The 72,089-nt window shown below is 32.4% G+C and overlaps 2 protein-coding genes and 1 pseudogene across 9 annotated transcripts; 1 reads left to right on the top strand and 2 right to left on the bottom strand.

Moving 5' to 3' along the window:
* Positions 1 to 24,406: 24,406 nt before the first annotated feature.
* On the bottom strand, positions 24,407 to 27,222 carry LOC121212712 (transcription elongation factor SPT6 homolog). Of its 5 annotated transcripts, XR_005908028.1 has the most exons (7): positions 26,862 to 27,222; positions 26,410 to 26,524; positions 26,228 to 26,315; positions 25,962 to 26,043; positions 25,714 to 25,763; positions 25,025 to 25,043; positions 24,447 to 24,867 (listed from the first exon to the last, which is right to left on the bottom strand). XR_005908028.1 is itself a non-coding variant. In XM_041086039.1 (6 exons), exons 3-6 carry the CDS (start codon positions 25,968 to 25,970, stop codon positions 24,679 to 24,681), a joined length of 267 nt encoding a protein of 88 aa, XP_040941973.1. In that variant the 5' UTR covers positions 25,971 to 26,043; positions 26,410 to 26,524; positions 26,862 to 27,222; the 3' UTR covers positions 24,447 to 24,678. The 5 variants fall into 5 exon arrangements, 1 of the variants encoding a protein (XP_040941973.1); XR_005908030.1 differs by having other exon boundaries at positions 24,407 to 25,043; XR_005908031.1 differs by having other exon boundaries at positions 25,025 to 25,763.
* Positions 27,223 to 36,735: 9,513 nt separating this feature from the next.
* Positions 36,736 to 38,196, top strand: LOC107893617 (cell division cycle protein 123 homolog; annotated as a pseudogene).
* A 127-nt stretch (positions 38,197 to 38,323) lies between these two features.
* LOC107893616 (exopolyphosphatase) lies at positions 38,324 to 46,443 on the bottom strand. 4 transcript variants are annotated; one of them, XR_005908026.1, is made up of 9 exons: positions 45,203 to 46,437; positions 44,637 to 44,810; positions 44,332 to 44,373; positions 44,164 to 44,241; positions 43,963 to 44,082; positions 43,049 to 43,153; positions 42,774 to 42,948; positions 39,258 to 39,499; positions 38,324 to 38,709 (listed from the first exon to the last, which is right to left on the bottom strand). XR_005908026.1 is itself a non-coding variant. In XM_016818652.2 (7 exons), the coding sequence occupies exons 1-7, from the start codon at positions 46,277 to 46,279 to the stop codon at positions 42,889 to 42,891; spliced, it is 1,656 nt and encodes a 551-aa protein (XP_016674141.1). In that variant the 5' UTR covers positions 46,280 to 46,443; the 3' UTR covers positions 42,548 to 42,888. The 4 variants fall into 4 exon arrangements, 1 of the variants encoding a protein (XP_016674141.1); XR_005908027.1 differs by having other exon boundaries at positions 38,324 to 38,716; positions 39,335 to 39,499; XR_005908025.1 differs by lacking the exon at positions 38,324 to 38,709 and having other exon boundaries at positions 38,831 to 39,499.
* Between the last annotated feature and the right edge of the window lie 25,646 nt (positions 46,444 to 72,089).

Genomic DNA, 72,089 nt, shown 5'->3' with positions numbered 1-72,089 from the left:
GAATTAACCGAAAACGGAATTTTCAAAAATTCATTAACCGAATTATCTCAGTTTAGTAGGTTAATCAGTTTTAACCGAAGTGTGAACACCCCTAATTAGAAGTGTTTATGGGTTGGATCGGGTTGGGTCTGAGTCGAGTTTATGTATAATATTAACATACTTTATATTTGTTTAAGCTCGGCGTAACCCAAAATATGAGCTTAAAATTTTGGTCAAGTTTATCTATGTTTGTAAATGGCTAACTAAAGTCCATTAGTCCCACCCATTTTAATTTTTAAAATTTTTAAATATATATTTATATTTTTAATTTAATATTTAATAATTTTATATATTTTTATTTATTAAAATTTTATATACATTCACCTTAAAAAATTTTAAGTTTACATTATAATAGTATTATATACTACTATAGATTTAATTTTTATATGTTATAAATTACATAATATATAAAAATAACATAATATAAAACATTACTAACTTAAAATCGAGTTGGGCTCAAGCCTTAAATATTCAAGTCCAAGCTCGGCTCATATTTTAAACGGGTTTAATTTTTTTACCCAAACTCATTTTTTAAGTCTAATATTTTTGTCCAAATCTACTCAAATTTTAGATGAGCATTTGAACTTTGGTGGATAACTCAAACCATGAATAGCTCTTTAGCCAATAAAGACAATGGATGATAATAGAGTACTAATATTAACATTTGTAGCAAAGAAATCTAAAACTTCTTTATTAGGTGTTGGTTAAAATATTTCATAATCTATGTACGTTTCACAAATTTGAAATTTAGTTTTTATACTTTTATTTGTATGGATTCAATTTTTTATTTTTTAAAATTTAAATTTTAGGCTTAATTATTAACCTTGCTAATTTGTTGTTAAATTTATTGATATGATATTTTTAAAAAAACTCACTTGATAATCATGTACCTAAAAAATACAACGTTGAAACGAACCTTAAATTAATAAAATAATTTTAATGGTATTAACAGTTGGACTTGAATTTTGAAATCTAAAAAGTAGGATTACATTCCTAAAGATAAAAGTATAGGGACTAAATTCTAAATTTACGAAGAGTACATGGACATATGGCATATTTTAACTTTAATGCCTCGTTTGGTTACTACTGTAATAGCATGAAGAAAAAACTTATTTATTACCCATGTATTATAATAGTTAGAAGTAAAATAAAGAATAGTTAGTATAAATTTAAACTTGAAATTAGAAAGATAAGTAATAATTCTTGTAAAAAATAAGATTTTTTCAAAATAAGCGAAAAAATTTTCCACTCCTTACTAAAAATAAAAATAAGTGATGGGAGTCACTAAATATTACTAATTGAATTAGTTTATTACTAACTCATGTACTAAAACATGTGTAAAAATAGTACTTCTGCCAAATATAGTTTTATTTAGTTGATGTCATGGGTCAACTGAATATCAACTCAATTATAAAATTACTAAAAAATACTCTCATATATAAATTAAATTATATTTTTATGAGGGTGTTTTTTTTTATATATAATACAATAAATATTTGATCGAGATTTGACTTCATAACACCATGCATGATAAATAATTAACTTCACTTTTGCAACCAAAGTATCAATTGAGTTTTATGTGAATTTTTAATAAATATATTTGTTATATTTTTTTCACCCACATCATGGGTGTACCATAAATCTAATATATAATAACCAATTTGTTTATTTAAGGCTGAAAAGTCCAAAAAACCCTTGAATTAAAAAAAAAAACCAACAACAACAATTAAGTCTCTAAACCAAACAAATGGACCCAATTGAACCATTTACTATTAGATTTTTCATCAATTAAACCCTTTGGTCATTAAAGTTAAAGTTCAACTGTTAAAGAGTAATAATGATTACCGGTTTTTTTTTCTCATTTTTTGGGTTATTTTCACCACGTGACTTATTAGGAGCATGTCATGTGGAAAAAATCGATATTTTTATTTAAAATCATAAAAATTATAAAAAAATTAAAATTTAAGAAAATAGAAAAATATATAGAAAATGAAAAAAGTCTAAAGTATAGAAAATTGCAAAAAAAAATTATATAAATAACAAAAATATAATAAATATAATACAAATATCTACAATTTTATATTAGGAATGACACTTATCCTCTCAACCCATTTTTCCACCTTAGTTTGCATATCAAAGCACTCCCTTATCGTCAACGATAAGTTGAAGGGTGTAAGCTTTAAGGAGGTCTATGGTAGATAAGCACAACAGATAACTTCAATTATCAAATAAACTTTTTTATAATTTTTAATAGTTGTATTATTAACAATGGTTAGTGTGCAAACGAATTTTTTATATTTTTTATAATTTTTATTTTCTTGACATTTATATATTTTTATTATTTTAATAGTTTTTAATATTTTTCTTCAAATTTTTCCGTTTTTATAATTTTTATAAAATTATAAATACAATAATTTTTTAAAAATGAGTAAAAAAATTAAAATAAAAAAAATTAGAATCAAATAATTATATGTAATATGTTAGTCTAAAAAAGTAGTCGATAATATGTTTACTAATAAAAATAACAAGAAAAATAAACATGTAAATAAATATATTGCAATACTTTTTATAACATGTAAATTATTTTTATAATATACTTTTTAACCATAACTTTAGAAATCTTGTACGATTTAAAAAATATAATTTTTTATTATAACTTTATAAAATCAACATGAATTGTTTTTATAATATAAAATTTTTAATATTTAATAATACAATTTTAGAAATTTTTAGTCATAACCATCCCAAACACTCCCACGTGTTTATACTTTTAATATAATTTTTTTTATAACTTGTGTAAAAAATAATTTCTTAAAGTTAAATAATGTATGAGTGTTTAAAAAGCCATAAGATAATTAGATTTGTGTGTAATTACTCAGCAAATTATTCCAATTCTCACTCTCCCTTAAGAATTAGAAAGTGTAATTGACGCGCTCCAATTACACCCAATTCAATGGAACCCATCAATTACAATGGTTACCCAAATATGCCACTTATATATAATTACAAGAAATTATACACAAATCCAATTATTAGATGATTTTTTAAACACCGCCTTAAATAATTTCTTAATAATTTTTTTTTAGAAAAATGAAAAAATAAATGTGAAGCTTTAATACGTCACCATATTATAGATTCATTACCTAGGTTTAATTGTCAATGGAGTTAAAAGAAGAAAATTGTTAAGAGAGGGGATAATTCACTTTTTGGATTAACAGCAAGGTGAATTAACTAAAGAGGATTGAGTCTTTGATTTGTTGAAATAGTTTTGGTTTAAATAATAAAATGGTACCTCCATATTACTAGTTTTTTTTTTAATTGGTATCTAAACTTTTTTTTGTTAGAATTGATAGCTAAACTATTCAACCGTTACTTGTTTTATCCCGATTGTTAGTCCCATTAGAAAAAAATTTTCAACCAATTACAACTTGCTACGTAGACCTTTATTTATTTTACCCCAGTTGTCAATATAATAGTGTTGAATTTACCAAATTTTCTTATATTTTCTCATCAACTAAACACCCCAAAAAAAATCGATTGCTTCATTGTACAAAGTTTCCACCATTTTATCATCTTCAAGCTTCAACTACTTCTACCATCTTCAATCTTCAGAGAACAAAATATTACATGCTCATATCTTGGAGGTCTAATAAGTTAGAGATAATCAAGTATACAAATATACAGAATCTAATTCTGCTGGAATATTGATGCAAAATTTTTATCATTAGGGTGCAAATTGTGACAATAATTGGTAGTCATTTATTCCAATAACAACAGGAGCACATCAAAGTCAAAACGCATAGATTTTAAGGTCCTAGTTGTTAAAGTAAAAGATCAAAGTAGTTAGGTGCCTATAAAGCATATTGGGACAAACTCCATGATTGTGGAACCGCTTACTAAGGGACTACCACCTAAGGTTTTTTCATGAGCACACTGTTCATATGGGTGTAATGTCATTTGAGAATATTTGGTTTCAGTGGAAGTTAGTACTTTTTAATGCTTTTATGTTATGGACACATTTTCAATTATTTCAGTTTATGAATATTAAGTTTATTTTCTGCAAAAATAAAGTTTATTTGATTTACTCACACTCTAATTTTGGTAATGTTTGATCTCACTAAGGTTTAAGGAGGACAAGTTAGAAATAGAAATTTTTAGATCATATTTCATGTAAATTTCCATGCTACATACCCATACTTGATATATGTAATTTGGTTGTGTTAATATACATGATCAAAGATGGATTTAGTTACGATATATGTAATGAAAGTAGCATTGGTTCTATGTTAACATAATTAATGGATGAGATTGTTCATAATATCTTTTTGGATATGATGGTAAAGTTTTGAGCTCATAAGGTTATATAATGAAATGTAATTATAGAGTAATTAATATATATGGTCCAAGTGGGAGATTGATGAAAAATATGAACATCATATATATAATAAGGGTAATTACATGTTATTATTTACTATCATAATAGGTTAGCCCAAATTAAAAGTGATCTAATTTAGTTAAGTTTTGTTGGGCTTTAATTATTAAATAAAGTATGGGTTAGATATGTATAGATACTTTAGTAACTAATTTCTAATTAATGATGGGCTGATTAGAAATTAGGGTTAGTGTGTAAAAGTTATAATTAGGGTTATGGTCTCTAAATTACACATAAGATAACTTTTCTAATATCGCATCTTTAGAAAAGAGATAGCCCATTTCTCTAAATTTCTTCTGTGCTAATTTGGAAGATCAAAACCCCAAGATCCGTAGATTTCAAGAAATCGATGAATTCAATTACACTTTCGCATTTAGTTTTATTCTTGATGATTTGACATGATAGATCCTGGTCTACAATTTTAATTTTATATCAGATTTTGTTTTATGATTATAACACACCCAGTATGGTGGTACTTGATCTTCTTTGCTTTTTGAAAATCTAGATTTGATCATCAGGGTACGATAATAAGAGCTCCTGCTCCTACTCTTACTCCATAGGGCCCCTAGAATCGTAAAACGAAAACTTGATTCTGTAGTACCAACGCAATGAAGATTGTCAAGTATATCTGGCATTGAATCTACACAGGCTGAGAACATTTTTCAAGTAGTTTACAGTTTTTGGGAACTTATAACTAATGTTTCTATTCTAGTGGAAACATTAAATAATATGGAATTAACCATCCTTGTAATATTCAAATATCAAAATAAGAGAAACTGATATATTTACCTTCCATAGTTTAATGGAAATAGGAGTTAGAAAAGCATATTGCTATATGCATAATTAGTATGATGTGTTACTAGGATTAGAACATGATGCATTAGAGTTTTGAATGACATAGAAAAGACTCAACTATAGACATTACTTTCCATTGTTAGAAAAGAAAAATGCTACATGAACTAAAAAAAGTAAAAGAGAACACATTTAATTTCCACATCAAATTTGTAGACATTACCTGCTTGAAACTTTCACGAGAATGTGAAAATCTATTTCTCTATATTTTATGTATCCATTCCAATGTAACACAACAGATAGACGTATAATTGCACAAAAAACTTTAAATTTCTACTTTGCCTGGAATAAAACACGAAAGACCATATCAAACTCTCTCAAAAGCACATGAACAATGATCACCAATCATATAGAATAAGCTACCTCTTCTCCTAACTCATTAAAAGAAACATCATCAAACTTGGGTAATTTCTTCCTATGGTGTCTTGTAAGAAGTGCTATTAACTGCAATCGCACTAGGAGGTGATCAGAATTGAGAACATGATTAGACATCCTTATTAGGAAGCAAACACGATTTATAGGCAAATAGTGTACCTTGACCTCCTCAACACTATATCTATAATGATGATTTTGTTCGGTTTTTGAGCAAAGCAGAGAAAATTAGCAATCCAATTTTATTTGCTATATTTCATCATCATTTTCAAATACAAATTATACAATATATAAAAGTTTTTCTCAACTGATCCCACTAAAACAATCTTGAAACTTGAAAAACATTGCTTGTACACAAAATAAATTAACTAAATATGTCATTCAACACCTATATACATCACTAATCTTAACAACTAAGATTTGGTTTTATCCAAAACACACTAAAAAACAAACACGCACTCGTTACGAGTAGCTTGCATAAAAAAACATTCTCATGTTATCCACGGCTTGTAACTTACAATTCTACTTATCGCAGGACAGTTTGTTGTTAGACTATCTGCCATGTTTGCGAGTACTTTGACTATTTGTCATATGTGTCCACCATAGGTGCTTGCTGTTTGATCTGTCCGCCATTTGGCTTGAACTTCTGCATCTCGTCAAGTGAGAGAGCTACTACATGAATGACCAATTTCTATCACTCCTCATTGGCTTCCATGCTGCAAGCACCAAATTGGTTTCTTGTGCAATATCTTCAAAAATTGCAAGCTCTAGCACTGTTAAGTCACATCTATGATAAGTTTCAACAATATGCTTGGTGCCTTTAATAGGAAGGTCATCAAAGCCTTTATTTTCAACTTTAGTCATCTTTTCAACCAACTTTAACTTGCAAACTTGACTAAAGGACTTATAGTTCACATGTCCCTGTCTTTTATGCCAATTATGTGATTTATCCTCTAAACTAGTATAGACTCTCAAAGCCACAAAGTTCCATTCCAGCACAAGGCTTCCATTATTCATTGAGATTGTCACAACTGTTTGCCCCAATAAATCAAATATAATGTAGCATTTATCTTTAAAAACAATAGTGTATTTCTTTTCAATCAATTGACCAATTCTTAGAAGATTATGGTCTAACTCAGGAACTAAAAGCACATTTGTAATTACTTTATTACCTGTTGGAGTGTTGATTAGCACACTCTTTTTCTTTTAGCCTCAATAACCAGGCCATTTCCAATTCTAACTTTTGAAATGCAGCTTCTGTCAATTCGCTTGAAGATGCTTTCATCTGAAGCCATGTGGTTTTTGTATCCACTGTTTATCAACCAACTCTTATCGACTTTGTTGCTTGAAACAAAACAAAAGACAGTAAACAGATGCTCCTCCCAAGCTTGGTTTTTATTAGCAACCTAAGCTTGAATATGGTTCTGTTGCTGCTATTGTTGTTGCTTCTGCCCTTGGTTTTTGCAGACTTTCTTGATATGAGCAAATTGTTTACAACTTCTACACCGAATATCTTGCATGAACCAACAATACCTCTTCGAATGATTTGTCTTTTTCTAATGAGAGCATGGTGCATTGTTCTCCTTGTCAACATCTCTCCAACTCCTCTCTATTTTGTCTGTCTAGACTTTCTTTCCTTTGTTGTTTCAGGAGATCGAGCTTTTCTTGTTTCTCGCTTGGAAGGCTCTCTCAACATGCCCCTATTTTTTTGTTCTTCTCTGTTCTTGAGCATATAACACATGGATCAATTATTGTAGTGAGATTGTTGACAGGTCCCTCGTGTAACACCCTCTACTTGATCCAAATCATAGAATCCGAATATCAGATGTTACAACACACAAACACTTAGTAGAGTTATTATTTTAAAAACTAGTGCAAAACATACTTATTATGGTGTTAAGAATTATTTAAAACATAAAAACTACATAGTTACCACTTGAAAGACTTATCAAAATTTACCTTCAAACCTATCTTAACCTCATGCAATTTCTTCTCTTTCTTGTTGCCACCTCATTATCATTAACAGTATATCAAAGTGCTTTTTACACAAAAGTCCTTAACTTGCTTGAGAAACTAAGCTAAGTTCAACATATTATGCATACAAGGCTGACTTTCACTTAACTGCCAATGGATTGACTAAATAAAAAGCTCTGATACCAATTATTTCTAACACCCTCTACCCGCCCTGAAATACTAGATCCGAATATTGGATGTTACAACATACAAACACTTAGCAAAATTTTTTTTTTACAACTGGCACAAAACATACTTATTATGGCATTAAGAATTACATCAAAGTTTATAATAGAATATGTTTAAGGATTACATCAACTTATAAAAATTAGGTTACAACGTTACAACATAAAACTTAGTTAAAGATAAACTTCTTATGGCATGGTGAACTAAACATCATAATGCCCTCTGTATGCATAATATCGCAACAAGATCTGTCACATTGGCGTAATCCTAGCTTGGTCACTTTTGGTGTTGTAACATTCCTAACCTGTCTACGTTGCCAAATTAGGGTTACAGAGTATTACAATACAAAACAAAACATTCAACAACAAATAGAAACAAAACCTCAAATTTAAATATTAACATTAAATTACAAGTTTCATTCATAACATAAACACATTTACGAGCCTTAAACCTAGCAAATGGGCCTTAAAATATTTTGGGAACAAACAGAGACAAATTTGAAACAAAACAAAAAATTTTAGAAAAATAGAAAATTTTGAAAATATGGGTCACACAGCCATGTGACAAAGCCTGGCTCTATGGCCAACCGTGTACAATTAGAAATATGGGTCACACGGCTATGTCCCAACCGTGTGAGTACTCGAAATAATGTCACATCGTTGTGTCACAGGTCGTGTGCTAGACCGTATATATATTCGAAGTAAGGTCACACAGCCATGTCGCCAAGTTGTGTAACTCTTTGTGACCATGTGGACTAACCTACACTTAAAATTAAAAATGACACATGGCCGTGTGGTGTGACCGTGTGTGGCACATGGCTATATGACAACCCGTGTGCTTCCAAAATGACTCCTAATGTAAGCCAATTCATCAACCCTTTCTTAAACACCAAGCCAAACCATTTCTAATCACTTTCACACATTTAAAACACAATCAAACTCACCTAAAACATGTCAAAATCATACAACCTATGTGCCTAAGCAATATGCTATCACTTGGCACCACAATTCATACACCAAATCAATTCAATTACAATGTTACAAATTCACAACTTAAACCTATATTAAACTTACCAAATAACATTTTTATTCACATTCCATCCTATCATGAGTCATCTACTTTCAAGAAGCATAAATAAAGTGACCGAAAACACATACATATAAACATTTACAAGTCAAAATCAAGTCATATACACAAATAAGATCAAACCACTTCACTTTAGCAAAATATCATAAAGGCTCCTATTACATGCTATTTATAACTATCAAACAAATAACAAAACAATTACCAAAGTGATGGACGGATAGTGTGTATGTGCTCCGACTAGGTTTCAACCAGTTGAGCATTCTGATGATTTACAAGAAAAGAAATAAACAACTAACGTAAACAACTAATACTTAGTAAGCTTGTATAAATTTTAAACATAAACTTAGCAATTAGGCTCAATTTATATAATTCATGTATAACACCATTAGCGTGCACATAAGTTAACCATTTCCAATATACATCACCAAGCTCAAAAGTTAGTAAATTCATACATTATATCATTGTACACAAATTAAAAACATAGTAATAAAAAGTACATTTATCACCTTTCCAACATGTATCATTCATTCATTTTCAATCATTTATACAAATATTTTCCATTTCATAAATTAGCATGTGACATATCATATACTTATGTTCTCTTGAATTAAACCTTTAATACCCGTTAAGCCAAATGAAATCACACCGGGTATACGAGAACCATGTTCACACAAAGTGTGTATATATATATAACTGTAATCAAATTTGAAATGCTCACACGAGCTATGGGTCGGGATGTAAGCTACATGATGCTGCTCACAAAAGCTATGGAGAATCCGCAACAAATGCAGGACCTCAGCAATTGGTAGGACATCTAAGACCAACATCTGAAACTATAAAACCCCTAATGACATGTTATTTGTATCTTAGGCATTCATGAGGTTCAAACGGGACACATTACATATCCAAATCCTTTATAATCAATCCATTATACCTTGTCAAATATTTATCCATAAAATTTTCTTTTTCAATCACAATCATCAAAGTAATGAAAATTATAATTTAATCCAAGTTACTAGTTAACATTTAATAATCAACTAGAGTTATATAAAGCACAACATTAACCAACAATTCAACCAAAATCTCAATTAATAAACTTAATCAATATACAAACTTACCTGTACAAAAAAGATTTCTAATACAAACAGACAACTACTTCGTTGCTTTGACTTTTCAGCGATTTGAGTCCGATTGGTTCGTTTCTTGATCTAAATAAATAATTTTTATTCAATTAATTAATTCAAACAAATTAAATAATTAACTTATACTTATACTTATAGACCCTTTATATTAACAATTACAAAATTACCCCAATATTTTACCCTTCAGGCATTTTAATCCATGAACTTGAAACTCGCAAATTAAGCACATTTATCCTTCATTCATGCTAGCTGAATTTCCTAGAGTTCCTTCAACCCATATTTATCACCATTTCAAAATATTACATGATGTTTTTCTAATTTAACAAAGAAATCCGTAAACATTAAAATTATTAAAAATCACTTAGCAAAATACTCATGAATCCATCAAAAGTTTACATCCACACCTAACTCATTCATGGAGGTCCCTAGATTTTTAACAATTTCACAAAATAGTCCCTGGGCTAGCTAAATCGACTTCCTAGATTTCAAAAACATAAAAATTAAAAGAAACGGGTTAAAAATCACTTACCAATTAAAGCTTAAAGGTTGAAATGTGAAAACCCTAATTTTCTCTCAACATTTGGCCATGGGAACTAAAGATGAAGAAGATGATAAAAATATCGTCTTTTGTTTTGTTATTTTAACTTATATAGGTTGGTTTTCTTGTAAAAATTAAGACATGTTTAATTAAGCCATAATTAACTTATCTTGAAACTTAATTAAACCTTATTATCATGGATGATGACATAAAAATACACTAGCATAAATACATCTTGGTTTAATTATTCAATTGACCCTTTTTCTATTTAATACTTCATGTAATAAAACTTTTACCTCGTTCGCAAATTAGTCTTAAAACATTAATTAATCAACTAAACATCAAAATTATTGAACTAATTTTTATTACAACACCCGAGCAATCCTTGACAAAACTTAAAATTTACTTCATAAAACTTCTAATTAGGTTAAAACTAATTGAAAAGCACTTTAAAACCAAGGTGTTATCCACCAACCCAAAATTCACCATTAAAGACCCGATTTTCTGCTTTTAATCAAAACATGCAACTTAATGGCAAAAAAATCAGTTTCAAAGACCCAAAAACATTAAAAAATAATGAGAATGCGAATGGTTACCTTTAATGAGAGAAATAACGAGTTTTCAATGCAAATTTGGAAAACCCACAATTGGAGAAGATAATGAAATTGGTGAGATTTTTGAGTAATTTCTTGAAGATTTAGAGAGGTTTAATGGTGGGAAATGATAGAAAGTCAAAGTATTATAGTTTGAGAGTCAAAAATCAATTGAGAGAGTGAGGAATAGCAAGAGACGGCAACACTAAGGAGATGGGAAGAAGTATTCGTGAAAATAACTAAGAATGGGGGTTTATTAGGTTGATTTTGAAAAATTGGTTTCATTACTTCATAAAGACTCATAACTTTGACCCTTTTACAAATCAGTCCCTTTTTTAATATTAAAAACATTTAAAAATTGTTTCTAAAAATTGACTTAACTTTATGAAAACCATTATCGAGTACCAACTTTTTGAAATTTCGAGCTCATATAGGCCAAAATTTTTAAAAATACCTCTAAAAGCCCTATGCCTTATTTTGGGGCGGAACACCATTATTATTCGGTGGCCTACCTTTTAGAAGGAGCGTTCCCTGATCGAACATCTTGAGCTTTATCCCTGTCAAATCTATCTGCGTAGTCTCGGAGAAAATGGTTGAACAAACCACATTTTAAGAATGACCCTTCCTTCAGCCGACACTCTCCAAAATGTTTTCTATTGCATTGTTGAAATTCTGGCTTGTTATTATTACAAACACTACCTACACTAGCTACAGAGGTAGCTTAGGGTCTCAAACTAGCTTGTTTTCCTCGATCTTTACCTAAAAATCAAAATGAAGCTAACATACAACTGCGAAATTCTTTCATTTTATTTGAAGGAGAAGAAAAAGATTTTCCTATTTGTCTTTTACTCGAGTCTCGAATTCAAAATCTTCCTTTCTCTTTGCTTTGCTAAGTTCTTCTGCTTTATGTACTCAGTCTACTAAGACAACAAATTCTTTCAACTTAAGTATCCCGACAAGTAATTGGATATTTTCATTCATGCCCTCTTCGAATCGAGTACACATAAAAACTTTTGATGGAATGTATTCTCAAGCATACCTACTAAACTGTACAAACTTTCTTTCATATTCAACTATGGTTCTATGGCCCTACACCAACTCAAGAAACTTTTTCCACTTTTTACCAAGGTACCTTTGATTGACATATTTATTCCTGAACTCAGTTTGGAAAAATTCCCAACTTACACGATCTTTCAGTACAGCCGCTATCAAAGTATTCCACCACTGGTGTGCTTCGTCTTTTAACAAAGAAATTGCACATTGTAGATAATTATTGGGAGAACTCTACAACTCATCAAAAACTCTAGTAGTATTTTCTAACTACAATTTAGCCTTTTATGAATCATCCTCAACCCTACCACAAAATTCTTCAGCCTTATATTTGCAAATTTTATCAACATGAGCCTTGTTTACACATACCAGTTCCAAACCTTGAGGATTATGAGGAGTTGGTTAGGGTACGGGAGGGGGTGGATTTTGTTGAGCCATCAAGTTTTTTCCTATAAAGTCTGTGAACCACTCAATCATCATATAGAAGAAGGCTTCTCGTGCCTCACTTCCTCGACCCTTAAAAAATTGGCTCACTATGAACAACCCCTTGTACGAAGGCTTGAGCATTACTCTCAGCTTTATCAGAATTAGCTCGATTGGATGACATCTTTTATCTATATGAAAAACTTAACCAATTTGAGTCAGGAGACATCACACTATCATAAGTTATCAAATGGCATGTATTTCTAGACTCTATACATGCTATGTTCAGCCCGAGAACCTACTAAATTGTGACTCTAATACCACTAAATGTAACATTCCTAACCCATATCTGTCGTCAAACTAGGGTAATGGAGTATTACAGTATAAAACAAAAAATTTAACATCATATAGGAACAAAAAACTTAAATTTAAATATTAACATTAAATTACAAGTTTCATTCATAACATAAACATATTTATAGGCTTTAAACCTAGCCTACGAGCCTTAAAACTAGTTTGGGAACAATCAAGGTCTAATTTGAAACAAAACAGAAAATTTTAGAAACAGGGGTCACACAGCTGTGTGGCTAGGCCGTGTGACAAAGCCCAAGCTATGTGGCCAACCGTGTACAATTAGAAATATGGGTCACATGATCGTGTCCCAGCTCATGTGAGTACTCGAAATAACATCACACAGTTGTGTTGTAGGCCATGTGCTAGATCGTGTATATATTCAAAGTAAGGTCACAAGGCCATGTCGCCAGGTTGTGTAGTTCTCTGTGACCATGTGGGCCAACATACACTTAAAATTAAAAATGACACATGGCTGTGTGGTGTGACCATGTGTGGCACACGGCCATGTGACAACCCGTGTACTTTGAAAATGACACCTAATGTAAGCCAAATTATCAACCCTTTCTTAAACACCAAGCCAAACCATTTCTAATCACTTTCACACATTTAAAACACATTTAAACACACCTAAAACATGCCAATATCATTCAACCTATGTGCCTAACCAATATGCCATCACTTGGCACCACAATTCATACACTAGATCAATTTAATTATAATGTTACAAATTCACACCTTAAACCTATATTAAACTTACCAAATAACCTTTTCATTCACATTCCATCCTATCATAAGTCATCTACTTTCAAGAAGCATAAATAAAGTTACAAAAAACACATACAAGTAAACATTTACAAGTCAAAATCAAGTCATATACACAAATAAGATCAAACCACTTTACTTTGGCAAAATTTCATAAAGGCTCCTATTACATGCCATTTATAACCATCAACTAAATAACAAGACAACTACCAAAGTGATGGACGAATAGCCTGTATGTGCTGTGACTAGGTTTCAACCAGTCGAGCTTTCTGATGATTTATAAGAAAAGAAATAAACAACTAACGTAAGCAACTAATGCTTAGTAAGCTTGTATGAATCTTAAACATAAACTTACCAATTAGGCTAAATTTATATAATTCATCTATAATACCACTAGCATGCACATAAGTTAACGATTTCCTATATACATCACCAAGCTCACAAGTTAGTGAATTCATACATGATATCATGCACACAAACTAAAAAAATAGTAATAAAAATTACATTTATCACCTTTCCAGCATGTATCATTCATTCATTTTCAATCATTTACACAAATACTTTCCATTTCCTAATTTATCATGTGGTATATCATATACTTATGTTCTCTTGAATTAAGCCTTTAATACCCGTTGAACAAATGAAATCACGTCAGATACACAGGAACTATGCTCACACAAAGTGTGCTTGTATCTGTAACTATAGCCAAATTTGAAATCCTCACACGAGCTGTAGGTCGGGAAGTAAGCTACACGATGCTTCTCACAGGAGATGTGGAGAATCCACAACAAATGCAAGACCTCAGTCATCGGTAGAACATCCAAGACCAGCACCCAAAACTGTAAAACCCCTAATGGCATGTCATTTGTATCCTAGGCATTCATGAGGTTCAAACAGGACACATTACATATTCAAGTCTTTTATAATCAATTCATTATACCTTGTCAAATATATATCCGTAAAATTTGCTTTTTCAATCACAATCATCAAACTAATGAACATTATAATTTAATCCAAGTTACTAGTTAACATTTAATAATCAACTAGAGCTATATAAAGCACAACATTAACCAACAATTCAACCAAAATCTCAATTAACAAACTTCATCAATATACGAACTTACCTGTACAAAAACGATTTCTAACACGAACCGGCAACCACTCCGTTACTTTGGCTTTTCCGTGATTTAGGTCCGATTGGTTCGTTTCTTTATCTAAATAAATAATTTTTATTAAATTAATTAAGTCAAACAAATTAAATAAGAAACTTATACTTATAGACTCTTTATATTAACAATTTATAAAATTACCCCAACATTTTACCCTTTATGTAATTTAGTTCTTAAACCCGAAACTTGCAAATTAACCACATTTAACCATCATTCATGCTAGCCGAATTTCCTAGCGTTCCTAATCAACCTATATTTATCAGTATTTCAAAATATTACAATGGATTTTTTTCTAATTTAACAAAGAAATCCATAAGCATTAAAATTACTAAAAATCACTTAACAAAATGCATACATTTATCTATCAAGCTCATGAATCTATCAACTAAGTTTACATCCAAACCTAACTCATTCATGGTAGGTCACTAGACTTTTAACATTTCATAAAACAGTCCCTGGCCTAGCTAAATTGACTTCTCAGGATTTTAAAAATATAAAAATTACAAGAAACGGGTTAAAAATCACTTACCAATTAAAGCTTAAAGGTTGAAATGTGAAAAACCTAATTTTCTCTCAACATTCAGCCAAGGAAACTAAAGATGAAGAAGATGATAAAAATATCATCTTTTGTTTTATTATTTTAACTTATATAGTTTGGTTTTCTTGTAAATATTAAGACATTTTTAATTAAATCATAATTAACCTATGTTTAAACTTAATTAAACCTTATTATCATGGATGATGACATAAAAATCCACTAGCATAAATACATCTTGGTTTAATATTTCAATTGACTTTTGTTCTATTTAACACTTCATGTAATAAAACTTTTGTCTCATTTGCAAATTAGTCCTAAATCATTAATTAATCAACTAAACATCAAAATTATTGAACTAAAATTTTTTACGACACTATTAGATTTGTAAATATTAATTAAAAAAACATTTATAGACTCGCTAGCAGAAATTGTGGTTCCAAAATCATTGTCTCTAACATCACTGAAAATGAGTTGTTACAGGTGTAACCATTCTTAAAGTGAAACCTGCAACATAACCAAACATTAGTAAGTTCAAACGAATTTAGTGAGATTACTCTAGATTACCTTGCATCAATTGTTGTTGATTTCTTTTCTTTTCTTTTTTTTTTTATTTTGGATTTCGTTTCTATCTTCGACGGATACCTTTCCAATATTAGGTGCATTCTTATATGCCAGATTCCATACTTGATCATCTTATACACCATTTACCTCATAAACAGATTTTTGAATTCACTACCCAATATAGATCTTATATCCTTTACAAAAAGCATATACATTTCTTAGAAGAATACCCATATGAAACTTACTTTCAAAGGATCTTCACTCAGATGGATAATGTATACTCTTTCAAGATTAGAGTATTCACAGATATTATTATTGGCGAACTAAATAACCTTTAAGACAAATTTCATACGAATCCAATCTCAAACGAGTCATCATAATAAATTTGACAACTACTAGAATACCAGTCAAATTATATGTCAAAACAGCTCAACTCACACCTTATCCTGATAGAGGTAAAATTTTAAGTCAACTTAGGAAGTCTTAGACAACCATATCACATATCATAAGAACGCCAAGTTTGGCGGATAACTTAAACTTTAGATAACCTTTTCTATACAGTCTGAAACACTCAGATTTAGCGAATACTAGACAATTCAAAGTAATTCCTTAAATAGCATAAACAAATTCAAATCTAACAACTTTTAAACTACTCATGATTTTGATTACACCAAAATACTTGTACTGGCAGACTACTATGGTGGATTCAACTTATAGATAAAGCCGATGGGAACTCTTTCAGGAGTATCCCTTAAGTCATATTCAAATTTTGCTATAAGACTTAACCAAACACAGATACCTTTACGTTTACCAAAACTTTATCACAGCATCATCTAGTAAAGAAGCCTCAAGGCTTACCCAGATCACGATACAGATGTGTTTGACCAAACTTTGCCTCAAGAACTTTATAGAATACGTCACACAAATATCACATAATACGCAAACACAAGTTTCACTGAATACGCTGTTATAGAATACACCCCACGAGCTTCACCGAATACGCCATAAAGGTTTTACAAAATATGCCACGAAGGCGTCATAAAGAGTTACGTGTTTACTGTCCCATTAGACCACCTCAGAGGATGCCATGGGGCTTTCCCAAATGGTCTTGTACATAAATTCAAGTCGTGATCTTCTAGTCCAGTGCATATGTAACGACTCGATAGTCAAGGGTGTCAAAAAGTGCATTCCGGAGACTTTGTTTTCGTAAATCAGACTCTAGTTAATTAGGTTTCGGTTAATCGAATTTACTTGAATTAAAAGTAATTAGGTATAAAGACTAAATCGCGTTTAATGTAGAAGTTGAATTATGATTTAAAATAATTTAAGGGACTAAAGAAACAATTATACCTATATATATGTATAGTGGACGTCATTAATGTGCATCATAGCTTATAACAGTTTAATATATATAAGTTATATATTATGTTTAATAAAATGAAATTAATATGTATTATATAATAATAATTAGTATAATAAAATAAATTAGGCATTAAAAGAAAGAATAAAGAAATAGAAATAGAAAGATATCCAAAATTAAGAAAGAAAAATAAAGAAAAAGAGAAAGAAAGAAGAAAGGAGAGACACACGACCTAAAGCCTTCAAACTTTCAAATTTCAATTGGTTAGTCAATTTAGTCTCATTTTCTTGTAATTTTTATATTTTTGGAATCCCGGTACCTAGGGCTACCCGACCCATGTTGTAATTTAGCATTGATTAAGTTTTAAATGTTGTTATTATTAAATAGTTTTAGTATTAGAGATTAAATTGATAGATTTTTAAGCTAGAAATGAAAAAGGATTAAATTGTAAAACAAATTGTAAATTTTAAGTAATAGGGACTAAATTGTGAAAAATATAAAATTTATGGGTTTAATTGAAAATAGGGAGTTAAATTTAGTTTAAAGTGAAATTTGTATGAAAATATATAATTAAATGTGAAGGATAAAAATTACTCTCGATTTAGGGGCTAAATTGGAATTTAGGAAAATATTGAGTAAAAATTGAAATATTCAATATGCAATTAAATTGTGTTGTATTGATTAATTTTAATTATTTTAATTCCGTAGCTAACGTCGTACCAGAATCCTCGACTAAAAAAGGAAATGATAAAAAATGGTGTCGAATAGCTCAAAATCTACGATTTGTATTTCTATAATCCGAACCTAGTTGTTAATTGTTGTAATTCAATTTAATGCATATGGTAAGTGTTTGAGGTAAGTATTTGACTTATTGATTATTATAGATTGAATTGGATTAATGTGTATATGTGATTATATGAAAACTTGATTTTGGATATTGGTTGTATTTGAAATGTGAAATTAAACCCTATTAACTGTATCGGGCTGAGTCGGATATAAATGACATGCCATAGGACAGGAAGAGTTCAGGGATTTCTTCGACTTCGAGTCGATGAGGCACTGGGTGCCAATTTACTTTGGTTTAACCGATGAGATATTGGGTGTCAATGTATATAGCGTTGGGTACAATTATTACTTCGGATTTATTTGATGAGGCACTGGGTGCCAAACTGGTGTGTTGGTTGGATCCGTGTATCCGTCTGAGTCTGAGTCATTTTAATAGGGGTAATTAAATAAAATGGTTCTATAATTGATATTGGATGATATTGTACGTGAACTTAAAATGGGATAGTGATTTGAAACATGAAAATAGGATATGTTGTGACTAAATAAGATACATGAATTATGTACTCATGAATTGAGTATTGTATGGCTAATGCCAATGTATAAACAATTGTGGTCTAATATGTGAATAACTATTTATATAGCAATTGTGTGAATTGGAACATTGTTAATCAAAGAAAAGATATTAGCATGTGCAGTTTTAGCATAGTATGAAATGAAGTGCTAATATGTATGAATTCAAAAGGTTGGCATATGATAGTTATGATCTTTGTCATTAATATGTGTTTATAATTCAATTGTGCATTTTGTATTTTCTTGTCTTTAAATGTTCGGATTATAGAAATATCACTGAGTTTTACTCAGCGTACAATTTTTTTCCTTGCATAGGTTAGGTACTTTTCTTTTGATCGACGATTTAGCATCCATCAACGATCTTGTACTCAAATGTGGTGATATTTATCTTTTATGTCAGCATGTACCTAGGATGTCTAGTTGATAGTTATTTTGTGGATGAATTGTAAATAAAGTTGTAGGTATAATGTTGGTTGGTGTATATGTAATCATGTGTTTGTGTTTGATGCCATAATATGGTATGTTGAATTGAACCAAGATAGGTTAGGTGTTTGTAAATTTTAGTTGATGTTTAGGTGGTTATGAACTAAGCTAAATGGAGTGATTTTGGTATGTTTATAATTTGGATTTGAATGATGCATTAATAATATGTTTTGATTATATAAATGTGGTACCAATGAGGGTACATTGGTTAAGCACTTAGGATGATTGGTTTGGCATGTTTTGAGTGTGTTTGATCGTGTTTTGAATAGGTTAAACAAATGGTTTTTGAGTTGCTTAATGCCCAAGCAAGTAGGAAATGGTAAACTTGTTGTTTAAAGCACATTTTAGTTCCACACGGCTAGACACATAGGCGTGTGACTTGGCCGTGTGAGACACACGGCTAGCACACAGGCGTGCGAGGCCATTTCGAAGGGTACACGGCCTTGCACACGGGTGTGTGGCTTGGAAGTTTGACCTAAGTCAGTGAGTTACACGGGCATGGGCACGAACACAGGCTGGGACACGACCATGTGTCTTTACTTTGAATGCCCAAACGGCCAGATACACGGGTGTGTGACTTGGCCGTGTGAACCTTGCAATTAAAATTTTTCTAACTTTTTCCTAAATTTGAAATGCTCCCGATTTAATCCCAAATAGTTTCTAAAGTGATTTTAAGCCCTCAAAGGCTTTAATAAGGAACTCTATGCATGTTAATGATGAATTATTTTATGATTTTTGAAATGTTCAGAATGAATGATTTAGATTATAGTTACTCGGTAATACTCTGAAACCCTATTCTAGCAACGGATTCGGGTTAGGGGTGTTACAGCATATCTTATCGGAGGCATCGCCATGAGTATTTTCATAGTCATACACATTTCATTCTCATGTCATGTTCTACCAGTCTGATTTCCATCTCATCGTAGGCTACACCATGAGTGTTCTTATTATCATCGTGATCTTCTTGTCTAGTTATCAATATATCTACCTTACCGGAGGCATTACAAATGGATGTTTGCTTAGAATCCACTTACCCAGATTTGTTTACATACCTGACTAATTCATACTCTTTCATATCAGATTTCACATGCATACTTACCCCACATCCTCTTACTCCTACAGTAACTATTTTATCTCATTTATGAACATGCAACACGTTACGATACTTCATACACACTTGACATTTAAATAAGAAAACATCAATACACAAATTTCAATTGTAAATTAATATACATGAGTTAGTTTAAGGACTCACCTAAAACTCATTTATGTTATAGTTTGTAATTCCAAATTTGATCGTCCTTCTTGAACCAGTAGCAATAACTTCTTAAAAGAATATGAAACTACCATAAAAACTTCATTTATAGATGATTTACTAACATCTTGATTACAAACGACCCTCATGCAGGCCTCTTATCCATACTTTATTGTTCCTATACTTCTAACATCTTTACTCTTTCAAAATCATAACATGCATAGTTATCAGACTTACCAGGAGGCTGAAAATCCACAGATTATCCAAAAATCTTTAGCTTATAGTTTAACGAATAAAGAAAAAATATTTGGGTTTAAGAAGAAGAATCCAAAACTTGGATCTAAAGGAAGGAAAAATCCTCTCAAATATGCCATTTTTACCATATATTCCCAGTTCCTCTAAGTGGAACTTGACAAGTGTCGACTGTGTGCAAAAGTTGTCCTTTATATGACCTACAAGAATCGAGAGAAATATAAAAGAGAATCATGTACAAATGTTATTTGAAGTCAGTTCAGTTGGCTTCTAACTAGATTACTTTACAAAACCTAATTGGCATAATGTTCAAGCAAACTAGGCGTACTATACCTTTGGTGGTACCTCTCTCAAGGCTTACTCTTCGTTTTTTGTACTCTTACTTTGACTATAGAATACCTCGAGACAAAATCTTTAGGTACTTCTACTAGCGGATACTTTAGTTCGCCAAAAGTCTATAGATAGGCGGACTACACTACCATAATATGCCAAAATAGGTAACATTCATATCTACACGCCTTCTTCTCAGATCCACCAAATTTGGGGTGTTACAGCTTGAGTCTTCAAGAGAGGAAATCTTTGACTTATACATCTAAGGAAATGTAGTTATACTTTCTCAACTACCCTGCTGTCATTGAACTGGTCTCCTAGCAATCTAATGCTATTAACCACTGCTATTATCTTGTTTGCATATTGTTTCATTGTCTTGGCCTCCTTTATTTTTAAATTCTCAAAATCTCTTCTGAGATTAATAAGATGTTGTTACCTAGTCTTGTCCAAACCTTGGAACTTCTCATTTAACTTATCCCAAGCATCTTTGGGAGTCTCACAGGCCATAATCTTGGTGAAATCACATCTAAAACACTACTTTGTAAGTGCCATTGCCTTGTACTTCTTAGCACAATCATCACTATGCTACCTGATATGTGTAATGGTAGGATTTGCCCTCAAGGGTAGTGGCTCAATATCGACATTCACTACTTCCTACAAGTCAAAGTCTTCATATTTACTACCCAAATATGGTAGTTTTCACCATTGAACACATGTGGTGGAAAAGGTGAAACACTTGCTGAAGACATTTTCACAGATACTCAAAAAATAACCCTTAAAGATCAATGACTCTGATACAATTGTTAGGTTTTTGAGCAAAAGAAGAGAGCAAAATAGAGAAAATTAGCAATCCAATTTGACTTGCTATATTTCATATCATTTTTAATACAAATTATACAATATATAAGAGCTTTTCTCGACAAAAACTTAACTAATCCCACTAAAACAGTCTTGAAACTTGAAAAACATTGCTTGTACACAAAATAAATTAACTAAACATGTCATTCAACACCTAAACACATCACCAACTTAACAACTAAGGTTTGGTTTTATCCAAAATGCACTAAAAACTAAGCACGCACTTATTACTGGTAGCGTGCATAAAAAACATTCTCACGTTATCCGCGACTTTTAGTTCGCAGTTCTACTTATTGCGGCACAACTCGTTGTTAGACTATCTACTATGTTTGCTAATACTTTGTTTGTTCGCTATATGTGTCTTCCATATGTGCTCATTGTTTGGTATGTCCACTATTTGGCTTGTACTTTTGCATCTTGTCAAATGAGAGAGCTGTTGCATCGATGACCAATTTCTAATAGATTTTCATTCTATAAACTACCAATGCCATCAAGTTACTCTTTTTTTTTCTTTTAATTTTGTTGAGCAACATAAGCTTTTTTTGTTTTAAAAATCTCAGAAATTTTGACCTTTTAGCTTATAGCGATTGATAGATAAGGTTTATGAATGAATATGGCAATTAATGCAAATAGAAACGCAAACTCACCATGCTAATGGGATATGACTTATTATGGTAACCCTTTTGACCAGTGGTCCAATGGAGAGCCCTATATCGTGAAGTAAACATGCATAAGATTAATTCCGTCATTATCAAGCTCCCTATATTTTTTTAAGCCTTCAAATTTCTCCTGGAAATATTAAGTTTATATACAATGAAAATGAGATGATTTCTTTTTTCTCTTTATGTAAGAGAAACAAAAGGCAAAATATCATAGGTCGTACTTGCCAAAACGTTTGGTTCGAGTGCTTTACAGGGATGCTTAGCCCTCAATTCTGTTTCGCCCCTGTTCTGGTGGTTCAGGGTTGTACGGTGAAATTACATGTACCATAACAATACTTTTAAACTAGAGTTGCCCATGGACAAGCAAAAAAAATTAAGCTCGTTTTCTAGACCTGGACCTGGCTAGGCCTGAAAAATAAGCTTAAAATTTTGCCCAAATTCGATCTAGATAAAAAGGCTAAAACTTGAGCCCAGCCCAACCCAGCCTGTCCATATTAAATTTTTTTATATAAAAATAAATTTAAAAATATAATACATAAAATACATTAAAATAAATGTTTCCCAACAAATGGAAAAATATAAAAAATATATATACTTAAATAACACTAAGATAAGTGCAACTTAGTAAACAAATACCTTTAAAATAGTATCAAATTTAATAATAAAAATAAGAGTTATACAATATCCAAATAATAACAACAAAATAGTAGCAATATAATAGCGAAATGATAGCAAAACAATAAAAAAAAGTAACAAAGCAGAAAAAAACAATAGCAGTTTTCTTTTGCAAATTCAGACTGGGTTAGGTTGGGCCTGAAAAAGAAATTTACCTGAGTTTCGACCCGTTTAGAAAATAAACCTTATTTTTTTTATCCAAATTCATTTTTTAAATTTATTTTTTTGTTCAAATTTTCTCACTTTTTAGACGGTCAGGCCATAGACATGTCTATTTTAAACTAATGGTACGTTTGGTTCACTGTAATGGAATAGGACTATAATTGAATAGAGCTGTAATGGAATAGAGCTGTAATCAGTAATTCAATTGTTTGGTTGAATGGAATGGAATAAAGCTGTAATAGTATTCTTTTATTTGGTTGAATGGGATAGATATTGTAATAGTATAAGGAAAAAGGCTTAAATGTCCAAAATACCTTTAGCAGAATTTTTTTAGGTAGATAATTATTGTTATTGTTATTAAATTTTAATAAAATTATTGTTAAATATATTTTTATTAAAAAATAATAAATAATTTAATCATATTTTAACATAATTATTATTAAATATAATTTAATAAAATAATATACAATTTAATAACATTCTTAATATAATTATTATATGAATTAAAAAATCATAATATATAATATTATTAAAATAATATATAATCTATTTTATTATTTATAAACTGCATTACAATTTAATGTGCTAAAAGCAGAAGAGAAGTTAAAAAATTATTTTAAGGTTAAAAATTAATAATTAAGTTATAAGAGATCAAATTATAATTTTATTATTATATTAATTTATGATTTGATAAAATATAAAAGGTTTTTATAACAAACTTACCATTTTAGGAGAGTCAAGTCTTCATGACTTTATTATTACTATATAAATTGAATTTATTCGAAGTAATACTTTTGCATAATATCTATATGAGGAATATATTAAATCCAATCAATTATAAAAGTCACAAAATTATATTTCAACAAAATTATCCGAAATTCATTAAAAAATAGAAAAAGTATTATTAACATTTTTTTTTCCATTTTGTCAAATTCATTTTTTGAGCAAATAGCGTATAGTATTATTAACATTTAAACATGGATCTTTTAAGAATTTTGTATATAACAATCTCAAAAATTTTGAATAGATCTAAACTACATACATCATACATACCTTACACAACACTTACAATCGAATGAATCCAAATAACATAAATCGTAGATGGTGCAGATTATGCTGAACTCAGATAACGGCTTATTCAAAGTATACTTTGCATCCACGTCATCAATCTCTTCCTACGTTTCAGCTTCATTGAGAGGCTTTGATATTGATTCGAATAACTGCTTATTCAAAGTATACTTTTCACTGTTATCAATCTTCAGATATTCCTCATCGTAAATTTTCCTTTGGTGCATCTGATGCACACTCTTATGCTTCTGAAGGAGCAACCACATTTTGTCTAATTCTTTTATAATCCAAAGTACCTAAAAATAATGCAGTAAATAGAACTTGTTCTTGGAAGCCAAACTTTCAGTATACCATCACAGTATAGAGACCATTATTATGGCTCAGCCATTGATTAAGGCACTTGAGCCACTCTCGACTCTTGGCACATAAGTAAAAATTTAATAAAAAACTTACCTTATGAAATCCATCATTCCTGCAAATATAGAAATTTAATGATACAAAAGAACATCAATGAAAATTTTACAGCTCACTTGCAAAAGAGTTGGGGCACATAATTTACAAATTTCACCTAGATTTGATGAAATGAACAAAAATTCCTACTTACATACAGCGTGAAGTATATTACCACCAAGATTTGATCAGTCAAAGCACAAATATAACGATCACCATGATCCAATAATATATAACCAGTTTCAAACCAGAAATAATTACCAAAAATTGATATAACTACTAAGAACCTTGGAAAAACTCAAGCAAGCCATTAACCTCATGCAATAAATAATTACAAAAATGCAACAAATAATTCCTACAAAATTAATTATGGAAAAATCTCATCTATAAATATAAGGAGGGGAAACAACTTTCAGTAAAAGAATTAGCACAGATAGTGTTTAAAGATACCACAGCAAGGAACAAGGATGAAAACATTTGGGACCTTAATAATTATATCCGTATGATAATACTTACAGAAAGAAAATGGTTGTATATTTTCCCCTTTCCGCATCTCACTTTAAACTCAAACATTACAAACAAGAGATTGAAAAAAAGAAGAGCACAGAGTGAAAAATTAAAGGTGCTTATCATATCATTTACACAAAGTGACTCTTCTTTGTATGACATACAAGCATAAAACAGAGACTTACCTAAGTTGGGAATAGCTTTTTGGCAGCGTTGAAGTAAGCCTTTCTGTAAACTGCACCACTCATCAGAATAAAAAAAAAAAAGAGGCCATTTACAGAACCATATATAAAATCAGTGTTGTCAAGAGCACAAAAAGCACCCTAGGCACTAGAATCTTTATATTTGTCAAAGGCAAGCAGCAAGTAAAATTGTTTCCAACATCGTTCAATAGAAAAAGAGAAAGATTACTCAAATCAGAGTAGGGAATTACCCTTAACATCAGAAGAACCAGATTGCTCAACCACTTTAGAATGTTTTCCAGCCTTTTTAAGCCTCTTAAACATTTCAGTTTCCTGAGTAAATTTTCATCGAACAAAGCCATCAGGGAAAATCATGGATATTGTAACCTCGACAGCTTATATCAAATGTCAAACATAGGAATTTTTCTTAAGCATGCTAGAACTATCTTACAATGATTAGTAATATAAATGATAGCAACGAATAAAATTGAGCGTATGGATCAAGTTCGATATTTACTTTTGGAAATTGAAAAACACTTGAAGTTCTATTTTCTTGAATCATTTCACTATCATCATCATATAGAACAGGATCCTTCACTGATCTCCTAGAGAATTAAAAGCCAGTAGCACTTCATAAATGGCAAATGTTGTCATAAGATTAAAATCAATCAACATAACACATTGGGATATAAAGTTTACCTTTTTCTCTTTTTCTTTTTCGTCTTCTTGCTTTTCAAAACTTGATCATTTTTGTCTTCCTCCTCCTCTTCATCATCCACTATAAACCCATCACATTCAAATTGGTCCAAATTCTCTGCTCATCCCCATAAACACAGATGCAGACAACATTATACATGAACGAAGAACTTCAAGAAAAATAAGATTCAGAACAATGAAAATGTAACCCAAATGCAACTTTGGAAGATTTTAAGAGAGGAACGTTAAAAAAAATCCAATTTTCTTCAAAATTCAGTAAAAATAATGGAAAATAATTACTTAATATGAACCAAATTTCTCAATATTCTTCTAGTTGATTCTTATAACAATGATAATTGAAAAAAATTTCAAAAGAAAAGAGGAAAAACAAAACCAAAAATACAAACATAGTTGAAATTATAAAACAAGAAGAAGAAGAAAAATGGGGAACTTACAGAGGTTCTCATAAGGGAAAGGAGGCAGCTTTGCGGAGGCGAGGAATGAGTCGAAGAATCGATGGTTCTCAATGACAGAATCGACTGAGGCACCACTTTTACAACAACGACAAAATTGACGAACGGCGGGTGAACAAATACAGGGTAAATTTGTCTAGGGGAAATTTTTCTATCATGTCAACTGTTGAATATGCTATTCTTAGCGCCCTTCACTGAATGATGATTCTGTAAATCAGATGAATAGGAGAGGAATAGCCATTCACCGAATGAAGAAAACGGTGAAGCAAATTATGGCTTAACTGTTCATCCAAGAATAAGCGGGGAATGGCTATTCCATCCCCTCCAACCAAACGTGGCCTAAAGCTTTCAAACATAATATTAAATAGTTAAAAAAAAGTACTAAAATGTCAAAATTAACTTTTGACCAAACCCAAATCGTCAGAGTCAATTACTTGTGTTGTAATTCTAACTTAAGAAAAAGAAAGTAAGAAGCTTCTGTAGACCCTTCGCCGCCTCTTCTCTGACGCTCCTTCGACACCTAGCCAGTACATGAAGTAGCATCCATCCATTGTTAGTTGAACACCCATCCATTGTTAGCTGAACACTGAGATTTGAGGCAGTTTTCTTCTCCTTTCTCTTTTGTTTAATGTATTTTGATTAAGTTAAACATTCTTGAATGGATGAAAATTATGAGTGTTTTCAAGGCTTCTCTTTGATTTGATTTAGTGTCTTGGATAATTTTTTATTTGATCCAGTGCTCAGCTAGTATCAGTGTCGTCAATCCTTTTAAGTCTCAACAAAGCAATCTTTCTGGTTTTGTATTGTCTGAGCTTATGAGACTTTGCTTCGATTACATGTTACTACAAAAGCTAGCTTTCTTGAATGATTTGTAGGTGTTTATAATTTTATTTTGATAATTACACTATATGAAGAGAAAAAATGAGGGGAAAAAAAACTATAAGAAGCAGTAACGAATGAGAGAAATCAGGTAAATGCTAAAATCACTATAATTACATAATACCAATATATTTTAGCATGTCAAAATGCCTAGTTCAAAAGTACACAGCCAACATATATCAACCTTACTTCACTAAAATGCTAACGATTGATAAATGAGAGAAATCTGTAAGATTAGGAACTCAAATTTCTTACCAGTAGGATTAGAAAAAATGTTGGATGCTGAGAAAAAGGGAACAAATTAATCAGTTTATATAGTGGGGGAACGACTGACATGAGCTTGATGAACAAATCGTTCTAATTTCAAACCGTTCTTCGAAATCTTAGATTCTTCTCTTTTCTCTTATTTTTTTTAGTTTTGATTTCTTTCTGATAGATTTAATTTCGATTTTCTTTTGTTTCTTCCATGAATTTGATGAACTATGGTTAAGAATTTTCCCCCTTTTTTATTTTAATGTATATTTCTTTTAATTCAATACCTGATCATATACCTATATTCTTTTTGGTTTATTATCAATAGTCTCTTCGATTTAGATGGTTTTTAATTCATTTTTATCTGTTGAGTTTTTCGGTAAATCTTACGAACTAAGGTTAGGAAAATTTTTCCTTTAGTCAATTGGATTTGTATTTTTGAAAAAAAAATTTAATTTAGATTCTTTGATTTTCATTTTTGCATAAAATTTAGGGTTTTGTCGATATTATCTTCATCTAGGCTACAAAATAGATTAACTAATAGAACCCTTTGGTTAATTTTTTATGGGTTAAAATATTAATGAGAGAAAGAAGAGTTAAATTCTCTTAAATAAAGGTTAGTTGCAATGGTTAATTCAATTAGTAAAACGGTGAGTTTCAATCTTTAAATTGAATTAGTAAAACGGTGCGTATAGTTTAGTGAGTCAGTGCGTTTTGCACAACTGTAAGTGCCACGTCCTTTTTTTGCTGTTATTCTCTCCTTTTATGCATGAGTTGTACAAGGGAAACGGTTATGGAAAAATATTAAGAAATTTTCTGAACTTTTTTTCTTCTACTATTCTCTCTTCTATTCTTCCTTTCTTCCTACACTTTTCTGTGGAATTTTTGATCACACATCAAAGGTATCAGAGCCTCTACGATCTCTACTATGACCGGTGATGGAGTTTCAACACGATTCAGAAGGAGATAGACAGTATGCAGCAAGAAATTTCTAAGATCCATGAGGAGATGGCTCGTTTAGAAGCAACGATGGACTCCAAGTTTCAAGAATTTAGAGAGGAGTTCCGAGGGGATTTTCAAGCACTTTTTAGTAAGTATTTTGACAAAGGGAAGGGGGTTTTAAGAGCACCACCTGGTTTTCCTCAAAAAGAGGTTGAAGCATCCACTGTTCCTGTTGGACAGAATTTGACGGATGTAGGGAGCGTGCATTTGAGAACTTCATCGCCTGTGGTTGGGGTGTCTGAGAAGGTCAGTACGCTTGAATGTCCCAAGTTTGATGGCAATGATTTTCGAGGGTGGTGGACCAAGCTTGAGCAGTATTTTGAGGCTGAGGGAATACCGGAGTCTAGCAAGGTCCGTGTGGTGATGTTGAATCTAGTGGGGAGAGCATTAGAATGGCATCATTTTTACTCCCGGTGAAATGGAGGTCTCCAGATGCTGTCGTGGCCAGCCTATATGAAGAGTCTGCAGGACTGTTTTGGTTTTGGTCAATTCGGCAACCCTATGAAGGAGCTGGTTAACTTGAAACAATAATACGATAGAACAATATCAAGATATGTTTGTTAGACTATTGAATCAACTGCATTTACCCGAATCTTATGCCCTTAGCATTTTTCTTAGCAATTTAAAATCTGAGATAGGTCACTACTTGGATCTATTTGAACCTGCTACGCTGATGGAAGCTTTTTAGTTAGCCAGGAAAATCGAGGTGCTTCTAGCCTGTCTAACCAAAAAGTCTTCCACACCTTCGATAACTCACCTAGATCGATGCTAAATTTTTACATCATATCGGGCTACTCCTCATCACCTACAAGATTTGTTGCTGCTTCACAATATTTAAGTAATGCTTCAGTCAACAAGTCAGGCACTCAGTCTATTCCACTAGCTGTGATGGCAGAACGTAGGCAAAAAGGTTTATGCTTCTGGTGTGGAGCCAAATACCATACGGGACACAAAGGTATTAAATCGCAACTATACTAGTTTTTGTGGGAGACGCTATTGGACAGCAAAGTAGAAGAGTTTCAAGAGTGTTCTGAGAAACTCAATGAAGGAAATTCTGAAGAAGAACCGTCGAAATCCCCTGTGATTTCGTTACATGCTCTCAATAGGTTACAAGGCAATAATACCATGAGAGTAACTGCTTGGGTAGGATCGATTCTAGCCATCATTTTGGTTGACTCTAATAGTACCCATAATTTTATAGATGCAAAATTGGTCAGTAGATTGTCCTTGCCAGCAATACCTCAAGAGAAGTTGAAAGTGACTGTCGCAAATAGGAGTTGTCTCTTTACTAGAGGAATCTATAAAGGAGTGGCATGGGAGGTCCAAAACCATCATTTCAAAACAGACTTTATGGTTTTGCCTTTGAAGGGATGTGACATGGTTTTGGGAGTGCAATGGCTATTGGTGTTAGGGGACATTGTTTGGAATTTTAGCTCTTTAACCATACAATTTATGGTGAAGGGACAAGCCTATATGATTCAAGGTATTGTTCCTAGTTCTTTGGCAGTAGAGGAGCATGGTTCGAATACAAAATGTTTTGTGACTATGGGAAAGACATTGGGACCTTACAAAGTGATAATGAGCACGCCCAGGCAAGCAGTACTATCAGCCATCACAGTTAAGGAATCTGAAAAATATCTTCAGGCACTATTGGAAGAATTTGTGGATGTCTTTCAGGTGCCTAAGGGGTTACCACCTCCTCGATTTCATGATCATAGAATCCCTTTAAAGGATGAAAGTGTGGTGATAAATATTTGACCCTATCGATATCCGACCATCCAAAAGACTGAGATAGAGAAATTAATTCATGATATGCTTCAAGCTGGGATCATTAGAGACAGGAACAACTCTTTGCTTCTCCTATAGTGATGGTTAAGAACAAGGATGGTAGTTGGCAGCTATGTGTGGATTATAGACAACTTAATCAGCATACAATTAAGGACAAATTCCCTATCCCTGTAATTGAGGAGTTATTAGATGAGCTAGGGGAAGCTCGAGTGTTTTCCAAGCTGGACCTGAGGTCAGGGTACCATCAAATTCGAATGAGGGAATCCGACATACATAAAATAGTCTTCAGAACACATGAAGGGCACTACGAATTCCTCGTAATGCCTTTTGGCCTCACTAATTCCCCTTCTAGTTTTCAGGCTCTTATGAACTCGATTTTCAAACCATTATTGAGGAAGTGCGTGCTTGTATTTTTTGATGATATTTTGGTGTACTCAAGCTCTTGGATCGAACATCTGTAGCATTTAAGGAAGGTTCTATTTATTTTGAGGGATCAACAATTGTTTGCTAAGAAGACTAAATGTTGTTTTGGCACTACTCAAATCGAGTACCTAGGCCATTTTTATGTGCTGGAACGGTCTCTATGGACAAGTCAAAGGTCGAATGTGTTTCATCATGGCCAATTCCTCAATCAGTCAGGGAATTGAGAAGCTTTCTTGGTCTCCCCAGGTATTATAGGAGGTTTATTCATCATTATGGAGTGTTGGCCAAACCTCTTACAGATTTGTTGAAGAAGAATGGTTGGCAATGGTCTGACAAGGCTAATGTTGCATCTCGATCACTTAAAGATGCCTTTTACACAACACCTGTGTAACGCCCCCTTACCCGAGACTGTCGTCGGAGTCAAGCATGAGACATTACTAAACTTATTTTAGCATTTAAACAAGTTCAAACAATTCTCGTAGTAAACTATCCATATGCGTCACATTCGCTAAAAAAATCATATCTCGAGTTAAGAAACTTGAAATCAAATTCTGTAAATTTTTCCTAGAACTAGACTCATATATCTACTTACTAATTTTTTTTCTAGAATTTTTGGTTTGGCCAATTAGTACAGTTTATTAGTTAAAGTCTCCCCTGTTTCAGGGTTTTGCTACTCTGACCCCTGTGCACTACGAATCAAATTTCTTCCTGTACAGAGATCCAATTACCATGTAGTTTATTTATATTAAAAATAAACTCAATAAGGAATCCATATATATAAATTTTGAGTCCTAATTATTTTTACACAATTTATGGTGAATTTCTAAAGTCAGAATAGGGGATCCAGAAATTGCTCTGACCTTGTTTCACCAAAACGTAAATATCTCATAAAATACAACTCTTTTACCTATTTTGTTTCTTCCAAATGAAAATAGATTCATTGAGATTAAATTAAATATTTTATTCATCATCTAATTCTATATCTACTATTTTTAGTGATTTTTCAAACTCACATCACTGCTGCTGTGTGATTCTATTTTATAGCCAATTTCACCATTTTATGGATTTCCATAGATTAGTTAGCACATAAAGCATACGTGTTATCAAATATAATCTTGATTAGCCACTCCAATAGCTAATCATTCTTAAACATTTCCATGCCACCCATGAGCCATATCATAAGATTATATACACAAAATGATTATAATGCTATACATGTCATATTCCCAAAATATACAAGTCATTATACCGAAATAGTTTGTTGATAGTGTGAGCGCGCCTCCGACCATTCCCGATCTCCTAGCCGACTTGACAAAACTACAAATAATAGAGAGGAGGGAGTAAGCATAATTGCTTAGTAAGTCCACATGTAAATAGCAAGTAACATAACCATGCAATAATACGAAATCCACATTTGCATAATATCACCAAAGCATTCATATCATATTTCTCATTCATGATCCTACCATATTATTGTTATATTGAAGTCTCAACCCGAGGGTTAAGTACATACCTGTACAAAGTATCCGTTCCACAACACTTACCAACTAGTCACTTTCATCTCGAGAATTCTTCCATTTCACTAGAACTTTACCCGTTGAACACATCAGAATATAATTCGGATACATGAAATCAAACTATCATATTTTCACCCATAATGAACTCAGAACGCAACTCAACGAGCTCGGGTGTTCACATCCATAATGAACTCGGAACACAACTCAACGAGTTCGGATGCTTGCATCCATAAGTGAACTCGGAATGCAACTCAATGAGTTCAGATGCCTCATAATTCTCACGAACTCGGAACGCAACTCAACGAGCTCGGGTCTTAATTTCCTAATGACATGTCACTTGTATCCTAATCTATTCCTAATTTTCAAATGGGATTTTCCTTGATCATACTCCTTTGCCATCTTCCACGAAATATCGAAATCAATACTTCGGTGATAGTTCATACTCATCAAGTAATTCACATAATTACATATTATTCAACAATAACCACAAAACATAACATTTCATGATAATAATAAGCATCATATCATATAAACAACATTAAATTGCTTAAAACAACAACTATGTTACCTTATTTACTCATGAACTTACCTCGGTACAAAATGTATAAAGGTTACAATTTAGCTTGAAATCTTTTCTTTTCCCCGATCAAGGTCGATTCCACGTCTTTCTTGATCTATAATAACAAATTTGACTTATTAATGTCTCACATTACTCAAATTACTCCAAAAAAATCCTATAGAAAAAATTACAATTTTACCCCTAAAGTTTCACAAAATTACGATTTTTTCCCTTAGCTCAGAAATTAAACTTCTTTCTATTTTCTTATGTTTTATGACATTTTGATCATTTTTCCCTTCTATAGCAACATCAAATTCACACTCTATCATGTATTTATGAACATTAGATATTTTTACCGATTACGTCATTTTAGTCGTTTTTACGTAAAATCACTTAGCAAAAGTTGTTTAACACAATCTCAAGCTTCATATTCTACCATAAAACATCAAAATTCATGCATATCATTCATGGGTAAATTTTTAAATATAAACCCTAGCTCAAAATATTGGTAGAAATAGGTAAACCGAGCTACGAGAATTTCAAAAATATAAAGAACATTAAAAACGGGGCTAGGATTGACTTACTATTGAGCTTAAAAGTTGACGAAACCCTAGTATGGTAGCAAGTAAAATTTGGCAGCAACATGAAGAAGATGAATGGATTTTTGCTTTGATTTTTCCCATTTTAATTCATTAAAATCCAAATGACCAAAATACCCTTCCTTACTAAATTTTTAAAAATTCCATCCATGTCCAATTTTTGTCCAAAAACTTAGAAATTGGTAAAATTGCTATTTAAGGCCTCTTAATTAATATTCCAAAGCAATTTCGTACTAGAAACTTCTAGAAAGCAAGTTTTGCAACTTATTCAATTTAGTCCCAAATTTCAAATTAAGCACTTTATGCATAGAATTTCTTCATGAAACTTTCACACAACCATAAAATTATATCATAGATCTAAAAATAATTATAAAATAATTATTTCTATCTCGAATTTGTGGTCCCGAAACTACTATTCCGATTAGGCCCTAATTTGGGATATCACAACTGGTCTTGGTGTTACCAAATTTTTAGCTCGAATTCACAGTGGATACAGATGCTTGTGCGACTGGAATTGGAGCTGTGTTGCAGCAGCAAGGGAGACCTGTGGCATACTTCAGCAAAGCCTTAGGGATTTGACATCAGGCCCTATCAATCTACGAAAAAGAAATGTTGGCTGTTCTGTTAGCTGTGCAGAAATGGCATGCTTACCTGGTGGGAAAACACTTCAAGATACGTACTAATCATCAGAGTCTGCGTTTTTGTCTGATCAAGTAGCCGTCACTCCATTTCAGTGTTGGGTGGCTAAGATGTTGGGCTATGATTTTAAGGTTTCCTACAGGAAGGGAATCAATAACAGGGTAGCTGATGCACTGTCGCATCAACCTCTGTTGGACCAAGGTCAATTTTTCCATATGACTATGAGTTTTTTCATCTTGAGTCTACTTAGTTTGGGTGCAACATTCATATGAGTCTGATGCTAAGCTCAAGAAAATCATACAAGATGTTCAGCAGCCTAGAACTCAGAACCAAAAATATTTGTGGGATGGTCGTTTCTTGCGCAAGAGAGGGACAATTGTTGTTGGGAAGGACTTACAACTACGACAAGAATTGTTTCAACACTTTCATGCTAGTGCGATGGGGGGACACTCGGGGATGCACGCTACTAAGAAGCGTCTGGCTAGTCTAATATACTGGAAAGGTCTCACTACTGATGTTAAAAAGTAGATTCGAGAATGCTTGGTTTGTCAACGGTAGAAAAGTGAAACAGTGGCTTTTCTAGGAATTCTGCAGCCGGGTCTGTCATCGGTTTAGACTTTATTAAAGGCCTACCAAACTCGAATAGGAAAAACTCCATTTTAGTGGTGGTAGAACATTTGACTAAATATGGACATTTTGTGGCTCTATCTCATCCATACACAGCTAAAGAAGTAGCCCAGGAATGTTTAAACAATGTCTATAAGCTTCATGGTACGCCTGACTCAATCATATACGACAGGGACAGAATTTTTGTTAGTAATTTTTGGCAAGAGTTGTTTCGACAAGTAGGGTTCAAACTTTTATTGTCCACGGCATACCACCCTCAAACGGATGGCCAGACGGAGGTTTTACATAGATGTCTTGAGAATTACCTGCGGTGTATGACTAGTGAAACACCCTCGCAGTGGTTCCAGTGGCTACCCGTTGCTGAATGGTGGTACAATTCCTCCTTTCACTCTTCTATCCAACTTACCCCATATGAAGCATTGTATTAGCAACCACCTCCCACACATATGCCGTACTTAGCAGGTGCCTCGTCGGTAACAATGGTAGACAGAAGTTTGCAGGCTAGAGGGGCCGCCAGGAAGCTGCTGCATTTTCACTTAAAACGGGCTCGATCTCTCATGAAACAATTTATTGTCAGACATCGCTCAGAAAGGAGTTTTAACATTGGAGATCTAGTGTATTTACGTCTGCAACCCTATTGACAACAAACAGTGCGCAGGGTGCTTAATCAGAAGTTATCTCTTAAGTATTATGGGCCTTTTTCAGGTGCTCAAGAAAGTCGAAGAGGTGACTTACACTTTACAATTACCTCCGGGCTCTCGCATTCACCCTACTTTGCATGTGTTGCAACTGAAAAAACACATTGGCTCCAGTCCGGCTCAAGGTCATCTCCCTTTGCATGATGATCATAGTGCCATGCAGAAAGAACCTGTCAGGATTGTGGACAGAAGAATAGTAAAAAGGGGAAATCAAGCTGTTACGGAAGTTTTAGTTGAGTGGATCGACTCTTTTCCGGAAGATGCTACATGGGAGTCTCTGACCATGCTTCAGACAAAATTTCCTCATTTCCATCCTCGAGGACAAGGATTTTCTTCTAGGAGGCAGTATTTGTTATGGGTTAAAATATTAATGAGAGAAAGAAGAGTTAAATTCTGTTAAATAAAGGTTAGTTGCAATGGTTAGCAGGGATTTAAATTGCGGTCGCGGTCGCGTTTTCGGTCGCGTCGCGTTTGTCGCGGTCGCGGACATAACGGACGCTATTGCGGTCACTGCGGGTATCGCGGTCGTGAATTTTACATTACTTATTGTGTATTGCGGGTATAGCGGGTTTCGGCAGTAACGGTTTCGGACGGTGCCGTTACCGCTATATAACGGCCGCTATTTCGGTAACGGACCGCTATTTAAATCCCTGATGGTTAGTTCAATTAGTAAAACGGTGAGTTTTAATCTTTAAATTGAATTAGTAAAACGGTGCGTATAGTTTAGTGAGTCGGTGCGTTTTGCACAACTGTAAGTGCCACGTCCTTTCTTTGCTGTTATTCTCCCCTTTTATGCATGAGTTGTACAAGGGAAATGGTTATGGAAAAACATTAATAAATTTTCTGAACTTTTTTTCTTCTACTATTCTCTCTTCTATTCTTCCTTTCTTCCTACATTTTCCTGTGGAATTTTTTATCACACATCATAATTCTTTAAGTAAGAAGTTTTGCCCAAGTAGATTATTAGCTAATCGGGAAGAAAAAGTCCGAGAAGCTTGCATTGGCTTTATTAATCAAGTAATTAGAGCCTCTAGCTAATTAAAATATTTGCATCCTAAAATACATGATAAGAGGTCACATCTTGAGATGAAAAGAAATTATATATGCTGCTCGGATTGGATTTTTTCCCCTTAAAATGACGTACAAAGTTAATCATTGCTTAAACCTGTTGTGCCATGCTTGTTAAACTGTCTATGTGTCTATTAAATATGTTGTGGTTTCATATCATATCCAAAATTACCATGTCTGAAATATCTTCAGCTATTTCATTGTTGCAGCTATGAAGGTAGAAGATGTAAACAGATGCCAGATTCAAGAATGGTACCCAAGATTTAAATTAGTGTCAATTAGGACTTTCATTCATGAGCTTCCTGAATCTTTTGTCCAGTATCTACTTGATGATTCGGGACCTTTCCTCCTTCCTGTTTCAATCTCAAATGAGGATGCCTTTCCGAATAGAATTCATAATCCAGAAGAGAAGGAAGATTATCAGGTATCAGAAGGATCTGGAGATGAAGCAGAACCTTTATCGCCCCCTTCTCTCCCAGAACTTGAGTTGAAGATTAAGGAGTCAATTGAAACCCTTGGGGGTGCAATCTTTCCTAAGTTGAATTGGAGTGCACCAAAGGACTCTGCATGGATAAGCACCTGGGAGGAATTGGAGCAGAAACCCAGGTAAGGAGATGATTTGGACTTCAGAATTGTAAAGAGCCGATGCGCTGTTCAGCCAGGTTTGAAGACAGCAGTTCCATATGATTACTTGGATGTTAGTGCAGGGAGCGGTTGGAACCAATTCCTGAGAAATGCTGGTGAAGAGTTGCAGCGGCAGACCAAGTCTCCTGAAGCAGGAGCCTAAAAACTTCAGGTTTGAATTTTCAAAATTTTGAATTTTGATGTTGTAATTGTTACTCCTCCCAATGCATGTTAACCGAGTCAACTGCATGACATAGAACCTCTATTTTGTGCTCTAATGTAGCACTTAATTAAGGGATAAAATGATTGATCTTGGAATTCTGGAACTTCTATTGTTGACGTTTGCCACTTTTTTCAGTTATGACTGGTTGTAATTAAGGAATCTCTTAAAGGTTGCATGCTTGTTGGTGAACACTGGATTTGGATGATGTGCCGACTCTTATCTCTTAGTCCTTTTTAGTGAGATGATAGCCGTTCAATCAATCAGATAATATAGCGCTGAGCTGATTTGCAAAACGTCTTTATTCTAGAGCGATTCTTGTTCCTGTTTTACTCTATTCTTCGGCTTGAGTGGACTGCTTTGTTTTACATTATCTGCTTACACTGCAAGGCACATTCAGGGTTTGTTCACACAGCTTGAAGGTTGGGTGATTGATTGTTTTCTGTAGCTGCTAAGCGTAGTTTCTGTTTAGTGTTACTTGCAGCAACATTTTACTTTCTTTGGATGAATGAAATTTTACTTATCCAAAAAAAAAATTCACAGTCAGGCTCAATTATTGAAAGGCTGCTACAAACATGTATGATTTGCTTTTGCAGATCTTTTAGTACAAGAGTCTGCAAGATCATCTCCGAATTAATCTTATTGCCACTCTGGAGTACTTGGATATGCAGGAACAAGGTCTTTGAATGTGCAGATGTCTCACCATTGCGAGCATTTCATTTATCAAATGGTCTAACACAACAATGGCTAAAGGCCTTCTCAAAGCATGCTGTCACACGACCCCAGAAGACTCAAAACACCTGTGCAATCTTCTCTAGTGCATTTGCAGCAAGCTATTCCAACTGCTTACATTGCCTGGATAAAAGGGAAGGGCATGGTATCGTATACTCTCCTCAGCTCTAATGTAGTTTTGAAGCAAAAAAGTGACTGCCTTCCTGCAAACTTCATGTTATCAAAGAGGTTTTAACAAATTTCAAACTTGGGATGCAAGTCAGGTTGATAATACTTAGAGATTAAAAAAAAAAAAAAAAGCTTCTGAAACTATTGCAAAAAGGCATTGGATGTCTCGGCCTTGGGTTGAGGCTATTAGAAAACTGAAAGTTTTGATCCTTTAGGAGCTCTGGGATAATAATAGGTTGAGACTTGGAAGTGGGCATCTGCTGCAGCAAGACGGAAAATTTCTTTTCTGTTTAATGGATGTTCTCTCTAGACATGATTGTTTTTTGTACCAAAAAAAAATGTTTTTTGTACCCAAAAAAAAAACAATGCTATTTTAGTCATACCCAACTAAATTGATGTCCAGTTAAAAAAATAAAATATTTGAATAATGTAATATACATATACATGAATATATTCATGTATGGGATGATAAGTTTAGCTTTCTGATGAAAAAGTCATCATCATTATTATATTAAATAAAGAAATTAGTGTATCTCTAAAATATATAATATGGTGAATATTAAGCAAGATTTTCCTAGCTTACTGCACCAAAAGAGACAGACTTTCGTTCTGAAGCAGTTCAAGTTAATTCCTTGAAGTCCGCATTATGGGATACTTTACTGTTAAGAGCAATAGCAGAGACCAAGCTAGTTTCGATGTCGGACGTCATCCTCAGGTTTTCTTCAAACTAGTAGACAAAGACGAGCATTAACTGCTGAACCATTTGCATTCACCAGGCTTTATGTGTTCTTAAGCATTCCGTTGGTCACACCATTCGCCAGAGAACTATCCAAGTAAAAAAAACCAAGGAAGTTCGTTTATAAACTAGGAAGCATGAACACGGCTCATTCCTCCTCGTACCAGTGTTGTACGTGTGTCCGACACGGATACTCGTCGGACGTGCCCGGATACATACGGGACACGCCAGAATACATAAAAAAAAAAAGTTGGACACAGTCCCAACACGGTCACGACATGGGTGTCTAAAAACAGACACGTGACAGACGCAAGAAAAATAGATAGACGGCAGCTAAAATTTTGGATTTCAAAAGTAGTAGATGAAGAGCCAGCGGCGGGAAGAAGATGGTGTAAAGAAGAAATGAAAAGTTTAAAGTTTCCTATTAATGAAACCCTAAATTTTACTATTAGTCTATGTAAATGTTGGAAAAACTTAAAAATTAAAACATTAAATAGCCAATTAAAATAGTAAAATAAAAACAAAAAAAAATTAGCTTATTTGAGAGGTGTTCGAGTTTTGTACTTGCTTTGCTGCCTTTAACGTTTTCATTTTTCACATTTTAAAAAATATTTTAAACATTTATTATTCTTATTTCCATTTTCCTACTTTCAACAAACATGGAAGTTTGAAGCAATTGAAGGTAAGTTTAATATTTTATTTTGTTTATGCTTTAAATGAGTAACATTTTCTTTTGGATAAGTTTGAATGTGTTACGTTATTCTATTTGTTTAGTTAGTTTTTATTTTTATTTTTATTTTTTTTTTGTATATTTGTATGTTAAATAATTGATTTGTGATGATCACTCTTGAAGTATACATTAAATTTTTTTTTTTGTTAATACTTTAAGTTTTTAATTATGACATCTCAAAGTGATAGTGGAAGTATTAGTTCATCAAATAATGTTACTAATACTAGTATGTTTCAAGATGATATTAGTAACACTCATCTTTAGAGATATGTTACTAAATTACTGAAAACTGTTAAAAGAGGCGAGAATGTTAGTTTTGTGTGTAATTTTTACAATGTTACATTTAAGAGGTCATATTCTAAGGTTAAAGAACATTTATTGAAATTAAATGGGTTAGGAATGCGAGTGTGTCCTAAAGTAACACTATAATATCTTGTTGAAATGCTAAAAATAGTTGAAGATGCAAAACTCAAGTTGTAACAAAAAATAGTCCTATTGCCACCTAGTTTTCAAACACTAGCATCTTCCTTTGGGTCAAACAAAAACCCACTTCAAGGGCATAGTTTGGATTCTAAAAGAAGAAAAGATCCTTTAAAACAATCATTAAACATTGCTACTCGAGAGAATTTAGATAGTGAAATTGCTCGAATGTTTTATTCAAGTGGATTGCCTTTTCATCTAGCTAGGAACCCTCATTATGTGAATGCATTCACCTTAGCTAGTAAGAATTTGATTCCGAGTTACATACCTTTAGGGTATAATGCTTTAAAGACTACATTGTTGCAAAAAAAAAAAGAGCAAACATAGAGAGGTTGTTACAACCTATAAAGGGAATGTGGAGGGAAAAAGATATTAGTCTTGTATGTGATGGATGGATGCACAAAGACGGCTATTGATGAACTTTATGGTTGTTTTTGAAGGTGGAGTTATTTTCTTGAAAGACGTCAATTGTGAAAAAGAGTACAATGATAAGTTTCATGTGGCAACAGGATCATTAGTAGAGACACAATATCCTCATATCTTTAGGACACCTTATGTGGTACATACTTGTAATTTTGCTCTTAAAAATATGTGTTGCAAAAAACACCAAAAAGAATGAGGTTACATATGATGTTTTGTGTTGGATAAATAATGCTGATAATGATGCTATCTTTATAAGAAACTTCATAATGAATCACTCTATGAGATTGGTGATATTTAATTCTTTTGTGTCTTTGAAATTACTTGCCGTTGCGGATACTATGTTTCTCTGATTGTGATGTTTAAAAGACTCAAGCTCATTAAACGGGGTCTCCAAAATATGGTTATTAGTGATGAATGATCTACTTATAGAGAAGATGTTTCCAAAGCCTCTTTGGTGAATGAAAAAATTTTGGATGACCTTTGGTGGGTTGATTATATCCTTTCTTTTACAAGACTTATATATGATATGCTTTGAATTATGGACACGAATAGGCCTACTCTTCACTTGGTTTATAAGATGTGGGATGAAATAATTGAAAAAAATGAAGACAAGCATTTATAGGCATGAAGGAAAGGAGACGAGAGATCAAATTTTTATACAGTGATATATGATATTCTTATTAATCGATGGACTAAGAGTAGTACACCACTTTATTGTATAACTTATTCTTTAAATCCAAGGTAAACTTAGATAACATATATTCCATTTATGCTTATTTTTATTCAAAAAAATTAAATTTATTTGTTTACATTGGTATAATTATAGTGATTGGCTTAATGAGGTTTCAAATTGCTTTTCTCCACATAAATATGTACTGAAGAAAGGAAGATGACTTTCCAAGAGTTTGTAAGATTTTCAAGAGCATTAGATGTTTTTGGTTCATTTGATTCACTACAAGATAAATGACTTGGTTAGTTCATGGGACTTCAATACCTTTGCTCTAAAACTTAGCTTTGAAATTTCTTGGACAATCTTCATCATCATCTTGTTGTAAGATGAATTGGAGTACATATTTGTTTATCCATTCCATGAAGAGAATCAGATTAATCCTCAACGTGCCGAAAATTTAATATTTGTGCATACTAAACTTCGATTACTTTCAAGAAATACTTTTCATTATAAAGGAAAGAACAAGATGTGGAAGATTGGAGGTGATGTATTTGACTCATTTGAAGGAGCTGGAGTTCTTGAAGTTGCTAGCTTATATCTTGATGAATCGGATATGGAGATGGTAATTTTTGCCAATAAAGAAGAAGATATGGAAAATGCTAATGCTATAAATTAAACTAGAAAATTGCTCTCTTTTTGTTTGTTTTTGTATAAGCCTTCTTAGAAATATAGGTTGAACTCCAAATTTAGATTTGATATGAAATGTTGTCTTATGAACTTGGAAAATGTATTACTATATTTTGTCATATTTTATGTAACGACGAGAGAGTTTAATGGAAAAAAGTCGATTATATATTAATGAAAAATATCAATATTTTCATTTACATTAAGTATTTTCACATAAAAATATATATAATATTTTTAATATTTTTTATTGCTATCCTACCGTATCCGTGTCCTCATTTTTTAAAAATTGCCATGTGGCCGTGTTCTGTATCGTGTCGTACCCATATTATGTGTCCGTGTCCATGCTTCATAGATATATAGATATTTAGATTACCTCTCAGAACATAGCAAGTGTATTCTTCATTTCAGAGAGTCCGATTTGAACTGCTTTAGGACTCAGTCTCAATCATGAACCAACAGCAGCTCTTTAATTAGTAACTTCCATTTGATTATTCGTTTGAACAAAATGGCGGTGCTTTAAGTTCAACAGATAATTCTTGCTTCAACACCTGAACAAGGAAGATTAACCAATGTCAGCACAAAACAAAATATCAGTTGCTTCTGTCTGCGAACTTATTAATGAAATATGCAGAACTTTATACGACTTGCCTTTTTAAAATAATCTAATTCATGTGTTAGTTCTACTGCAAATTTATCAGTCACACATTGCTCGACAACTGGCTGATGATTCGGACCCCTTTCTTCCCCAATAACCTGTAAAAAAAAAACATATTTAAGAAATATGGAACTAATATAACAAAAAAGTTAGTGTTAATTTCCGGCATCCCAAACATATTTAAGAAGCATTCAAGCTATATTGATTTCACACCTTTTACTTGGCATTAATATAACAAAGACAGAGTGAAATCAAGAAATAAAAGCAATGGGTGCCAGCAGCAAGGCTAAAAACATGTCAAAATCAGATTCCTCTACTCTCCAAATGTCCAACACATCCCCAGCATGGTGGTACTCGATCTTCTTTCCCTTTTGAAAATTCAGATTCGATCATCAGGGTAAGATAATAAGAGCTCCTGCTCCTACTCCTACTCCTACTCCTATAGGGCTCCTAGAATCGTAAAACGAAAACCTGATCCTGTAGTACCAATGCAATGAAGATTGTCCAGATATCTGGCATTGGATCTAAACACACTGAGCACATTTTTCAAGTAATTTACAGTTTTTGGGAACTTATAACTAATTTTTCCATTCCAGTGGAAACATTAAATAATATGGAATTAACCATCCTTGTAATCTTCAAATCTCAACATAAGAGAAACTGATATATTTACCTTCCATAGTTCAATGGGAACAGGACTTAGAAAAACATATTGCTATATGCATAATTAGTATGATGTGTTACTACGATTAGAACATGATGCATCAGAGTTTTGTAAGACATAGAAAAGACAACTATAGACATTACTTTCCATTGTTAGCAAAGAAAAATGCTACATGAACTGCAGAGAGTGAAACAGAGTGAAACAGAACACATTTAATTTCCACATCACATTTCTAGACAATACCAGCTTGAAACCTTCATGAGAATGTGAGAAATCCATTTCTCTGTAGTTTATGTATCCATTCCGATGTAACACAAAAGATAAACGTATAATTGCACAAAGAACTTTGAATTTCTGCTTTGCCTGAAATAGAACATGAAAGATCATATTGAACTCTCTCAAAACCAAATGAACAATGATCACCAAGCATATAGAATAAGATACCTCTTTTAACTCATTAAAAGAAGCATCATTAAACTTGGGTAATTTCTTCCTATGGTGTCTTGTAAGAAGAGCTATTAACTGCAATCGCACTAGCAGGTGATCAGAATTGAGAACATGATTAGACATCCTTATTAGGAAGCAAACAAGATTTATAGGCAGATAGCGTACCTTGACCTCCTCAGCACTATAACCACGGAGATGATTTCCATTCTATAGATCATGTCAACAAGTGAAGAATAAAATGAATCAACTCTAATTTATGCATTGCAAGAAATTCAAAGACTTTTAAATATAAACTCCTAGCTGAGTATTGATGCCATCACGTTACTTTTTCTTTTTTGAATTTTGCTGAGCAACATAAGCTTTTCTGGTTCTAAAAAGCTCAAAGAATTTGACCTTTTTACTTATAGCAATTGATAGATAAGGTTTGTGTCTGATTATGGCAATTAGTGCAAATAGAAAAGCAAACTCACCATGATAATGTGATATGACTTCTTATGGTAACCCTTTTTCCCAGTGGAGAGCCCTATATTGTGAAGTAAACATGCAGCCTCAAGATTTTCCAGATCTTTTTCATCTAAATCAACAGTAAGGTAAATTCCATCGTTATCAAGCTCCTTGTATTTTCTTAAGCCTTCAAAAATCTCCTGGAAATATGAAGTTACATACAATGAAAATGAGATGATTTCTTTTTTCTCTCTTTTTGTAAGAAAAACAAAAGGCAAAATATTCAGTCCCTAATTCATCAACCTTTGCTTCTTAACTTTGAAACCAAATTATAATAGTAAGTATTGTTCCAAAAAATTGCAACATTCCTTCAAGAAAGAAGATGAAAGTGTACGTATTAGTTAGTAATTACAAACTCTTATAATTAAAAAAATGTAATTTAGTTAAATATTTAGTAGGTAAAAATGCAGGTCAATAAAATTCTCATGTATGCGTGTGTTTGAAAAGCCGAGTGTGATGAGCAGTGCTTCGATTATCCTCAAATCATGTGTAATTACAATAAAAAGTCTAAAAGAAAGAAACCCGAAATCACCCTTGCAATGCTAGCAATTTCAGCAGCAGAAGTGGTTATCCTTTTGCTATTAAACCTTGTAGCAAGCCGTAAAATGGACCGAAACCGAGCGTTGGCATTCAAATCATAACCATCATCAAAGACCTTAGCTAAACTATCAGCTATCAAACCTTCTCTCAATCCGTAACCAGAAACCAACATTTCTTTAATCCCAAGCAAATCAAATATCTCATCCAACAAAATCCCACCAGCAACAATGGACTCTGATCTTCTCTTAAAAAACCCATCTCTCCTTACTTTTTGTCCTTCTCCTCCCTTACATAACCTCTCAACAACACTCTTTAATTCCTCTATACTAAACTTCCAATCCCTTTTACATTCACTAAGCAAAGCTTCGTTATCAGCAAAATCTAATGCATATCCTTTGAAAACTGCTTTCTCAATGGCTCTTATCGTCCCTGATGACCCCAACGCTATTTCAAACCCAATGTTTTTAACCTTGTCAATTAACCCAGATTCCTTAATGACATTCCTAATATACTCCCTCATATTCGAAGCTCTTTCAGCTTCTTCATCCCCGAAATTCTGTTGAGTCAAAGTAACGTGGCCAAGCTTTAAAGACAAACAAAATTCGATCTTTCCACGCAACCCAATAGCAAACTCAGTTGACCCACCTCCGATATCGATGTTCAAAACCAAATTCTCAAAAACTGGAAAAAATTGGAGAGCGCCAAGATAAGAGAATCGGGATTCCTCTTCGCCTGATAAAACATCAACTTTGAACCCGGTGGTTTCAGCGATTGAGTGAATGAATTTGGCCTTGTTTTGGGCTTCGCGGACAGCAGATGTGGCGACGCAGCGAGTGTGGAGTAGGGGAACATTATGGGTTTGAATAAGCTTATTGAAATTCTGAAGAGATTTGACAGAGAGGTTTTGGGAATGGGTGGAGATGGTGGAAGAAGGTGAATCGCGGCCTAAAACGACATGCTCTCTGACGGTTAAAAGAGGGATAAATTTGCCTGGGAGATGAGCTTGAACTATGAGAAGCTTGAAGGCATTGGTGCCCATGTCAATGGCAGCGAAGAGAGTGTTGGCCATGGACTTCACCTTTTCTTTTCCTTCTTATTATGATGGATTTTGATTCATATAGTTGCGGTCTGTTTAAACATTCCAATGACCAATGTTGCCGAAAAGAGGAGGACTGAGCCTTGTGTCCTATGGAATGATTCAAAACACCCAAATCAATACATCCATCTGCCTTCAATTTCTAATTTCTCTTATCACTATTTAAATCTAATATTTTTAATTATAGTTTTTTACTTTTAAATAATATACATAACAAAGTAAAGTATAATATTTATTTGAGTTCAACAACATTTTAATTCGGCGACAAGAGTATTATATTGTATGTATAAAAGTTTGGATTTAATTTTAAGCGATTTAGTTTTTCACTCCTAATTATTAATTTGAAAAAAATAAAAAAAATAGATAAAACAATAGTTCATAATAAATAATAGTGATTCAAAAATAATCATTGAAATTTGACCTTCTTTTCAAAAATAAATAAAGAAATGATTAAAAAAACGTTTCTAAGAGTGTTTTGTTTCATACAGTATAAACATCTTATAAAAGTTATAAAAAAAAGTCATAATATTGCATATTTAAAGAACCATTGTTTTGATGCCACATTTTTTTTCATATACTTTTAACTTATTAATTTGACAATCTTCATTTTTTAACATTAATTTTTCTTAGATGCTTCTAAATATTATTTATAAAGCTAAACTTAAATTTTGATTGGTATATAACTTTATATTAATTAAAGTCTAGTTTACATTACTTTTGAAAAGTGCTTGTAAAAAATGTTATTGAGATTTTAGTATTTAGCTTTTCTATAAAAAAGTACTTTTAAAAAGATAATCTTATTTCAAACATGATATTGTAAAGTCTAAAATACACATGTAAATAATATTAAAATTCATTAATATTATTATATTTTTATAGAAAAATTAAGAGAACACTAGTAATAAGTAAAAAGTAGATGAAAAATACAGGAGAATTTTCATATATTAAACTTTCACTTTCAAGGTGATTTATTTATAAGCTTATTTGCATTCAATTAAATAAATATAAATTAACCCTTCCTAATTACTTCATTGAAACATCTCATGGTCATCAATAAACTAGAGAGTTTTTTCTCATCACTTTAATAAGGGCTTAAAGGGAGTTATGGGCATCCATTATTAGTGTATTTACAACACTCCCCTTTGCATGTCTTTTGAATAAAAATGTGCCTAATTAAATCTTTATTAAGAAAAACCCTATGTGATAAAAACATAATGATGGAAAAAGAGTATATAATCTCATATTACAAGTTGCCTCGTTAAAAACTTTTACCAGGAGAACCCAATAAAACAAAACTTTGGTTAAAGGAAAAAAGTACAACGTGTTTTAGACTCTCCCTAATGGCAACATCACATTACATATTTTAGTCGATAGTTTCAATCTTGTATACTAGTCTTTCAAACTAGAACGAATTTTTGAACTTCTATATTACATTTCTTCTCAATATTATGAGTGAAGAATAATTCTGGTGAAATATTTTTCATTTTGTCACTTTTGATGTAATCACCTTTCAATTGAGCTATAAAAGATGCATTATCTTCGCATAAGATAGTTAACATCTTCTCCTGTAAAGGAAAATTACATATCTTTTGGATATGCTAGATCAATAACCTTAGCCAAACACACTCTCAGCTTGCCTTATGCATTATTTTTGCATGATTTGAAGAGGCAGCAACTAATGTCTGCTTTGTTGAACGCCATGATATGACAATACCTTCACATGTAAATAAATATCCCATTTGAGATCGACCTTTATGTGGATTCGATAAATATTCAGCATTAGCATAGCCCACTAATTGGGATTTTGAACCATTTGAATAAAATAACCTTATATCAATGGCCCCTCTGAGATATCTAAATAAATGTTTAATTCCATTACAATATCTACGTGTTGAAGAAGAACTAAATCTTGCTAATAAGTTTACAGTGAAAGCTATATCAGGTCTTGTGTTGTTTGCAAGATACATCAATGCCCTTCTGACACTTAGATATGGTACTTCAGGACCAAGAAACTCTTCATCATTCTAGCAATGATGAAATTTATCTTTATTTACATCTAACGACCGTACAACCATCGGGGTACTCAATGGATATGCTTTATCCATGTAAAATTTCTTTGAAATATTTTCCATATAAGTTGACTGATAAACATTAATTCCACCTTTTAAAAGCTTAATCTACAGGCTAAGACAAAACTTTGTTTTTCCAAGATCTTTAAATAATTTACTACATTTTGAAGCTCTTTAGGAGTTCTAATAATATTTAGATCATCAACATAAACAATTATTACAAAATTTGATCCAAACCTTTTTATAAAAACACATGGACAATTTGAATCATTTTTATAACATTCTTTTAACAAATATTCACTAAGACGATTGTACCACATATGTCTAGATAGTTTTAATCTATGTAAACTTTTCTTTAATTTGATCGAGCAATTTTCCCGAGAAACTTTATATCCTTCTAGGAATTTAAATCATTCAAGGATTTTCATATAAATTTCACTATCAAATGTACTATACAAATAGGCTGTAACAACATCCATTAGATGCGTGTCAAGTTTTTTACGTACTACCAAACTAATAAGGTATCTAAACATGATTGCATCTACCACAGGAGAATATGTCTCTTCGTAATCAATGTTAGGCCTTTATAAAAATCCTTATGCTACAATTCATGCTTTATATCTTACGACTTCATTTTTCTCATTTCGTTTTCAAACAAATATCCATTTATATTCTACCGGCTTTACATCTTTAGGTGTTTGAACTATAGGTCCAACAACCTCACATTTAGAAAATGAATTCAATTCTCTCGAATTGCGTATTTCCATTTTGGCCAATTTTTTCTATTTCTACATTCCTCGATAGATTTAGGCTTAGGATCCTCATTTTCTTTTGCTATTCAATAGCAACATTATAAGCAAAATTATTGTCGATAACTATATCTTTTCAGTTCCATTTTTTTTGAAGAAACATAACTTATCGAGATCTCTTTGTTATAACTATTTTCAGGTGCTTGAACCTCGTTTGGGGTTTTTTGTTTAGTTATATCTTTGGTCTCTTCTTGGGCACTTCCCTCCACAATATGAGCATATTGAATATCTGCTCCTTTCCTTTTACGAGGATTTTTATCTTTGAAACCAACTAGTCTTCCATGCTTCAGGCGTGGATTACTTTCTTTTGCACTAACAGTTTGCCCTATTGAGACATCAATTCATATTGGAGCATTTTCAGCTGGTATGTGAGATTTTGTAATTCTCTTTAGGTTAATAAATGAATCTGGCAGTTTATTTTTAAAATGAATTATGTGCTGAACTTCTAGTTCACATTACTTTGTAAGAGGATATTAGACAATGATAATTCATTTCAAGTACTTTATTCATCTAACTTTTTATTCTCTCCCCCTCATGTTGGGAAAATTATCTCATAATAATTGACAGCTCATGTCATAAATAAATCTCGAATTAATAGCTCAAAAATATTTTTTTTAATAATATAATGAGAGTCATATCAATATACATTCCCAACCTCCTATGATAGCCCATTTTTGTGCGTTATGTTGAAGCAATCATATACCGCACATCCAAAAATTCTAATATGGGAAATATTTGGCTTTTAACCAAAAGCCAGTTGTAATAGGGAGTATTTATTATAACTTGTTGGTCGGATGCCACAGTTGTTGTTTCATGCAAAATAACATATCCCCAAGCTGTAACAGAGGGTTTTGGTCTCATAAGTAATGACCTAGCTATTAGTTGGAGGTGCTTGATAAACGATTCAACTAAATCACTTTATGTGTGAACATGAGCTACAGGATGTTCAACTTTTATCCCAATTAACATACAATAATTATTGAAAGCTTGGGATATAAACTCACTAGCATTAGCAAGATGAATTGTTTTAATTTCATAATCTGAAATTAATCATTTAAACAAGCAATCTTGCAAACAATAGGTTGCGAGTTGATAACACATGTGATTATTTTGTAGATGCATCTACCAAAACCATATAATATAAAAACCATCCACATGGTGGATGAATGGGCCCATATTTATTTAAAAAATGTAAGACATTAAATCTCAACTTTAGGTAGTGAATTTTTAATAATCAGTTATCATTGAAAACAAGAAACACATGAGAATTTTTTAAATTAAAGAAACATTTGGTTCTTTAATGAATGTCCATATGAATTATCAGTTAATTTTTGCATCATATATGATCCAGGATGGTCTAACTGGTCACGCCTAGTAAATGTATTTGTGTAACAACCCATTTTTGGTAAAATCAGAACAGTGGTTTCGAGACCACAAATCTGATTTTGGAAGAAAAATTATTTTTATATTATTTTATGGTCTATAGTATGATAGTAATGTTTTATAAAAATTTCGTAAAAAAATTTTACTGGTTACATGTTTAATTTGATAAAGGACCAAATTGCACAAAGTGCAAAAATTGAATTCTAATACTTAAAAGTATTAAATAGCTATGGAATTCAAAATTTGAGGTCTTTATATGAAAAATAGACCATTAAAAATGCTTAGTGGTTAAGGATGATGATTCATCTATGGAAAATAAAATAAAGAAAATGATGAAATTCAACAAAATCAAAATTCATGTATTGTAACACCCCTATCCCGTAACCGTCGCCGGAATAGGTAAGGGGCATTACCGGACTTGTAACTCATGTCAGAACAGTAAAATTTTGAACATTTTCTTGAAATAAAGATCATTCATTTAAATAAGTACTAAGCACAACCAGGGATAAAATTTAAACTTCTCTAAGTAAACATTCAAAAGATGCCATTTTCGCATGGCTTATATACATTAACCAAAATATCCTCTCACTACTAGTCTATTCTATACATGCCATAAGATAATCCAAAACGTAGCAGTACCAAACAATGGATAGTGATAGTGTGACTAGTTGCTGATGATCCCCGAGCCTGTAGCTTCGCAATGAGATCTATAAAACAGAGGAAACAGAGTAAACGGAGTAAGCATTACAATGCTTAGTAAGTTTTAAGTAGTGTCAACAGATAACAATCAAATTATAACATAGTTGTTCGTATTTTTATTTCACTCTTCCTTCGGGCATACCATCCCTTTACCGAATATGCACATCTCATCATATACAATAGGCAGATAAACTTTCACATAAAAGTGAGCTCATGTGACATAGATATATCGTATGATTTCACATAACCTCTCACACTGATCCGATGTCACATAATCATAGGAATAGTCTCATAGATTGCTCTCGTATGCATCACATAACTACCTTATGATTTAGTGCAAATCAAGCTCACATCTAAACTTGGAGTACATACCTGTTTAACCTTTCGCATTGAATATATTTATAAGCAATTCTTATTACGAAGTCTTATAGCTTTAACCTCTACTCAGATTATCGGCGAGACCTTTAGCTCGGACGTAATCTCCACACGAAGTTATCGGGTCTTTAGAGCTCGGATATAGTACGAGCACGAAGCCTACGGACATTAATCAGTGATAATATTCTCGCATAAAGCCTGCGGGGTTTTAACCCGGATATAGTACTGACACAAATGCCCTTCGGGACTTATCACATTTATACACTTTCACGTCCATCACGTTGGCCACTCGGCCCTGTCACATACATACACTTTCACATTCATCACATCGGCTATTAGGCCTTATCACATATATACACCTTCACATTCATCACATCGGCCATTAGGCCTTATCACATATATATACACTTTCACATTCATCACATTGGCCATTCGGCCTTATCACATATATACACTTTCACATTCATCACATCGGCCATTAGGCCTTATCACATATATATACACTTTCACATTCATCACATCGGCCATTAGGCCTTATCACATATATATACACTTTCACATTCATCACATCGGCTATTAGGCCTTATCACATATATACACTTTCACATTCATCACATTGGCCATTCGGCCTTATCACATATATACACTTTCACATTCATCACATCGGCCATTAGGCCTTATCACATATATATACACTTTCACATTCATCACATCGGCTATTAGGCCTTATCACATATATACACTTTCACATTCATCACATCGGCCATTCGGCCTTATCACATATATACACTTTCACATTCATCACATCGGCTATTAGGCCTTATCACATATATACACTTTCACATTCATCACATCGGCTATTAGGCCTTATCACATATATATATACTTTCACATTCCACATATACTATCATGTATACACTTTGTCTTGGCCGAATCTACATCAATCATTTTCCAATGAATAATTCAATTTCACACCATACTATCATTTCATATTTGAATACTCATAACTTACAATTTCACAAATTTTAATATCAAAGAGCCGTCTAACACTCATATATCGTTTTACGATATCACGATTTAGAATTCACGTATGGGTTTAATCAATAGCTTATGAGCAACTAAAACAAGTTTTATCCATGTTTACAACAAAATCACATTTTCACTACGAGCTGTTTTCCTGAGCAATAGTCACTAAATTATTTATAACTGGAGCTACAAAACTCCAAATCACTTTCCGTTAATTTTCCCTGAATATAGACTCGTATATCTTCCATCCATAAAATTTCCAGAATTTTAGGTTTGGCCAATCAATACCAGATTTTTCTTAAAGTTTCCCCTGTTTCACTGTTTGACTAATCTAACCACTCTTCACTACGAATCAAATTTTTTATTGTACAGAATTCATAATGTGTTATATTTGATTTAATTTGAAACTAGACTCATTAAGGAGTCTAAGCATATAAATCTTATCTTATAACCATTTTTGTACAAATTATAATGATTTTCCAAAAACAGAACAGGGGATTTCAGAGTCATTCTGACACTGTCCCACACAACTTTAAATATCTCTTTATAGGAGATTTCTTTGCTTCCACGGTCTCTTTTATAAGAAACTAGACTAAATAAGCTTTTATTACATATTCTATTCAGCCTTTAAATCAACTCCCACAATTTATGGTAATTTTTCCAAAACACGCTACTGCTGCTGTCCCTTGCAGATTTATACAATGTACTCTGTAAAGTTCTCATTCACATATTTAAAACATAATATCATATATGCCATTTTCCATATCATTCTTCATTATAACTAAACTTATATGCTAGAAACTTACCTTAAAAGTTGTCGACGACTATAATTCTACGGCTATTCGCTTAGTTTTGTCGTCCCTTTTTCCGACTTTTGTCCTTGATGCTCTTGAGCTAATGATTAACAAATTTACAAATTAAAAAAAAATTCTACCATGACGATTATAGCCGAATAACATAGACTAAGAAATTAATGTACATATAAAACGTATACATATATAATTAGCTCAACCTTCAATAATTCAATTTGCTAATTAAAACATAGAAATTTATAACCAATTCAAAATTCCTTAACAATGGCCGAATATCAAAAGGGCTATCAAAGGACATCATCAACTAACTAACAAGCATCAATTGTAATTCAAAACTTAGGTTCACATTTGACCCAAGCAAACTTTATTTCAATTATGCCACTCTTAAACTTATCCATAATACCCTAAGTTCATTTAGTAGCTAGGCAACAATTATACAAAAACAACAAGCATTTAACAACAATGTACTTAACCAATTCCTTAAGCATACATTCGGCAATATACATATATATTAATGACTAAAACACTTAGGCCAATTCTAAATCATCCACAAATCTTCATGCTTACATGCCATAACCGTATGGTTCTTATCACACTTGGACCACAAAATGCATAAATTTCACAAATTCTAATTAATATCATAGGCTCAATTTCGGCTAACACTCATTTAAATACTTACAATTTAGCACTAATTTAGCATTTCAACATAGCCGATTGTCATTAAGCAATTTAGGCACAAACATTTAATTTTACCAAGCTCAACTCATCTATAATCAACCCTCAATACCCTAAAGCATCAAAAACGACATCAAAGAAATACAAACATCCATGACCGAATGTCATCTTCATAACTTTACAAAAACATTTGCCATGAGCTAGCTTCTATACTTGATGGCCACTCCAAATATACAAAGATTTTCAATGATAGAGCATTAACATACCTTAATCCACTCAAAGGTGACCAAATGGCTAACTTCAATTTCTTCTTTTCTTTCTTTAGGTACGGCAATGGAGGAAGAAAAAGATGAACCAACTTTGTTTTTATCACCCATTTCTTTTAATATAAGTTCATATTTCATATTATTTATTCATTTAACATTTAATTTATTAATATAAAGGCATATATTTTGTATCCCATACCATCATGGCCGGCCACTTCCTCTAAAGTGGGGAATTTGACATGCAAAACCATTATTTTCAATACATGCTTTAATAGACCCTTATAGATTAACCTATCACATTTCAAAAATGTCACACATAAGTCCTATTAACTAAATTCACATGCAATTTACTAAATCGAAGCTTAAAACTTTCACACATTCATATTCACATATAATAAACATAAAATATGACGGCTAATTATTTTTATGACTCGATTTTGTGGTCCCGAAACCACTTTTCGACTAGGGTCAAATTAGGGGTGTCACAACTCTTCCCCCTTTAGGGATTTTCGTCCTCGAAAATTTCTACCGATGCATAGTTTAGGATAACGTCCTCTTATTGAATTATATCCATATAAACATTAGCTCATCGATAGCAATTGTAATTCATTACTGATTTCGCATCGACCTATAAAATCATTTTCTTATCTTAAAACAAATACATACACATTTCTACAAGTATGCACATATATCTCATTTTCTTGATTTCATAAGCAATAATCACTTAATTTAATTCACAAATGCATTTCAAACACATATTAAGCACATATTAACATGTATAATTCACATCATCAACCTACATACTTGTAACCCACATTTTCATTCATGTATAAGCTGTAACCTGACCGAAAGTACACATATACTCAAACATCCCAATAAATATCCTTTATAACTCCATCATATCTCACTATTCAACTTAACCTATTTCCAACAGAAAATCAACTTCCACATACCTGAACATTGCATTCATTTAGCATATTCAATCACCGTTAACGATACCCGTATACAATCGATTTGGCATAAAGCCTCATATAGTATACCGGCATGGGATTTATTTTAGCACATAACCCATATATCCAAAATTATCAGCATTCATCAAAAATTCTTACAGACTTTCAAATGTCGAACTTAATCGAAATAATTTCTTGAATATGATTAACAAAAAAAATAGGGGTCATTTAGCAATAGCACATATGACTTCATATACCAAGCATTCCATAGACTAAATCTGTAACACATTTATAACATGAATTCATTTCTTAACAACATATCCACCATCTTTTTACGTATTCACTTATTTAGTATACATAACATAATATAATATGAACTTACAAATTTTTACTTTCATTTGATTTTCACATACCTTCCGTACATACCTGTATCACTTATTCTGATCTTACTTTATTTACCATCTTAAATATACTCGTTGAATCATTCGAAATCATTACGGATACTCATTAAGCACATATAGCTCTTACAATGCCATATCCTAGATATGGTCTTACATATTCTCACATATCGAGCCGATGCCATGTCCCAGACATGGTCTTACACACTATCTCAAATCAATGCCTTCGTCCTAGACGAGGTCTTACATGAATTCCACTTCACACACTTAGTGCCCACTGACCGATCCCGCAATCATAGTGCTCGGTTAAAGGAATTCGCACACACACAGTGCCTCTAATCATTCACACACATAGTGCTCTTATTCATTCGTTATTACACATTGAAATGACTTAACCAAGTCTATAAACATCATGTATGTACACTTTTAAACATATCATCTCATTTAAGTTTGAATTCGTATAGTAATGAACACTTAAACTTTGCTCAAATTACCGGCACGAAGCCTACTAGGCATGAAGGCCCGAATACACGTCACCAGCATGATTGCTCTTCGGGACCTAGCCCGGATATAACACCAGCACGAATGCTCTTCGGGGTTTAGCACGGATATATCACTAGCACGAATGCTCTTCGGAACTTAGTCCGGATACATCACTAGCACGAATGCTCTTCGAGACTTAGCCCGGATACATCACTAGCACGAATGCTCTTCGAGACTTAGCCCGGATACATCACTAGCACGAATGCTCTTCCAGACTTAGCCCGGATACATCACTAGCACGAATGCTCTTCGGGACTTAGCCCGGATACATCACTCTCAATTCTCATGTACATATACACATATAGCAATACACATTAGTATATCATTTACATTACTTGAATACAAACACAACATGCTTATCGACCATTCAACTTCCAGTTCCATAGCCACATACAAAAATCACATTTATAGTCATAACACTCTTTCAAAATTGCATCACTTATACCCTTATAATTCAATCCAAATCGAAATTCAAATACGAGTGCATGATACGTACCTGATCACCTTAATAATTTAGGCATATCTAAGTGAAGTTATATCGCAAATTCTCATAGTCAGAAGCTTGCTACAGCTCGATCGGGATCAAGATTCATTACAATACAGCAAACACATTTTAATAGCCAAAAATCATCACACTATCATTTTATCACTTTATGGCATGTATAAATAGACTTACGCGTGCTACGTTAGTCCTAGAATCGACTAAACCATAGCTCTGATACCAATAAAATGTAACACCCCTATCCCGTAACCGTCGCCGGAATAGGTAAGGGGCATTACCGGACTTGTAACTCATGTCAGAACAGTAAAATTTTGAACATTTTCTTGAAATAAAGATCATTCATTTAAATAAGTACTAAGCACAACCAGGGATAAAATTTAAACTTCTTTAAGTAAACATTCAAAAGATGCCATTTTCGCATGGCTTATATACATTAACCAAAATATCCTCTCACTAATAGTCTATTCTATACATGCCATAAGATAATCCAAAACGTAGCAGTACCAAACAATGGATAGTGATAGTGTGACTAGTTGCTGATGATCCCCGAGCCTGTAGCTTCGCAATGAGATCTATAAAACAGAGGAAACAGGGTAAACGGAGTAAGCATTACAATGCTTAGTAAGTTTTAAGCAGTGTCAACAGATAACAATCAAATTATAACATAGTTGTTCGTATTTTTATTTCACTCTTCCTTCGGGCATACCATCCCTTTACCGAATATGCACATCTCATCATATACAATAGGCATATAAACTTTCACATAAAAGTGAGCTCATGTGACATAGATATATTGTATGATTTCACATAACCTCTCACACTGATCCGATGTCACATAATCATAGGAATAGTCTCATAGATTGCTCTCGTATGCATCACATAACTACCTTATGATTTAGTGCAAATCAAGCTCACATATAAACTTGGAGTACATACCTGTTTAACCTTTCGCATTGAATATATTTATAAGCAATTCTTATTACGAAGTCTTATAGCTTTAACCTCTACTCGGATTATCAGCGAGACCTTTAGCTCGGACGTAATCTCCACACGAAGTTATCGGGTCTTTAGAGCTCGGATATAGTACGAGCACGAAGCCTACGGACATTAATCATTGATAATATTCTCGCATAAAGCCTGCGGGGTTTTAACCCGGATATAGTACTAACACAAATGCCCTTCGGGACTTATCACATTTATACACTTTCACGTCCATCACGTTGGCCACTCGGCCCTGTCACATACATACACTTTCACATTCATCACATCGGCTATTAGGCCTTATCACATATATACACCTTCACATTCATCACTTCGGCCATTAGGCCTTATCACATATATATACACTTTCACATTCATCACATTGGCCATTCGGCCTTATCACATATATACACTTTCACATTCATCACATCGGCCATTAGGCCTTATCACATATATATACACTTTCACATTCATCACATCGGCCATTCGGCCTTATCACATATATACACTTTCACATTCATCACATCGGCCATTAGGCCTTATCACATATATATACACTTTCACATTCATCACATCGGCTATTAGGCCTTATCACATATATACACTTTCACATTCATCACATCGGCCATTCGGCCTTATCACATATATACACTTTCACATTCATCACATCGGCTATTAGGCCTTATCACATATATACACTTTCACATTCATCACATCGGCCATTAGGCCTTATCACATATATATACACTTTCACATTCATCATATCGGCTATTAGGCCTTATCACATATATACACTTTCACATTCATCACATCGGCCATTCGGCCTTATCACATATATACACTTTCACATTCATCACATCAGCTATTAGGCCTTATCACATATATACACTTTCACATTCATCACATCGGCTATTAGGCCTTATCACATATATATATACTTTCACATTCCACATATACTATCATGTATACACTTTGTCTTGGCCGAATCTACATCAATCATTTTCCAATGAATAATTCAATTTCACACCATACTATCATTTCATATTTGAATACTCATAACTTACAATTTCACAAATTTTAATATCAAAGATCCGTCTAACACTCATATATCGTTTTACGATATCATGATTTAGAATTCACGTATGGGTTTAATCAATAGCTTATGAGCAACTAAAACAAGTTTTATCCATGTTTACAACAAAATCACATTTTCACTACGAGTTGTTTTCCTGAGCAATAGTCACTAAATTATTTATAACTGGAGCTACAAAACTCCAAATCACTTTCCGCTAATTTTCCCTGAATATAGACTCGTATATCTTCCATCCATAAAATTTCCAGAATTTTAGGTTTGGCCAATCAATACCAGATTTTTCTTAAAGTTTCCCCTGTTTCACTGTTTGACTAATCTGACCACTCTTCACTACGAATCAAATTTTTCATTGTACAGAATTCATAAATGTGTTCTATTTGATTTCATTTGAAACTAGACTCATTAAGGAGTCTAAGCATATAAATCTTATCTTATAACCATTTTTGTATAAATTATAATGATTTTCCAAAAACAGAATAGGGGATTTCAGAGTCATTCTGACACTGTCCCACACAACTTTAAATATCTCTTTATAGGAGATTTCTTTGCTTCCACGGTCTCTTTTATAAGAAACTAGACTAAATAAGCTTTGATTACATATTTTATTCAGCCTTTAACTCAACTCCCACAATTTATGGTAATTTTTCCAAAACACGCTACTGCTGCTGTCCCTTGCAGATTTATACAATTTACTCTGTAAACTTTTCATTCACATATTTAAAACATAATATCATATATGCCGTTTTCCATATCATTCTTCATTATAACTAAACTTATATGCTAGAAACTTACCTTAAAAGTTGTCGACGACTATAATTCTACGGCTATTCGCTTAGTTTTGTCGTCCCTTTTTCCGACTTTTGTCCTTGATGCTCTTGAGCTAATGATTAACAAATTTACAAATTAAAAAAAAAAATTCTACCATGACGATTATAGCCGAATAACATAGACTAAGAAATTAATGTACATATAAAACGTATACATATATAATTAGCTCAACCTTCAATAATTCAATTTGCTAATTAAAACATAGAAATTTATAACCAATTCAAAATTCCTTAACAATGGCCGAATATCAAAAGGGCTATCAAAGGACATCATCAACTAACTAACAAGCATCAATTGTAAGTCAAAACTTAGGTTCACATTTGGCCCAAGCAAACTTCATTTCAATTATGCCACTCTTAAACTTATCCATAATACCCTAATTTCATTTAGTAGCTAGGCAACAATTATACAAAAACAACAAGCATTTAACAACAATGTATTTAACCAATTCCTTAAGCATACATTCGGCAATATACATATATATTAATGACTAAAACACTTAGGCCAATTCTAAATCATCCACAAATCTTCATGCTTACATGCCATAACCGTATGGTTCTTATCACACTTGGACCACAAAATGCATAAATTTCACAAATTCTAATTAATATAATAGGCTCAATTTCGGCTAACACTCATTTAAATACTTACAATTTAGCACTAATTTAGCATTTCAACATAGCCGATTGTCATTAAGCAATTTAGGCACAAACATTTAATTTTACCAAGCTCAACTCATCTATAATCAACCCTCAATACCCTAAAGCATCAAAAACGACATCAAAGAAACACAAACATCCATGACCGAATGTCATCTTCATAACTTTACAAAAACATTTGCCATGAGCTAGCTTCTATACTTGATGGCCACTCCAAATATACAAAGATTTTCAATGATAGAGCATTAACATACCTTAATCCACTTAAAGGTGACCAAATGCCTTAACTTCAATTTCTTCTTTTCTTTCTTTAGGTATGGCAATGGAGGAAGAAAAAGATGAACCAACTTTGTTTTTATCACCCATTTCTTTTAATATAAGTTCATATTTCATATTATTTATTCATTTAACATTTAATTTATTAATATAAAAGGCATATATTTTGTATCCCATACCATCATGGCCGGCCACTTCCTCTAAAGTGGGGAATTTGACATGCAAAACCATTATTTTCAATACATGCTTTAATAGACCCTTATAGATTAACCTATCACATTTCAAAAATGTCACACATAAGTCCTATTAACTAAATTCACATGCAATTTACTAAATCGAAGCTTAAAACTTTCACACATTCATATTCACATATAATAAACATAAAATATGACGGCTAATTATTTTTATGACTCGATTTTGTGGTCCCGAAACCACTTTTCGACTATGGTCAAATTAGGGGTGTCACATGTATGACATTGCATATTTGGTCAAAGTTTATATATAATTTTGATATTTACCACCAAAATAATATCATTAAAGAAAAGGATCAAATTAGATGAAATTTGTACATAGAGACTAAATTTTAAATTTTAGCATAATCCAGAGACCAAAATCAAAATTTGACCAATTCCATTTCCTTACCATAAAAATGGACGATAATAATTTATTTATGGGTAACCTACACCAGATCACTAAATAAATATTATGTAAAACTATTTAGAAAATGATAGTATTAGTAATGATACTAATAATATGAAAAATATAACAATAGTGAAATAATAATACAGATATAATGCTTAAAATATAATAACAATGAAAATATAAATAGATAGAAATATAAATAAGTAACAAGAAAATCTATGTAGATGAAAATATAATAGTAGTAATAATACGATAGTAGTAATGACAATAAAAAGTGAAATAATAAAAGATGACAAATGATAAAAAAATAAAAATATCATCGTTTATATCATCTTTCCCAAATTAAATTCATGGAAACCCTAGCTATGGAAACCTAAGCTCAAGCTAACTTATTTTGCTTGATTAGGTAAGTATTTTTGCCCGTTTTTAATGATTTTTATATTTCCGAGATCGTAATAGCTTAATCTAGCTATCTCGGGGATTAATTTCCAAAGTTATCAAGGTACTAGGGTTTTTCCATGGATGAACATTGATGAATTATGAAGTTTTATGGTAGAAAATGAAAGGTTGTTAATAGATAAACAACTTTTGTAAATGGAATTTTGATGAAATTATGATTTAGGGACTAAATTGAAAGGATGTAAAATTCATGGAAAAATTCTTAATTTTATGAAATACATGGGATATAAATTTTACATGTAAAATTCGGCTAGGCTTGGAATAAGGATTAAATTGCATGAATTTCATTTTTGAGCCTAGGGACGAAATCATCATTAATTAAAAGTTTAGGGGCAAAACGGTAATTTGTCTATGTGAATTGAATTGAAATGAACATGAATTAATGCTAATTTCATCCATATAGATTCGGATAGACCAAATTCGGAGTTAGAACGAGGAAAAGAGAAAATGTCAGATTAGTAGATTTTACGTACACAAACATTTATCGAGGTAAGTTCGTGTAACTAAATTGTGTATATTTATATGCTTGAAGTAAATGTTGTGTTTGTGAATGTATAAATGCCAAATATATGAAATCGGTTACATATCTGACAAAGCCTGAAAAATATTAAATCCCGTTTGAATAATGCAATTCGATGGATACAGGATTTCCTGATTAGTTGTGGTCCTACATGTGTTGAGGATACACCACAACTCATACGAGCATCCTATTATAAGCCCTCTCGAGCTTCCCGTTATATGGTTCCTGCGAGCATTCTGATCGGTACTGATCTTGCATGTGTTGCGGACTACCGCAGCTCTTTGTGAGTGTCCTGTTATATGATCGATTGTGATCCTGCATATATTGCGGACACAAACGCAGCTCTTTAAGAGCATCCTAATATGGCTCGCTTGAACTTCCCGATATATGGTTATCCGAAGCTTCTAATTAAAGACTCTTCATGAGCTTCCTAATTAAAAGTTTTTTTTGAACTTCTTGATTATGACTCTTATTAGTTTCCTGTTATATAGCTCGGATAAGCTTTCTGATAGACTCTTTGTGAGCTTTCCAATTAATGGCTCTTTGTGAGCTTCCTATTATACGGCCTGAGAGAGGATTTCCTGATTATGTGCTTTAAAGAGCACTCCTGAATATGAATTGATGGAAACCTGATTTGTACACTTCGAGTATACTACTTGTGTATCCATTGATGTTTTCAATGATTCAACGGGCAAATCCCTGACATGAGAAAATATGAACATGAAATGAACTAATACACGTATTTTCCTGAAATACATGAAAATGATTATACATGATATATGGAAATACGAGATGATAATATATGAACATGAAATTTGTTTGATGAATATGTTCACCCATGATTATAGATTTGTACACCTTGAGTGTTCTGACATTTCAAATGATTTAATGGGCAAAGTTTTGACATGAAATAATCTGAACTTGAGACGAATTATTATGAAAATGTACATGAAATACAAGGATATGATTTGTATATATTATATGAATACATGACGTGGAAAGTATATGTACATGGGAATCTAATTATTGTTGAGCCTATACATGTTTCTTGATATTTATATAAAATATATGACTAACAAGGGTGATGAGGATATGTGTTAGGGCTCATGATCAAGTTGATTGAATGTGCCTTGTATGTTTATATTGAATTTAAATAAGTGGTAAGTTAATTACCATTTTATACGAACTTACTAAGCATTTCATGCTTACTCTGTTTTATTTTCCCCTATTCTATAGTAATTCGAATGCTCATTGGATTGGAAGCTTGGCGGAGATCACTCACACTATCCATCAGCCTATTTCGGTTTATATATGGTAAATCAATTATGGTTATAATGGCATGTATAGGTTAATTGGCCAATATTAGCATATAAATGCTTTAATTGTAACTAGCCATTGGAATGGCTTATGATTGATATGTTTGGTATGTGTTTGAACTAGTTGATTGATAGAAATTATATTGGTATATTGATGATTGAATTAAGTTAGCATATTTGATAAGATATGCATATATGTGAACTTGGTAATGTAAGTAAGTGTGTATACTTGATTATATGAGGTATTATATCATGTATAGGACTTGACTTTGAGTTGGGTTAAATGACCTATAATAGCTTGTGAATGTGTTAAAGTGTTGGTGTAGAAGGATGACAAAATCCACACAGACAGAAACACCGGCGTGTGTCTCAGCCATGTGTGACACACGGCCTAACACATGGACATGTGACCTAGTCGCGTGTCCCTTGCATCTTTAAAATTTCAAATAGAATGCCTAAGTATTTACACACGGCCTAGGATACAGGCGTGTGGCTTGGCCGTGTGACCCAAAGTAGAGAGTTGCACGACCTCAGACACGGGCATGTCCCTTGGCCGCGTGAACCACACGGCCTGTAACATGCGGAATTAGGGTCTAGTCAGAAAAGTGGTTTCGAGACCATAAATCTAGAATAGAAATGATTATTTTATGATTATTTAATGGTCATGATATGATTGCATGCTTGTGTAAAATTTTCATGAATAAATTTTATGCTTAAGATGTCCAATTTGACTTTAGGGACTAAATTGAATAAGTTGTAAAACTTGTGTTCTAGAAGCTTTAAGCATAAAATTGCATTGGATTATTAATTAGAGGTCCTTAAATAGCAATTAGACCAAGTTCTAAAAATTTGGAAAAAAATGGGCATGAATAGGAAAATTTTAAAAGAAAGGCCTTAAGGGCATTTTTGTCATTTGGTAAATAAAAGAATAAAAAGGGAAAATGAAGTGAAAATCTTGTCCATCTTTTTCAAGCCATAGTCGAATTTTACAAGGGTTCCATAGCTAGGGTTTTCAACTTTTCAAGCTTGATTGTAAGTGCTCCCTAGCCTCGTTTTTTATGTTCTTTGCATTTTTTAAGTCCTTGAAGCCTGATCTATCCATTTTTACTATTGTTTTGAGCTAGGGTTCATGCATGAAATTTGACCCATGTGTAACATGGTTGTGTTTTGATGTTCAATGGAAGAATATGAATGTTTGATGTGTGATAAACATCTTTTGCTAAGTGATTTTTAGTGAAAACACCTAAAATGGACTTGTTTGTAAAAGGTGTAAAAATAAGTAGTAGAAATGTAAAATAAAGAAAAATATGGGCTGATATGAGGTAGAATATGGATCGGCTAGGCTTGGATAACCAAGAAATTGCATGCATTTCATTTTGTGAGCCTAAGGACTAAAGTGTAAATAAGTGAAAAGTTAGGGGTAAAAAGGTAATTTTACCAAAGTATATGTTATGAGACGATACGAGTATTGTGTGTATTGAGAAAGTTAAATTTGACATTATAGATCAAGAAAAATGTGATTCGAGTTTTGATAAGTGGAAGAACAAGGTTTACGAGGATTAAGTTCGTTTCTATCATTTTTGTACCGAGGTAAGTTCACTTTCAAATAATGCAACATATACCATGCTTTAAATGCTTTAATATTGCATGTATGGTAAGTACATACATATTTAATGTGATGTTGTATCATATGTTTATTGCCTAAATTGTATCATGAATTATGCTTTGATTTCTCTATGAGTATGTGATTGGTGCTATGAGCATCGAAATCGACGTTATGAGTAAGTTTGACAAAAATGTGGTATCGAAGAAACCCGTTTGAACCTTAGGAATAGTTTAGGGTACAAGTGACATGTCACTAGGAATTATGTAATCTGAACTCATTTAGTTGTGTCTGAGTTCATGATATATGTGACATCCGAACTCATTGAGTTGTTTCTGAGTTTGTGATATGTATGACACATTTTTTGGCGTCCGGGTACTAGTCTCATATATGCTATTAAATGGCGAGGTAGTCCGACATGTGTTGCTGATACCTGACGGCCTGTATGAGCAGTCCTGTGAGTAGCTCTTAAGTGATCAACATGTGGTCTGAGATATGGAGTAGCATTGGCTACATATGGAGCACTTAGGTGAAGTTTTCGATGTATCCGATAGTATTCCGAGTGTTCAACGGGTAGTTCAAGAGAAGCTCAATGAGTAATATTAATGACTGCATCAAGACAGGTAAGTAAGTTATTATGTGCAAGTAGGCACAGGTATGTACATTGAACTCAGGTGAATGACACGAAATATGGCAAGCTTGTGGTAAGAACATGTATATACATATAAGAAATAAGTTCATGAGTTTTGATAAAATGCAAGATTATGTTCGTTATGCTATATATATGATTTATGTTTGTTTAAGTTGCATTTTATTTGTATGTGAACTTATTAAGCTTTATGCTTACCCCTTTTCTTTTCCATCTCTTATAGCTTCGCCAAGATAGCTCAGGGATCGGAAGACGTCGGAGGCACAATCACACTATCAATTGAACATTTGGGGTATAGCTAGCCTTATTGTTTTGAGTATGGCATGTATAAGGACTTGGCCTTTTTGTTATGTGTCATATTGATTAGCCAAATGTGTTGGCTCATGATGGTGTCATGATTATTTTGTATATGGCCACGAGAGGTGGCTCATATTGATTATTATGGGTTGTAACCCTATTTATCAATGCATGCATGCAAATGTGTTGATGCTTTAATATGATTATGGTTGTTTGTGGTAGATGAGTGTGATGATTTGCATGTACGTTTGATGATTGTGATATGGTTAATAAATATGCAATGAATGTGGTAGAAATGTGTAACTTGAAGGTAAGTTGGTAATGATGATAAATAAACATGAAATTGGTGTGGAATGCCATATGAAAGTATAATAATTTGAATCGGTGACATGATGACTTTGCTAAGTCATAGTTTAATCATGAATGTGAATGTTTGAATAATTAAATGTGCCATGTTGCATGCCAAGAGGTGAATATAAATGTGTTAGTGTTTAAAGGTGGGAAATGGCTTGGAAAATAGCCTAGAAATTGTCCACATGGTCAGACACAAGGGCATGTGTCTAGGCCGTGTGTGACACACGATTTGCCCCTTGGGCATGTGATTTGGCCGTGTGTCCCCTGCACCTTAATTATGCAAAACAGAATGCCCAGTAGTAAACACATGGGCAGAGACACGGTCTAGTGTCTCAGCCGTGTGAAGGACATAGCCTTAGGACATGGGCGTGTGCCCCGGCCGTGTAAAGTCTACACTTCATTTTTGGAATTTAATTCGCCACACAGCCTAAGCACGAGCCTGTGACTTGGCCGTTTGACCTTATTTTGTTGATGATGTCATAGCTAGAGAGTTACATGGGCTGAAGACACGAGCGTGTCCTGTGCTACACGGGCATGTGTGACCACACGGCCTACCCACATGGGCATGTGACTCTCCAAAACAAGAAAATTTTCTAAGTGTTCAAAAGGTTCCGAAAGTTCTCGGTTTAGTCCTGAATCGCTTCCAATGTATGTTTCGGGTCTTATAGACCCTTATAAGGGACAATTTGCATGTAATTTAAAAGTTTAAAATTTGGACGAAATTTTATGACTCGATTTTATATGAATGTCTATGTTTAAGTCTGGTAACGCCTCGAATTCTATCCTGGCATCGGATAAAACCTCTCCACCTAAGGAAAAAATTTGAGATTTTGCAAAAAATTCTCTGAGTACCCGGTTTAGTCCCGACTCGTTTCTAATGCATGTTTTGGACCTCGAGGGTTCATATAAGGGACTTTATGTTTGATTTCTGATATGAATACTGTATAAAATGAAATATATGTTTACTTGATCTGTATATTCCAATAATTCTTCGCAACCTTGTTTCGGCGACAGATACGGGTTAGTGGTGTTACAATGTAACGACCCATATTTCACGGGCACTGGAAAAGTGAGTTTAGGGCTTCCGTCTTAGGAAAATGAGTTCATAAATATTTATAAAAAAATATTTAGGAAGTTAGTTGTGAGTTGAATTAAATTTTAATTAGGTGAATTTATTTTTAATTAGAAGTAATTAGTAGAAAGGATTAAATTGAATAGAGCATAAAAGCTTAATAATAGAATAGAGAACGGATAAAGGATTAAATTGGTAATTAAACTAAATTAGTGACATGTGTAAGTTAGAAAATAAATACATGTGTATTAAAATTATTAGTACAAATGTATATAATATATAAATTTACTTATAAATTAAGTAAAAGATATTTACTCATCATCATCATTATTATTATTATTATTATTATTATTATTATATTTTATCAATTAATTGAGATAATGACAAATGTATTGTGATGAAATATTACATGTGTACATGTGTGTATGATTACACATGTAGTATTTTTATTTGTATTAATTAGATATTTTATTATTAATTATTAATTAAGTAAATGAAAGAAATAAAATGAAATAAAGAATAAATAAAAGAAAGAAAAACAAGAAAAAGAAATAAAGAAGAAACAGAATAGAAAGAAAGAAAGAAGAAAAAAAGAAAAAGGAGAAATTAGGGTTTGAAAGCTTGGAAGTTAAATTGGTAAGTCAATTAAGTCCCTTTCTTACTGATTTTGATGTTTTTGAAGTTCTAAAGTTGAATACTTTTGAATTTGTGTGAAAATATTGAAAGATGATAGACTTTTAAGTAGGGTTTATGTTGAACTAATGATGAAATTAGGAGTTTAATTGATAGAAATTTTGATTTAAATTGATTAAAGGATTGAATTGTAAACAAGGTCATAAGTTTTGTGTTGTAGGGACTAAATTGATAGAAATTCAAAATTATGGAAAAATGATAAAATTTTGATGGTTATATTAAAGTTTTTATGGAAATTGAATAAGGAAATAATATGAATTATAAAAAGGAAGAAGATGAAAATAGTTTGGATAAATTTGGGATTTAGGTTAAAGTTGCATGGAAAGTTATTATTTTCTATAAAATAAGTGTGTTATTAATTAATTATAATTATGCTAATTTTCGTAGCAAACAAGGAAACCGAGAAGTTGAATGCGAAGGGAAAGGAAAAAGTGATCGAGGAGTAGCTCGAGAAAATATCGGTTTGTATTACCTTAATTCAAGTTATTTATTATTAAATGTTTAATTTCAATATATGTGCATGAAAAATGAAATTGAGGTAAGTAGTGATATTTGAATTGAATGAGAATTGGATTTGATTGATGAATGTATTCATGTGTGAAATTGAATTGTATAATGATTTGTGGTGAATTTGAAATTGTGATTGAATTGTTATTGTGACTGATTTGAATTCGAATGATTTCGATACCTTATTAACTAGTCGGGCTAGGGTGGATATAGTTGCATGCCATAGGATAGGAAGTATTCAGGGATTCTTCGACCTCGAGTCGATGAGACACTTGGTGTGTCATATTTGCTTCGGATAGATTCGATGAGGCGTTGGTCGCCACTTTGCTTCGGCTTAGCCGATGAGACGTTGGTCGTCACTTAATTGCTTCGAACTATCTGATGAGGCGTTGGCCGCCACTCAGGTGTATTTGGTTGGATCCATGTATCCTCCAAAGTCCGAGTTATGTTAATAGGGGAAATATATGTGAAGAGAAAAATCAAAAGAAATTCATAGATTGAATTATTTAATGAAATAAGAAAGTGATATTGTAAGATGAATTAAAAAAAATGCAATTTGTGCTATGAGATTGAAGGCTTAAAACCAAGGTTCATGAATTATTCATATTTGAATGTGAATTGGATATTTATATGTGATTGAGAGATAAACCAAAGGTTCATGAATAGTTGGTAATCTTATTGAAGAAATATTGAATCAAATAATCAAAATGATACAATGGAAATATGATAACTTGGTATGAATTATATGTATGATTTGTTAATTATCTATGCATGTTTATGATATTTTATATTTGCTTTAATTTGAATTATGGTAATACCACTGAGTATTTCCAATACTCAGCGTATGGTTTGTTTCTTTGCGTAGGCTAGGTAAAGTTGAAGTTTGGTGCAGCATCAGAGTTAATCCCGACCTCAACTTAGTTTCTGGTGATTAATCTATCTTTTGGAAATGTGGCATGTACTAGGTTTTATTTTTGTCACTTTAATATATTTATGTTTTGGGTGTAAGTAATTTGCAACTTTTAAGAAGTATTTGAAATGAATAGATGAATGTTATTTGATCAAAATTTATAAATCAATGTATTGGGCATGAATTAGATGTGTTTGATATGTGAAAATAGCTTTAAAATGGTGAAAAATCATGTTTTCACACGACCAAGTCACATGGACGTGCGTCCAGGCCGTGTGGTAAAGTCAGAATTGCCCACAGTTTAGTCCCACGGCCGTGTGAGAAAGTCAGATCTGCCCACGGGCTAGCCCCACGGCCATGGGAGCCCCATGAGCAGGCCATACGGGCATGTCCCAGGCTACACGGGTGTGTGCTCTTATTCTCAGGGAAAAGTTTCCAAAGTTCCCGGTTTAATCCCAAATCACTTCCTAAGTATATTTTGGGTCTCGTAGATCCATATTAGGGACTTAAAGGTGGAATTGGAGAAATTTTAAATTGAAATATAGATTTATGACTCGGTGTTGGGGGTAATGCTTTGTAACCTTGTTCCGGCAACGGGTTGGGGTTAAGGGGTGTTACATACAATTTGTATTAGTAAACTTTTGGTTTATTTTAACACGCTTTTCAATTGTACTAATAATGTCAATATAAATTTTGACAATTGATAGTTTTATTATCATTCCTTTTACTTTGTATCCATATATAAGCAATATTCTGACATTTATTTTTGGAAATATCTAAATCAATGTGAAGTCCATAATGTAATTAACTCAATAAAAGAAATATAATTTGCAAACTATTATATACAATATTCACTACAGGGAATATGCCAAAATCTTCAAATGACTAAATCGACTTTAATGATCAAAAGTGATTATAAAATATTTATTGTAGACATTCACTTCAAGGAATGTGCAAAAAAATAATTTGGACAATAATGTAAGCATATATCATATTTCTTACTAATAAGATCATATATATATCATCCACTTCAAAGAATGATTAATTAATATAAATCATTGATCATTCTATTCTAAGAATGAACATTTAACAACATTTCAAATCATTCATATTCTTGTTTATTTTCCACCAATGACAATAGGTTCCATTTTCACATTTGTTATGTATTGCTACATCACTTTCGGGAATGGAATAGAACCATTGGAATTAATAACTCATTATTTTGTTTAGCCTTAAGAATACATGCAATTAATTTATAATATTTTTAAAATCATTTTCATAAGAGTTTTGCATCATCAGTTAACTAGAAAGAAATAATCAAGTCATGCATGGAGTTTATTGTAAACCAAATGTATGGATAAAACTAACATATAAATGTCAAACCTGATATAATGCTAGTGCTAGAAAAAAAAAACTATAAACCATTGTAGACATGTAATGGCCTAAATTCAAGGTTATCAGAACAATGGTTTCGTAACCATAGATCCGATTTAAAGAGAAATTTATTTCAATATTTTTGCTTGAAAATTGATATGATAGGAAAATCGTATGAAAATATTGATAGAAAAATTTTACCAATTTAGTGATTAGATAGAAAAAGAAATTATTGAAGAAATTGGGTAAAAACAAGGTATCGAGACCTCTATCTCGTAAAACCGAGTCAAAAATAATTTTTATAAATATTTATTAAATGTTATTAATGTGGTATTAAAATTTTGTTACGAAATTTTAATGTTTGGGTAGTCAATTAAATGAAAAGGACTAAATTGTAATATGTGTAAAAGTTGCTAGAGTGATTAAATAGCTTAAGAGTTTAATGAGAAAGGATTTAAAAGGCAATTAGACCCAAAAGTTATTTGGGCTGGACGGCAAGGGTATGAAATCAGCAGAAAAATTGATAAATTAAGGGTAAAATTGGAATATTGCAAAATTAACTAAATAAAGCTAGGACTAAATAGGAAATATCTAGATTTCTCTTCATTTCTCTTCAATTCCAGCAGCTAAAAACACCATAGGAGGGTTACCTAAGCTGATATTTCATAATTTTTGCACCAAGTGAGTTAATCCTTGCCTTTTTCTTGTAATTTTTGTGTTTCTAAGACTTTTACAACTAGGTCCTACTATTAAATTCATTAGTTTTTGATTTCATGGATGAAATTGAAAGTCACCATGGTTGAGTGCTGTAATTTTATGATGAAATAGAAATAAATTAAAGCTTTAATTTGTTTATGAGATGATTTTATTAGGTAATTTCAATAGAAATTGATTTTTAGGACCTAATTGTGAAAATGCTTGGAATTAAAGTCTATTGCTGAAATTCTGATTCCTAAAGGTTGTAAACTAGTTTAAGGTGATATAATAAAATGTTAATTGAGAAAAATCAGCTCAATTGAGAGGCTAATTGAGTAGGGACGAAA

This window comes from Gossypium hirsutum, chromosome A13 (genome assembly GCF_007990345.1).
Source record: "Gossypium hirsutum isolate 1008001.06 chromosome A13, Gossypium_hirsutum_v2.1, whole genome shotgun sequence".
Classification (NCBI taxonomy): Eukaryota; Viridiplantae; Streptophyta; class Magnoliopsida; order Malvales; family Malvaceae; genus Gossypium; species Gossypium hirsutum.
The sequence above is the reverse complement of the archived record's forward strand: the minus strand, read 5'-3'. Positions and strand labels throughout refer to the sequence as shown.

Coding starts and splice junctions, on each gene's coding strand:
- LOC107893616 (XM_016818652.2), bottom strand. CDS start 46,279: ATGGCCAACACTCTCTTCGCTGCCATTGACATGGGCACCAATGCCTTC. Junction 44,083..44,163: donor CTTTTAATGAGTTAAAAGAG/GTATCTTATTCT, acceptor GTTCTATTTCAG/GCAAAGCAGAAATTCAAAGT. Junction 42,949..43,048: donor AATTAGATTATTTTAAAAAG/GCAAGTCGTATA, acceptor TTCCTTGTTCAG/GTGTTGAAGCAAGAATTATC.